General features: G+C 37.5%; 3 protein-coding genes across 4 annotated transcripts; 1 reads left to right on the forward strand and 2 right to left on the reverse strand.

Moving 5' to 3' along the window:
* Nucleotides 1-7,571: 7,571 nt before the first annotated feature.
* Nucleotides 7,572-21,615, reverse strand: LOC144710993 (putative methyltransferase PMT17). The gene is made up of 7 exons (XM_078584880.1): nucleotides 20,683-21,615; nucleotides 11,329-11,539; nucleotides 10,540-10,837; nucleotides 9,370-9,759; nucleotides 8,383-8,460; nucleotides 8,065-8,298; nucleotides 7,572-7,887 (listed from the first exon to the last, which is right to left on the reverse strand). The coding sequence occupies exons 1-6, from the start codon at nucleotides 21,370-21,372 to the stop codon at nucleotides 8,085-8,087; spliced, it is 1,881 nt and encodes a 626-aa protein (XP_078441006.1). The 5' UTR covers nucleotides 21,373-21,615; the 3' UTR covers nucleotides 7,572-7,887; nucleotides 8,065-8,084.
* An 8,344-nt stretch (nucleotides 21,616-29,959) lies between these two features.
* Nucleotides 29,960-34,537, reverse strand: DPMS3 (dolichol-phosphate mannosyltransferase-like protein). The gene is made up of 5 exons (XM_078585473.1): nucleotides 34,435-34,537; nucleotides 33,425-33,553; nucleotides 32,713-32,820; nucleotides 31,198-32,536; nucleotides 29,960-30,325 (listed from the first exon to the last, which is right to left on the reverse strand). The coding sequence occupies exons 2-4, from the start codon at nucleotides 33,524-33,526 to the stop codon at nucleotides 32,477-32,479; spliced, it is 270 nt and encodes an 89-aa protein (XP_078441599.1). The 5' UTR covers nucleotides 33,527-33,553; nucleotides 34,435-34,537; the 3' UTR covers nucleotides 29,960-30,325; nucleotides 31,198-32,476.
* A 26,377-nt stretch (nucleotides 34,538-60,914) lies between these two features.
* On the forward strand, nucleotides 60,915-65,237 carry LOC144711268 (Tetratricopeptide repeat (TPR)-like superfamily protein). 2 transcript variants are annotated; one of them, XM_078585219.1, is made up of 5 exons: nucleotides 60,915-63,964; nucleotides 64,046-64,516; nucleotides 64,633-64,800; nucleotides 64,874-64,933; nucleotides 65,045-65,237. In XM_078585219.1, the coding sequence occupies exons 1-2, from the start codon at nucleotides 61,055-61,057 to the stop codon at nucleotides 64,106-64,108; spliced, it is 2,973 nt and encodes a 990-aa protein (XP_078441345.1). In that variant the 5' UTR covers nucleotides 60,915-61,054; the 3' UTR covers nucleotides 64,109-64,516; nucleotides 64,633-64,800; nucleotides 64,874-64,933; nucleotides 65,045-65,237. The 2 variants fall into 2 exon arrangements, with proteins under 2 accessions (XP_078441345.1, XP_078441344.1); XM_078585218.1 differs by having other exon boundaries at nucleotides 64,633-64,736.
* The last annotated feature ends 6,852 nt before the right edge of the window (nucleotides 65,238-72,089 follow it).

The raw sequence follows: 72,089 nt of genomic DNA on the forward strand, positions 1-72,089 counted from the left end.
AATTTGTGCTTTAGTTATGTATTTTTTAATAATTTTAGAAGTAGTTTACTACATATGAAGATAAATAACTAATTAAATAAAAATAGATAACAAAGAAAAATAAAATATTATTATAATATTATAATAATATTAATAGGCAGGAAAAAAAAATTTAGGATTTTTTAGGAGTATTTGAAGGCTAAAATAAAATAGGAAATTAAACAGTTTGGCTCTTTGGACTTAGTCAAAGTTTGGCTAAGTCCGGATGCCAAATGGGGAAGGTGGCTTGGTGGAGGAGAGAGAAAAAATGGACTGCACTAAAATCACTCTAGAATGCACTCTAGAATGAATTTTAGAGCATGGTTGGATGCATTGGAACTGTTCTGGATATTGGCTAGCTGATCCAAGACTAACCAAAAGACAAAAGACGAACAGAAAAGAGTGAAAAAGGAGAAATAAGAAGGTAACCTCTTTGTCACACCCGCTAAGGTCCAAGGGACTTCTTCTTCTCCTTTCCACCAGCTTCTTCAGCCCTGGATGCTTCCTGCTCAGCCTGGCACTCATTGAGGTGAATGGATCTATGACTCAATTGCACTTAGGCCACCAAACATTACTTTGGATTGAATCACAAGATGAATATTACAATAGGGTGAAGGGGTTTATATAGGGAGAGAGCAAATGAGAGCCATTGGTTTTTTAATACAATGGATGGCCAGATCTTCTTTTCAGGGCCATGATCCACTTCCATTATGGTCCTCCAATCAGCATTGAGACCTTTGAAATACCCCCTAGACGTTCAAGGCTTATTTCCTTAATTAGCATTAAAGATGTTATCTTTAAGTCTCCACCCTTTGATGTTTTGTGGATTGAATGGCTGGATCTTCTTCTCTGGCTTGGATCCACGTCCAAGGTTGTCCTCCAATCAGACATTAAGCCCCTGAAATATTTATAAATAACCATGACTGGACCTTCCCCTTGCCCTCCTTTCTTTGGCCCAACATGCCTCTCATAGTGGGCTTAGTGGAGCTTCCTTAGTGGGCCTTTAGACTAGAGCCAACTGTCTTGCTTTGGGCCTTCTTTCTTGGCCCAGGTTTGTGGCTGAGCCTGCTCCTCTGGTCCAAATAGCTTCCTCTTCATTTAATTATCCCCTTTATTCATGAAAGTTTCATCTAATTCCTGCATCTTTCACATAAACTAGGAAGAGAGTGAGATTCATTCCACTTAACTCATTGAGTTAAGTGGGGTTAGTCCCACAAATGATAATAATTAACTCCAAATTAGAAAAAAGTGATTTTCTTTCATGATGTTTCACAACTTAACATAAATGTTGATAATATATCTAGATAAAGATAAAGAATTATATAAATTAGGTGAAATTGCACATATATATTACTATCATTTTGGATTTATCACTCCCTATACCTTATCAATCTTCTATCTGACTGAATCTCTCTCTCCCTGTTTCCTCCACTCTCTATCTATCTCTCTTATTCTCTCCTCAGACCTCTATCTGTTTGACTCTCTCTCACTCTCTCTAGATTTGTCACTTTCCCCCTTGCACTCTCTCTCTATATAGGTCCATAACACTCGCTATAGGTTCTTTTATCACTTCTCTCTATTTATTTATATTGCTATGTATCTCCCTCTCTCTATTCTGTTGTCACTTGATAAGTTTGGTTAATGTTGTGAACAATGTGCTTGATGAGTGCTTGCATCGATTGTTAGAGATGAACAGAATATAGAAACAAAAAACATATATATATATATATATATGCGTGTATATATATCTATATATTCAATGGATTCTCCGAAAGACAATTCAAAAGCTTGAGAGGAGAGGCCTTACTGATCAAGACGAGATGACTGCCTTAATTTTCTATGAGTAATAGGATGCTCGCAAAAATAGTCAATCAACCTTATAACTCAAGGGCCATGGCTCTTATTTATGAGAAGATGTAGACAATCCTCTTAAGTATAATCTCAATTAGTGTCATCATTAATATTAGTACATTTATCAGTTAAATATTAAATTTTAGATCTACTTTTTTGTTTCACCAGTGAAAATCATAAAAATAAAAAAATTGTGCTTTTTCCTTTTTATTAGTTAGAAAAGAAATGTGAGAAGAGTTTCTAATTTTACTATGTTCTTATCAACTAAACATAAGACTTGGAAAAGGTTAACATTATTTGAATATGGGACTCTGGAAGAAATCATAAACACAAGCCTATTTGACGTGAATATTTTTTTTTCAATAATCTTTAGCTTGGTTCATCATATTTATCGCCCTAGAATGCAAAAAAAATGCATTAAAAAATAAATCAGAAGACAGAATCCCATTGAGTTAACCTATATTATGTTCTGTGAAATATATTGGGAATAGACATATTCACATATTATCAGCTGTAATGTTGAAAATACGCTCATTTGAAATCTGAGCGGCATCAGTATTTCCTATCATATGATGCAACATACAATCTACTATTTTTTCCACTAAAGAATAACGATGCAACATATAATGTGTATGGTGGCGTGGACACCAACGCATCGACACCGGACGCGTCGCCACCATCAACCGAAGTCAACGTCTCTGCCATGGACATACCGCCACAGTCAACTGACGTCAACGCTTCCGCCACGGACACGGTACAACCGCCTCCACGCACATCTCCACGCACGCACGCACGCTCCTTCACGCATCATGACATGTCGCCAATGGCAGATCAACAACTGCCCCTTGGCGTGACACGAAGCACGTCTCGCGTCTTTAATTTCTCATCTTTAAGTTATATTTTCTCTTTCCTCCAGGGCCTATATGTATAGGCCATTGTTTCAAGAAACAGTTAGGCAGTCATTATTCAGGAATTGAGTTTGTTTAACTCTTCTTGGAGGACTGCCCTGCCTCCGGTATCTCATCTCCGCTCCGACCGCTGCCGCCGCCGTTGCCGCCATCGTCGTCGTCGCCGGCCATCCTCCCGTTCGTCTCTCCCCTCCCTTCATTCTCTCCCTCCCTCCCTCTCTCTCTCTCTCCCTCCCTCCCTAGGTTACCCTAGGGCAGCCCAAGGCCGCCGCCCTAGGCTACCGCCCAAGGCAGCCCAAGGCCGCCGCCCCAGGCCGCCCCAGCCTGCCGCCCAAGGCAGCCCAAGGCCGCCGCCCCAGCCTGCCACCCAAGGCTGCCCAAGGCCGTCGCCCCAGGCCGCCCCAGCCTGCCGCCCAAGGCCGCCACCCTAGGCCGCCCCAGGCTGCCGCCCAAGATCCCAAGGATGCCGACCTAGGCCACCCCAGGCTGCCGCCCAAGATAGCCCAAGGCCGCCGCCCCAGGCCACCCAAGGCAGCCCTAGGCCGCCACCCAGACCGGCCCAGGCTGCCAGCCAGCGCCGCGCACACTTGTGCAGCCGACGCCGGTCGTCGTTGACGCCGTCCGAAGCTTCAAGCCGCGCGCGCTTCGGGTGCGCTGCATGCCCTCTGGGCTCTCCGCGCGCGCGTCGGCGCTCCACACGCTCAGCGCCCACGCGCACTGCTCTGCGCGCTCCATGCGCTCTGCGCACCCTACGCACGCTTCGCGCGCGCGGGTATTCGCCTACGCCTGACTCTGCGGCAACAACATCAACTCACTACCAGGGTCGTTCAACGCCCGGAACGCCCAGACTCTTCCTCGTCCAGTGGGCCACTCAACGCCCGGATTCGCCCAGTTTTGCCACGCTCAGAATTCCCCGCAGCCTCTTCACGCACTACGGTGCCGAGGTACACCTGAAATCTTTGGTATCGTCATGTTCTTCATCTAGTATTCCGAGAGAAGTCTCCACCGCCGCCAGATTTGATTTGATTTGGATTTTCCTACATTTCTTTTTCGAGAGTTTCTTCCGTGACGCGAATTCGGATATTGAATTTGGTGCTTCGGCATCGTCGCGGTGGGTGAAGACAGTACTCCCGCCCTCGACGAGGATCGGAGCTGCGCCACCAGTATTTCTTCAGTTTTAAACTCCGAATTCAACCGCGTGGATTTCTGTGATCTGTTTATCCCTCCCTACCCAATCCATCCATTGCCTTCCATCTGTCTTGTCATTTCTCCATTTCCCTAGTCATCCATTTCCTAGACGTCCTACATCAGTATATTAGCACTCTTATCAATGTTTGATGAGCTCAAATTTAAGGTTAATGTTTGCCATTATTTTGCAACAATATAATGTTTTTTTACCTCAATTACTACATATCAAGGAAATAAGGGTTCAATCCTTAGGGAGAAAGGGAATTTACTTCTTAACATTTTGGATTATGAATAATAAAGAAGTCTTAGAGATGGGAAGTTAGACCACTGGTAAATGGGTAGGGGGAATTGCAAAGTGCACAACAACACCAATAGAGTGGAAAATGGCACATATCCATAATGCATTACTTATTTTCAAATGCTATCAAAGTAGGAGACACTTTAATGGGAAGAAAAGTGGGCCTGCCCATCAATATGGTGAATGGATGTGGGCACAATAGAATGCATGAAAGTCATACCTTGGCACAGATGAGACAGATGATGGTGATGATGAAAGTGGGGTATAGGTTTTTTGATAAATGGGGAAAAGGGAACAAAGAGAGTGCATTTTTTTATTATTTCAACAAATTTTGAGAGAACTATGATCTCCTCATGATGGAGAGACCTTTCTATATCCAAGGAAGGTCCCTTAAAATTGTGATTAGATAATGATGAGTAAGCATCATCTCCATGTGGAATAACGATTGGGAAATTACTCTCTAAAAATGGTGATAGGGGATGTTAAGGAATATTTGATAAAATAATTGATATAAAATATTTTAAATGGTTATAAAATAAGGTTATAGTTAATAGCAGTAGACATTATGAATACACGAATGTAATAAGGAGATATTAGGATGTTTTATTTGATGTTCACAGGATCAAAGGTAACCAAGAATGCACAAAAAATGAATGATAGAAGTTCTTTCATCTGCCCAAAAAGAGGAATAGGTAATGTGCACCGTGAACAGAAAAAACTAGATTCTTATCCTTATTAATTACTTACAATCTACCAATAAAATGTTCCTATAATAAAAAAAATCTTAATCAGCTACTTAACATCATTAATCTACTGCATCAAAAACTTTGATAGAAAATGTGAACCTCCCCTAATATTCAATCAAATTTACTTACTATTTATTTAACAGGGAGGTTTACAGCTTAAATTTTCAAGAACTAAATATGACACTCTGGAGAAAACATGATTTCACAATGTTGAGAAATATCAAGGCATGTACGAAAAAGTTTTCACATTATATGTTGGTTCTAATTATAAATGAGAATGGATGAATTTTAACAAGATAAAGCTATTCCATCTCTAAAAATTTTGGCTCAGAGCTCCGCATGGACTATCTGATATCAAACTGAGAAGCTCAATAAATCTGGGTTGTTTATTTTTTTATCTCCTCTGAATCTACATCCGCATCACTGAGTGATACATAAATCCAACCATCACATATTCCCATGTATGATGGCACAAGTCTTTGAACCTCCACCTGTTGTTTGTGTATAAAAAATAAAGAAATTTCTGACACCGCCTTTATGGCATTTTTGATGAAATGTGGCTTAATAGTGTTTCACTTTTTAAAAAGTTGGTTCCGTTGGTTATTTCTTATTTTTACTGTTTTATTTCATCCTTTTATCACTTCTCATGAATGCATTTATGTTAGCAAGAATATTCCATATTTAAGGTGGCTTAGTGCTTCCAGTTTTTGTGTCTGCTCCACATGTCGTTGCACAAATCAGAACAAGGTAATTTCAGACAGTCAAATTACTTCTATGAACTTTGAATATCGAAGATCATGACATATGAAACCATGAATTCAATTGTTTTATGAAACTCATTTTAAATAACTAAAAATTATAAAACTCATAATTAATAACTCAAATTTCAAAATATTATTTTACATAAGTTCGATATTTACAAAATATTAAAAAATTACAAAATATTATTTTAATGTCATTTATTAGTTCGATATTTGAATATCATAAAATAATACAAAGAAATAAAACTGTATTTTATGCATGAATGGTGTACATATGTATAAATATTTATATCCATTACAATAATGGATTGATGATAATAAATAAATGATCATAACTTATGCCTTGGAATTACTATCAACATTTTAGGGTTTTCAGCCCTTATAATTTTCAAATAGGGATATATTAAAGACAATGAAAAAAGGGATTTTATTACAGAATTCTATTCCCAACCTGAGCCACCGAGGTTTACACACATTGGATCGAAATCTGATATCTGTCATTCTACATTGACTTATATTTTCAAGGAAATGTCTCTGTTAAAGAAATATTATAATCTTGTCCGCGCTATAATGTTAAAAATATATGATTAAAAGTAAATAATCATAAACATGAACAACTTAAGTACGAAAAAGTGTTTTGTTTTTTTTCAGACCTATCGAATTCTTTGAGTTACAACTTGCTTCACACTTCCTATGTCAAGTTAATATTATCTTGTCCATTTTAACATAATCTCAACTATTTAAATTGAGCCATATCCCTCAAATTTTATCTCTTATTTAATCCCAGTCACTTCAAAAAACTCTATCCCTTTCTATTTTAAGATTAAATTTATTCTGTCTTATCTCTTTCACCTGTTTTAAAATCCACTGTCTTTTTCTTTTGATATATCAGAAGCCTCAATCTTCCTTATAGATTATCTATATCTATCTTCCTAAATTTAATCCAGGATTCAATAAAATGATATGCATTGATGTACACTGCCCAGATAAATAACTTAAATATGAATTTTTTAATTTAAGAATTTTTAAAGGACATGCAAAGTTCACAGTTCATACCTTGATAGATGTAACAACTTCAAATTCATCATAAATAACTTAAATAGTAGAACAAAAATCCCTCCAATAACATTCAAATTTGCATTCCAGTTTTTCTCATCCTTCCCCAGGAGAGTAGTCTAATTCATTACCTCTAAATTTTGATATCATGAACAAAAAAAACTACACATCCAATTAATATGAGTCCTATTTTTTAGATCCATTTTTTAAATTGTATTGGGTATTCTATCTATCAAGTAAAATAATATACAGTAACCAAACAATAATAATCGTTTAATTTTGATCCGGCTCACCTTATTTAAGAACATCAAGTCAGGGATATCAAAATGTAAAATCAGCCTTAATCTAAGTAGCCGGAGACATGAATTACGGAAGCATCAGAAATCCCACCGCGTTAAGTATGTTTCTCCTGGACTAGTCACTTCGATTCGTATGCAGCGACGGGTTCAAAGAGATAAAGTTTTGTGTGGTTGATAAGGTATGTTGGAATCTAAGTGAATAAGAGAGATCTGAATGCCCCAAGAGCACTGCATCCATACTGCATACTAAGTTCTAATATTCCATGGTTTGAATTATTTCGATTCGTGTACACTAAAGGGTTCAAAGAGATAAATTATTGTGTGGAAGATAAGATATTATGGAATCAGGCTGACTAGGAGACACCTTAATGCATCTGTACTTCACAGATTATGATACAAAAAATCTGAGAAAATGGTTATTAGATTAGCAAATGGTTTCGCTCACAAGAACCCAAATACCTACTGAAATTTAAACACATTTTCCTCATGAACAAAAGTCTGCTCATCTGGCGAAAATTAAGAACTAACAGTATTAACTAGCTCAAGGAAAGAATATTATTTTAAAGTTTTGGCTAGAGATAATCCACTTGAACTTGGAAACAGAGAAATGAATTGGACTCGGTACTCTACCCCTTACCTATAAATTAATCCAAGTTATACATAATAAAACACCAACCTCTAGTGGAGAGAACACTGGAACATCTTGACTTTATTTCCACATGAGCCAAACATACCCCCAAATTATTCACCAGAATTCTCTGTCTGCAGAAAAGAACACTCACATGAAAAGAATAACAGAATAGAAAACTTTATATGACACGTCCATCCTGTAATAAAATCATCAAAATTCAAACTTAGCCTCTCGAACGTCTTATGCTACCCGACCAGCCTAATCAAGAAAAAAATCCACCCATCAATTGAAGAAACAGGTGGATTGACCTTTTTTTTTCCCTCTGAGCTCAGTTTGAACCAGACTGTAGAGAAGTGTGAACAAGCAGGATCTTCTCTGTATGGAAGACTCCGAGCTCGGTGTGGATGATTCGGTTGCTCCATCCCAGGCGATCAGCGATGATTTCGGCCTTGGCAATCATATCAACATGGTCCCTGATTATCACCATTCCCCCCGGCCGTAGGATTCTATCCATCTCCAACATGATATCCAGAATCTTGCATCTGCACCGTCCATCATGATATGGTTTACAACAAAAAATCATATATACTGTTGATGTGATTGGAGATGTGTGGGCGACGGTTCACCTGTCTTTGTACAAGCTTAGCAACCCAGCGGCGTGGATGAGATCGTATGTGCGAGGGTATGTTGAGAAAGCTTCGCACCTGCAAAGGATCGCAGATTCTTAAAGTGCCCTGATCCGATTATTGAAGGATTATTTTAGTTTTCCATGTGGGAAAATTCCTTCGGACGGGCAATGCTGTTAGACTTGAAGTATAACGTTCAGCATTGTATGGCCATTTAAAAAAAATGAAAAGACACTCAAAAATTGGATGAGAATTACTTTTTTTGTTAAAGATGTATTTATCCGTAAGAATTTGGAGATAAAGTAATACAATTCTCAATCCCTGCTAAGAGTATTTCGTCATTTGGCACTCTCGTTATTCCCTTTCAATACGTGTAGCTCTTCTTTGACGAGAGCAGCCGAGAACTTGCTGAACTGGGCAAGGAGGCACTGGCACTGATACAGGTATGTTGTTCTTCCATCTTTCCCCTCTATCTTTTTGCTACCTTTCCTTTCGAGAACCCTCCTCGATAGAGGTCTGTACCAAGATCTCTATCACAAAAGTTTATATTTCCGAAAAATCCCACTTCGAGAATCGTAACAGAATTGTGACTATTCAATAACCTTCCAATTTTTAAAGTGGAAAACTCTTCAAATTTGAAGTGCTTTATGTTTGAGTATCAATTTCAGCACTGTACAGCCCTCTTTTACCAAGCAAAAATATTTATAATTCATAGACTTAATCAAGTGTCGTCAAAGAAAAAACAACCGTACCGGAGAAATTGGGGAGGAAAAATATTTTTCAAAGATGATTTTTTTTTTTAAGAACGTGACAATCAGATTTCTTAAGCAAAATCCCTATAATTGAAACAGAATTGTGCCAGTTCGATGAGTTTTTTCAGTATTAAATTTCAGCATTGTATGGCAATGTTTTTTTTAAAATTGAAAACACTTTATATGGATGGAATTTATTAAAATTCAAACAGAAAAAACAATGGAAACATATTACCAGTCCATGTAAGTTCCGATGAGACCGCGTTCAAAGATGACGCCCAATGTGTCATTCTCGGAATGAGAGGGAACAACATTCATTACCCAAACTGGAAACTTCGACAGTGCAGCAGCAAAGCTACCTAACCCAGCATTCATGTCCATGATATTCCTGAACCTTCCAGAGAAGCTCAAGTCAGTATGGCTGATGTAGTGAGTTAATCTTTGCTCCCAAAGTTTTGTGTCACGATTGAAATCATCTTCTGAAATTCCCTTTAATATTCCATGTGTTATTCTTGGTGGTGTGTGGAGGAGTCTCTTGGGCCAGCGCTCAAGGGCGCCTCCGGCAACCTCATCAGCTGCTTCAGCTTTCGGAAGAGGAGATATGCAGTTTCCCAATTTCTCGTACCTTTAAAAAGCAAAGTGAATTTTGAAATTTTCTCAAGAGGATCAAATAATAGGGCAGGAAAACACCTTTTCTTGAAACATATGTAGATTATTTTTAAAAACAAACCAAGTATGAATTCAAAGCCCACACGGTACTAAGGAGTAGTCAATTTTGTGAAATCGATATTCCTAAACCTGAATTGGTTAAGCAGAGATTGGAAAAAGGGGTTGAGAGAGGCTGAGAGAGACAAAACAAAGGAATAGAGCTATCGACAGTAGGACAGTGAAGGTAAAACAGGGAAAAGGGATACACAAAACCAACAAAATGTTAAACATTGGAAGCTAGTAAGATAAAGACCAATGTAAAAGACTCAAGGCTTAGAGAAAGACAAATGATATTAAAGAAGACTGATGTAAAAGAGGGAGAGAATATCAAGACCGATAGAGAGAGTTTGAGGGAGGAGGTACGTGCAAGAAGGTCAAAAAAACTCAAACCTTTGGAAAAAGATAGATAGGGAGAGAGTGAGAGAGACAGAGAGAAATGTGGGACGAAAAAGAGGGAGAGAGATAGAGAGATAGAGAGATTGAGAGAGAGGAGGGAGCAAAAAGGCCAAAAAACACTCAGAGCTTTGGAGAGAGATAGAGAGAATAAAAGAGAGAGAGAGAGAGAGAGAGGTAAAAAGAAAACAATAAAGATTGGGATAAAGAGGACCTAAGAGAAAGGAGGCAAGAAAACACTAAAAGCTTTGGCGATCGGTAAATGGGGAAGGAGAGAGGGAATAAGCAAGAGAAAGAGAATAACCATGCAGCATCGGGATTGCCTCCATCACAAAATGATATAGACCCTGTAGCTTGCGAATTTTTTTGGCAAAGAATATGATTCAGTGGCTTCCTCCAAACTGCAATGCCAGTCTTCTCTGCAATCTTCTCCCAACATAACCGTTTTGCAAGGTCCTCTATAGCAGTCTGCTCGGCATGAAGGTCCTCTTTGGTTCTTTGCCAACCCTTGTACATAACTTTCCAATTAATGGGCGGGCCAGATAAGATCCAATAGCCCCCAGGCCGAAGAACCCGATCAATCTCTAACAAGTTCAGCCCCCCTGAAAAATGGGAATAATGGTAATTTCATCAATCACTTTTTATATAATTCTCAGAGGCTGACAACAATACCATAAAAGGATGCCTTCCTCTCAAAGAGACGGTATTTAAGAAGATAACTCGGGAATTTGCCCAAGTTCCTTGCATGAATCTACAGATTTCTATTATATTGGTTGACTGTACTCAATATTAATGTCACTTTTTTTGTTAAGTATTCAAAGTGAGCATTTATGAACTTAATATACTAATAGGACCATGGATAATGAAAATACAACTCAAATACACCCTTTCATAACATGAAGGAATAAGAAGTAGCATGAAATTCCCTAATTAGAATTGAATTTATTCAACATATCGTGAAGGGTAAGGAATAAGAAACAATAAAAAAAGGTCATGAGATTGAGGCAAGAAAAATGTGGAAATGAATATTACAGGATATTTTTGACATAACTCAGATGGATAAAGAAAATGATGAAAAATATGAAGTAAATACCATTTGCAGTCCAAGGGACCAGGCATCTGGCACAGTGAGCCATATCGAAGGATCTTGAAGGGTATGACAACCTGAACGTGCTTAGAACACCAAGCATTGCAGGCAGGCCCCGTTCTAATGCAAATTGTACCTGGGCTTCGTGAACATCTCGAGGCGCAACTGATAATGTAACAATGTTCAAGTCCAGCAAACGACCCCCAAAGCTCGCAACCTGTTGATGTTCATGGTGATCCATATGAAGGATGAGTACTGATAAGAGCACATCGTAATAAATACTTCAAGAGATAGCTTAATTGAATGACAAAGCATAACCAGAAAATATGAATGTTCAATCAAAAGTATGGAAAGAACCAAGCGTCAAGGTGTTCAGGTGACAGCACATGTGTGAGCACAGTTCAAGGCTAATTTAGCCTTTGGGCAAGTATCCATTTTAACTGTACACTCATCTATAACATATAAGTCCCTGCAGTTTGTTCGCCCAATATAATCATTACTGAAGACAAGAAGAAAGAACAATTCTTGATTCTCAAACAAAGAGATTACAAGGGGTTTTATAGGGAGCCCTAATGGGCTAATAATAGAAAGGGCCCTTAATGGGCTAATAATAGAAAGGAGCTAATAATAGAAAGAAGAAAAGAAAAAGGAAAGGAGACAATAATGTCAACACTCCCCCTCAAGCTGGAGCGTGGATGTTTTCCACACCCAGCTTGGAACAGAGCTCCTCAAACCGAGGGGCATGAAGCCCTTTGGTGAAGATGTCTGCAAGCTGTTCAGCTGACGGAACATATGGCGTGCAGAAATTTCCCGACTCAAGCTTCTCTTTAATGAAATGTCGATTGATCTCAATGTGGTTTGTGCGATCATGCTGGACGGGATCATGAGCAATGCTGATAGCCGATTTGTTGTCACAGAACAGCTGAACAGGGGAAGAAACCAGACACCTTAGTTCACGAAGCAGTTGGGTAATCCAAAGTGCTTCACAAAGACCATGCGCAAGGGCACGGAACTCCGCTTCAGCACTTGATCGAGAGACCACTTTCTGTTTCTTACTCCTCCAAGTAATAAGATTGCCTCCCAAGAAGGTGCAGTACCCAGAGGTCGACCGACGATCAACCACAGATCCTGCATAATCGGCATCGGTGTAGACTTCTAGACGCAGACCACTGTGACGACGAAACATTAATCCACGGCCAATGGTGCCCTTCAAGAAACGGAGGAGGCGATGGGCAGCATGAAGATGACTCATTCGAGGGTTCTGCATAAACTGACTTAGAACACCCACTGTATATGCAATGTCGGGACGGGTGTGGGTGAGATAGAGCAGTTTGCCCACAAGTCCTCGATATTGTCCGGGCTCAGCCGGATCTTCATTCTCATCCGCACCAAGTCGATGACTCACATCAATCGGTGTCGAAATAGGCTTGGAGTCTTCCTTTCCCAGCTCGCAAAGAAGATCCACTGTATATTTCCGCTGACAGATGAAAATCCCACTCGAAGAATAAGCCACCTCAATACCAAGAAAATATCGTAATGGGCCAAGATGACGTATGGCAAAGTCCGACGACAGATACATAGCCAGCTGAGTAATGGACTCCGTATCATCACCCGTGATGATAATGTCATCCACGTACACGAGAAGAATAGCCACTCCCCTTGACGTGGAATGATGGTAGAAAAGCGTGTGATCTCCATTACACTGACAGTATCCACGGTTCTTCATGGCCATGGTGAAACGGCCAAACCAAGCACGAGGAGATTGCTTCAAACCGTACAGCGCTTTCTTCAGGCGACAAACAACTGAACTCGGAGTAGACGGCACTAAGGAGGCATATCCAGGAGGTAAGGCCATATAGATCTCCTCAGTCAAATCACCATGAAGAAAAGCATTCTTGACATCATATTGCTGCAATATCCAGCCCCGATCGGCGGCAAGAGCCAAGAGAATCCGGACAGTGTTCATCTTGGCCACAGGGGCAAACGTTTCCTGATAATCAATGCCATACTGTTGGGTGAACCCTTGCACCACAACACGTGCCTTGTGCCTTTCAATAGAGCCGTCGGAATTGTGCTTTACAGCATAAACCCAACGACTGCCAACTAAGTGCTTGCCCGGCGGTAGTGGAACCAGATCCCATGTGTCATTTAGGGCAAGTGCTTGTAGCTCCTCCTCCATTGCCCGACGCCAATGAGGAAGAGAGAGGGCTACGTCCACCGTCTTTGGAAGGGAGATAGTGTCAAGGGAGGTGAGAAGAGCGTGGTAGGATGGGGAAAGACGATGAGATGAGATGGATGCGGCTAATGGATACAATGGAGAAGTATGAGGGCAAGACACAAGTGCTAATGAAGGATTTTCAAGAGGAGTGGATGAGGAGGATGAGGGAACTTCAGGGGTAGGAGGAACACGAGGCTTGCGACGAGCAAGAGTGATACCATAGCGTTTTTCTGGCGGGCAACGGCGTATAGGTAAAGGGGCACAACATAGTGGGATAGAGGGATCCGATGGGGACTCTGCAGGAGGGTTCGACGAAGCAGAGGATGGATCTTTAGTAAGGACAGGTGGATTTGGGATTGGTGCAGGCAGAGGATCAGAGGACAAGGTGTTCATGGGAATATCAGATGGAGGCTCTTCGAGAGGAACAGGCAAGGAAGGACTTGGGACTGGTGACGAGGGAGATGAGTTAGGAAGAATAAGAAATTCAAGGGGATCTGATTGAGGTGGTAAAGAAGAAGGTGGAGAAGAAGAGGGGTAATACGGAGTGAATTCGTCAAAGGTAGCATCCTTGGTGACAATAAATCGACGAGAGGGTGGATGATAACATCGATAACCCTTTTGAGTAGAAGCATAGCGACAGACACATTGGATGGCCGAGGATCAAGCTTGTCACGACCAAGATGGTGGTCAGGAGCAAAGCAAACGCACCCAAAGACACGAGGGTAAGATTAGTTCGGAGAGAAATGTTGGGAAGGAATGCTGGAGACAATCAATGGGAGTAGAGTAGTTAAGTCGCGAGACGGAAGACGGTTGAGAAGATGAATGGCAGTTAGGACAGCTTCAGCCCAAAAGACTTTGGCACATGCATGTGAAATAAGAGGCTCGAGCCATTTCAAAAAATGTGAAATTTTAGTTCTGCAACTCCATTTTGCTGGGGTGTAAGGACATGTGGTTTCATGGATGATGCCTTTTTCTTGGAAGAAAGTACTTAACGTGGAATTGACATAGTCTCGGGCATTGTCGGAGCGGAAGCGACGAATACAAGTGCAGAATTGAGTTTGAATGAGAGAGTAGAACTGAGGAATAACAAGGGAGATCTCTGATTTATTTTTCAAGAGATAGGCCCACGTGAAACGAGTAGCGTCATCAATGAATATACATAACCACCGAGCACCGGACGTGCTATGAACAGGGGAGGGTCCCCATACGTCGATGTGAACGAGAGCAAAAGGAGTCGTCAAATGGGAAGAAGAAATAGGATACGTAGTACGATGATGTTTAGCAATTCGACAAGCATGACAAACAAAGCGGTCCACAGAGTGGCCTTGGAAAAGTTTTGGAAATAAACGATAAAGAGTAGCAAAGGATGGATGGCCGAGGCGTCGATGGAGAAGCCACAAACGCTCATGAGACGCCGAAAGGGGAACTGCAGCGGCAGCAACAGCGAGGGGAGACAAGGGAGATTGAACAAGATAGAGACCCTCATGCTCCTCAGCAATGGAAATCGTCCTCCCCGACACCTTATCACGATAAAAACAGGTATTAGGAGTGAATGTAAGATCTTGGTTCAGATCACGAACAAGGCGGGATAAAGAAAGAAGATGATGAGCAAGCCGTGGAACATGAAGGACTTTAGTGAGGTTCATCGAAGGAGAGAGAGACACACGACTAATCCCAGCCACAGTGAGAAGATCACCAGAAGCTGTTTTAACTTTGGAGGAGCCGGAAACGGGTTCATAGGTCACAAAAGCTCTAGGATTGGGTGTCATGTGGGCAGTGGCACCAGAGTCAAGAAGCCAAGTGGATGATGATGGCAGCGGAGATGGTGAAGGAGGAGGAGAAGGAATGGTGGACATACCCGCGTTAGCTGAGAGCACGAGCCCACGACTGGAGGGTCAAGCAATCGCGAAGGCGTTCCACTTCTTCAGGTGTAAAGCCGGAAGAGAAGCACTCGCGAAGACGCTCCACTTGGAAGAAGACCATAGGACAGAGGCACTTGACCAGGCATCGGTACTTGGTTGACAGAAGGTGCAACCGTGGCGAGATTGCTCTGTTGTGTTCGCTTCGTTGAAGCTTAAAGCACGTCTCCTTGGAGTGACCCGTTTTTGCAGTAATTGCAGAAAAGGAAGGATCACCTATGGAGGATTCCTCAGTCCGAGTAGATGGACCACGAGGCGAACCTCCTGCTCCGGTCGATGTGGTCGTCACCGAGGGCGCGTGGAGGAAGACGAATGTGCTACAAGTGCAGAAGCCGGGTCTGGGACTGCTGGCGAGATTCTTCAATTCTCGCGCTGCGGCGCATCCTTGAAGGAAAGCTCTTTCTCCCGGTGTATAAGCTGAGCCCGCACGCTTCATATTCCGGGTTAAGTCCTATAAGGAACTGAAAAACCCAAAGTTGAAGAGTGTACTTGCGATCCACCGAGTGAGGTCGGAGGCATGTAGTGATCAATCTCATTCCACAGAGAAATGAGTTCTGTGCTGTACTCCATGATCGTCCTGTCTCCTTGACGCAGATTGGCGGCCCGATGCACTAGCTCATACAGTGTGGCAATATTATTTTTCTTGGAGTGGCTGTCAAGGGCCGCTCTCCCACACGGCCCGGGCAGACTCAAGAGACAGAAATTCACCCTTGATACTCGGTGAAATACTATCCAAAAGCCATCGATGGACCACCCCTTCAACGTCTAGCCAGTCATAGTACTTGGAGTCTGTCTTGGAAGGCCCTTCTTCAAGTAAATGACGCATCAGTCGTCCCTTGAGAGTAATCTGGACATATTGCTGCCACTGAAGAAGGTTAAAGCCGGTGAACATCCCATCTGGAGGCATCCGAGGCAGAGAAAACGGTCCAGGTGAAGCCGACCAATTCCCCGACTCAAGAGGTGCCTCCGAAGCATTTGACGTTTGACCCACACTGGGTGGCGTCGATGCTGGCGTCGATTCTGGCGTCACACCGGAAACCGATACAGGCTCCATCATCTTGATCACAGAATGAAGAGTCGCACGAGGAGCACACGGCTGCACGAACGCCCGCGGCTATTTGCTGCGTCTTGCGGCTGAAGAGTCGAGGAGGAGCGCGGCGCGACCGAGGAGCGCGCGGTCGAGAGGGAAGCGTACGCTGCCGAGAGAGAAGCACAGCCGAGGAGGGAGCGCGGTGCGGGAAGCCACAAATGTGGCCGGAAAGAAGCTTCGCCGCCAGGAGCAGGTAGCCAACCGGAAGGAGAAGGAGCTCAAGATCGTGGCGAATGTAGAAACGCCAGAGATCGGAGCTACGGTCGAGCCCAGGAACCCGGATTAGGGTTAGAGTTAGGGCTCTGATACCATGAAGACAAGAAGAAAGAACAATTCTTGATTCTCAAACAAAGAGATTACAAGGGGTTTTATAGGGAGCCCTAATGGGCTAATAATAGAAAGGGCCCTTAATGGGCTAATAATAGAAAGGAGCTAATAATAGAAAGAAGAAAAGAAAAAGGAAAGGAGACAATAATGTCAACAATTACCAGCGGAGAAAATATAATCAACTTACACTCCAACCCTGTGGTCAACTGTACTATTTCATCGACAATCCTCCCAAGCCTTATGAGCACAATTATACCAAGTTGGGCTGAAGAGGATATCCTCTCCACCGGAATATGGGACCTGGTTCAGGAGTGATACTGGAAGTGAGGATGAGTCAATGATCACTGATCTAATGGATCAGTCCATGCGTCTTCTGCAAGAAAACTGGACTGCACTGGAATATGGGAGTGAGCTCCAGATAATTGAAAGAAATTGATTTCTACCATCCTCCTAAAGTGAATTCTATTTGTTAGACACTAAAGGGGCAGTGCTCTACTTGATGCAATAGTGGTAGGCTAGGTTTTGAAATAAGATCCTCAAATTCGTAACTAAGTGACCACTGGCCTAAATACTGGCCTAAATACCAGTAACAGGTGAAGGGCAATTAGGCGTAAGGCAATATCCGTTATAAGGAAATAAAAAAAACAACACAGGGAAGGTGTCAGGATACCAAGCTGATCCAACAATCTAGAGACTCTTGGGATTATTCCTGGTCGAGATCAGAATTATAGACCATAGATCGACTACGACATTCCAAGGAAACCATACAGAGTTTAAAATCCACTAGTAAGATCTTGATGACAATGTCTGGAAGTAATAGAACTACGAACAGAGGGAGAGTGAGAAGAAACACTCTCCTGAAGAGCAGCTTGGAGTCTGGCGGCCGGATCGGTCTTCGTCAGCTCTGCAGGGAGGATCTTCCACCTGGATCAGGTGCTCCACTGGTTTCTTGATGTCCTTGAAAGTATAACAAGTCTCTATTTATAGGCTTTCGTCATCTGTGTTTTCCTGCACTTATTCAAACCCTCTCACGTGTGGGATTATTTACTCGCCTCTTCTTCGATTGGTAAGTTCTGCTGAGACACTTATCAGAAGGATGCCTGTGTTCAAAACTATTGACACAGACTACGTAATTGGAGACTGGGTCTATTAATATCTGACGATTCTTCAAGTGGCTCAGTGCGAGAGAGAGAGAATAGAGAAGGCAAGAAAGAACAGAAAAATATATTTAAGTAATAACAGTACAATTTCGTAATCTCTTTATAGGGTGATAACTAGCCGTTAGTAACGGCTAGTAAAACTAGCCGTTATTACTTACCCGATTTGTTATTACAAATCGGGTATGGGCCATATGGAACTGATAGTGATAAACAGGCCATTATTTTAGGCCCGATAAATGATACATTGTTATTGGGCTTATTATGCCCCTACATTCAACAATATCTAAAGAGCCTTAGTCCAGAATTTGAAACTGCCAGAGCACAGCTATTTAACCATAAAAATAAGCTCAATTTTGAAGACACAGTTCATCAGCTCGAAAAAGAAGAAAGCGACTTTGATAGTGCAGATCCTCCGATTATCCAGAATTCTGCATGTCTTGTTGAATGGCCTTAGGGTCCAATTGGAGTGTCTCACCCAACTACACCTGCTGCTATACAGGAGGAATCTTCTGGTCAGCAAGGTCAGAAGAAACCTCATCCATTCAAGGGACATCGTGGCAATGACAAGGATCAGCTGTGGTGTAACCACTATCATTATCTTGCTAAAGATAAATGCAGGAAGATCCATGGCCACTATACTAAAGATACAGTATACTCGTGTCAGCAAAAGAAACAGGGTTGTTTAAGTTGAAGAACATGAGTCTGAACAACACTTAGAGATCAAACCCCACTCAGCCGAGATGGATAAAATGGAGCAGTATATTACTCAAGCTGAGGAATCAATTCAAGTCCACTGAAATTATTGATTCAACCTCTTTAGCTCATTCAGGTAACTCATCATGTTTGCCAATTGCAAGTCAATTACCTCACAAGTCAGTATGAATTTAAGACTTCTGTGCTAATGACTACATGACATACTTTAGATCCAAATCTACACAATTTGAAATCTTTCATAGCACTACGAAAGTTCAGAGTGTTGATAGCACCTTAAAGTTCAGGCTGTCTTAGAACTGTACAACCTTTGTTCTATTCATTCCATACATGGCAAGCTGCAAGCACAATCAACTGAAGGGAGGCACCAATGACTACATTAGCAAGGAGGGCCATTTTTGGCTACAACACCACCAGCCAGGGCACCCACCAATTCACTTATTAAAGGACTTCATTCCTGATGTATGCAAAGGTATATGTTTTGACAACTTTGCCAAGTATGTCATTATGGCCAAACATAAATGCACGACTTATGCTTCTCCACATTCCACTGCTCAGTTTTTTTGAAATATTTTAAGGGCACTATTTGACTTAGTCTCCACATCCAATGGGGTAAGATTTCACTCTAGATATCTATTCTGACTTGTAGTTTGTTGGTCCACCGGTGGACCGCAAATGTACAACTAGATATTTTTCCTTCCTGTGAGGAAATCTTGTCATCTGGTTAAGGGGAGGTCTCCCCATCTGGCACATAAGCTGAATTCCAAGCCCTTGTTAAGGGGATCCTTGAAGTAATTTGGATCCAAGGCACTCTCTGTGAGTTGAGACACCAAGTCTGCCATCCACATGGCACATGATCGTGTTCAGAAGGATTAACTAAAAACATAGGGCTCAAATGTCAGTGGATCAAAGACAAACAGGATAAACAGCTGGTGGAGATTGTCTACATCAACACCAAGCAGGAGCTAGCTGATCTCCTCGATAAATCTCTCTCCAGGGACCATCACGCTGCACTAGTGTCCGAGCTTTGAATGATGGATATTCACTCTAGTGCTTGACGCGAGGTTTTAAAACGTGTCATGAAATAGCACGCCCAGTTCAAGGGTAATTTAGCCTTCATACCTGTATTGGCCCCCTTCTTATTTGGCACACCACAAACCTGTATTTATCTTTTCTCATAAAAATGAAACCCTAGCTGACTGTTTACTGGTTTCCATATCAGATCTTTTATCTTTCTTTTATCACAATCCTATGTCCAAGATGGACAATAAGATAGGGGGACAACGAGAAATCTGCTCATTATTTTCATCCATGCATAGTTTGGAGTAATGATGATGATGATGTCAAATTCAACAAGTGAATGCTGATGACCATGATGGCCCTCAAAAGATGGATGGCGATGAGGATGATTAAGTGTTCTATGTTAGCTTGGAAATTCATGGATGAAGATGACGGTGATGAAGATGTCTCCTGGAAACCGGAAAATTATGATGGCTCTTGGAAACCAAATAGTTGTAAAGATGATGACTACTCGTCATTATCCTAGTCATGGACCACAATTGGAAGATAAATTTTAGCATCAAAATAATAGCTTAAGGTGGAAATTTCTGTATGAGATCGCACAGTTCAACACAAGATAAGACCAGGGAGACAAAATCGAGGGCCAGAAATTGAGTTTATCAAAACCCCAATGCTCAATCATAAGTGAGGCAAGAAATTGCTACATTATCCTTGTTCTGTTCTGACCCACAATCAGAAGAGACATTCCAGCATCAAAACGATAAATTAGAATGGAGATTCCTGATGAAAAACAGTCCAGAGAGAAAAGACGGAGGTCAAGAAAACGAGTTTATCAAAAACAGTAGCTTAAGACAGAAATTTCACAAACTGAAATCAAGAGAGACAAACTCCAAACCAAAGTATTAAAAAACTCACCCCACAACCAATATCCAGGGCAGTCCGGATCTCCCCAGTCTTCAAGGGCACAAGCCTGGCCATATCATCAACATAACCCTTCACACCATAAGGAAACGAAGTCCCACCCCCAGGAAAAACCAACCGATCACCCTCAACTCTCACCCAATTTTGATCTTTCTTCGCAATTGTCAGCCTGGTAGAAGGAACATTTGCAAACCAGACTCGATCTCTGCTCTCCGGCCATGGAATTGGCGTTCGATATCCATCCGGCCTCGGAATTCTACACAGTTTCTTCTCCTCTGGCAACGGGCAGTGGCGCTCCCGATGAAGAAGATTATCCGTGTGGAATCGCCGTTCTCTCTTGGGATCCTGGCAGGGGCAGTAATCGGTGAAATTCTGTGGGCAGAATTCGATCTGCGGGAGTTCATCTTCCTTGAGATCTTCAGTCAAGGCAGCGGCGGCTGAATGATGAGTCTCGAAGTCTAGAGTTTGATCGACTGGTGTGGCTGATAAGGGAGATTTGGCGGTTAGATTGGCCTTTTGGATGCAGTTCTTGGCTAGATTGGGCGAAGGATGAATCAGAAAGGATCGGGAATTCTGGTACATTCCGAATAAGAAGGATAAAACGCAGAGGGCGGCGACAAGAATGATCGTCGCTAGGGTTTTCCTGTTCGGATTCAGCATCAGGGACGGAATCGACGGGATCATCGCTGCTTCGCTGCTGATCACGAACTGATTTCGCGGTCTAATCTGATCCCTTTCAATTCGACTTGAAAACTTCAGATCTTCACCTCAATAGTTCCTGGATCAAATCGAAGAAGAGCATCTGGATCTTGAAATCGGTGGCGAAACCACCAAGCGTGTTGGGACAGTGAGAGCTGGATGAGTGAAGACTGATCTTCCAGATCTTTCACCTGTGTTCATCCCCGGTAATCGCATTCCGATTTATACTGTTCTTGCAGCGTCCCGATCTCGAGCTAAACAAATCAAAATCAAAACTAAACTCAAAATCAAAGTCAAAACTAAACTCAAATTCGAAGTCAAAACTAAACTCAAACTCGACGTCATAACTAAACTCAAAATCATAATCAAAACGATAATCAAAATTAAGACTAAACTCAAAATCATAATCAGAACGAGACTCAAAATTAAAACTAAACTCAAAATCATATGCAGACCGAGAATCAATATTAAACACCATTGAACCTTACGTCAGATTTTCAACGCCAGCTTTCAAGTACGGGTACACTAGGCTAACAGCCGTAATTAACTGTAACCGTCATCCTCTAACTTGATTTAAATAGTGTAGTTCCAATATAACAGATCGACTGAATAGGGTGCTACTAACGGTATCCGTACCCGATATCCATTACCGGAAATCACGATATCCGTCCTCCCGAACAATCGGAAACACGGACGACAACGATAACAGATATCGATAACAGAATAAGGTTTTGGGTTGGACCATGGATAATGATAACATATATCATTAAGCAGATAATGATATTGGATACCGATACCGTTTAGTGGATAACAATAACATATCCGTCGTCGGATACTGTAAAGAAAACTTTAAATTATGAATATTAATTTATGGATTAGAGATGGCATTAAACGGCTTATCTGATTTCATCTAGGGTTAGGGGTCAAAGCCAGTTGATATTGGATCAACTTATAAAATTTGATAAACTTTAAATTTTGGGTGTTACCTGTGTTGGTGATTCAGTGCACTATCGTCCAAGGTGAGGGCAAAGGACAGGATGAGACGAACAATCGTCCCATCCCACGTCCCATTTTTTTAGGGGTCCGTCTGCATCATCCATTCCGGAGTCCATCCCGTCCTATTTTTTCCGTCCACGTCCCGTTCCGTCGGGAAGATTATCGTCCCGTCCGACGTCCGGGACGAAAAAATTCATTATTTGATATCTTAGAAATAGCTCCTGCTCATAGAAGTGACAGAACATTGACAGGATTTGGGCCCCACGTGCTCTCCTTGCCGGCTCTCGGCTCTTGCTTAATTTATTTATTAGAAAATTATAATAATATTTTTATTATAATTTTAACTTTTATATTTTATTATTATTCTATTATTTAGATTAATTTTATAATTTTCTCATTTTTGTTATTTTTCATTATCTTTTTGTTATTTTTCATATTTTATAAATTTACCTCTTTTACTGAATAAGTTTTGCTATTATGTCAAAACCCTTGTTCTATGGCCTATTGTGTTCTTATAAAGCTGTATATTCTAACTAACGACACGAGGGGGTACATCTCTATATAACACACTTTTCTCTTCTCATATCTTTTTTCCCTATCTTAGAATTCTAACAAGTGTATTTTCGAGGATCCTCGTCTCTCCGCTCTTGGGGACAAAGGATGCTTGGGGATTCTCTGCCATCGGCTCATGATTTGCTCTACTCGGGATCCTCTTCTCTCGTCTCTCAGCTTTCGCTTCGCTCTGGTTGAGGATCATCGTCTCTCAGCTCTAGGCTCAAGGAGTATCTGTTATATCTTATTCCCTGCCACCAAGTCTATCGGTGAGTATCGGTTATCTCTTATTAAAATTGGGTTTTTACTGCTATGTATATGGATATTCATTGGTCTCATTGGTGATCTCTCTCTTTTTCTCCCCTGCTGGATTCCATGGTTCATTCTCTCTCTCTCTCTCTCTCTCTCTCTCTCTCTCTCTCTCTCTCTCTCTCTCTCTCTCTCTCTCTCTCTCTCTCTCTCTCTCTCTCTCTCTCTCTCTCTCTCTCTCTCTCTCTCTCTCTCTCTCTCTCTCTCTCTCTCTCTCTCTCTGTATCTATCTGTACATTTGTTGGTCTTGTTGGTGACCCTCAGAGCGTTTGGTCAACAACCAGAGTTAAGATGCATTTAAGAGCTGTCTTTCATCGAGGGGCAATGATAAAAGTGATTATGACATTCGATTTCCTTCAACGGTCACCCATTCAGTTTTTTGTCATTATGACCTGATAATATAATCTCATAGTGAGTTAATAATATAATTTTCAATATTTGAGTTGTTATATGCATTCTTGTTTACAATAATGCTATTAATAGTATTCAGTCCTGTCATTTTCTGTCTGCTGTCCAGCGCCCCATACAGGACGGTGATTTCGTCCATGGATGAAAAAATCATCATGTTGGGAGACCGGGGGATGATTCAACATCCCCTCATTCGTTGGAAACGCCGAACGATATAACTTTTTCATCTATGGACAAAATAACTGTCTTGTCAGCGTACGTACAGTATGGTTGGTGATATATCAGGTTTTTTACAAATATTTATAAAACCTTTAGTCACTAGAATATGACAAGTGAAAGAAAAGGATTGTTTCCAAGAACAGAGATCAGGAATATAAAATGTGTATATCAGTTGTATAGAATAATAATATAAAATGTGAATGTTGTTTCTATAGATATTAATAGCAATATAAATTGTGAAAGATTTCTGATTGTGAATATAGAAAGAGAATAAGGAAGAAAGATGTGGGATGGAGCATATGAATCATTGAGGAATGAAAATGGGGGTAGAGAGATATCGATAGGGTAATGTTTATTGAAATTTTACAGATAATTAAAACGTGATAAAATTTTTATATTCAGTTGATTAAATGTTGTGGTTATATAGTGCATATAAAGAGTAAAGGAAGAATTGAAATAAGAAGAGATGAAGATAACGCAGTAGAGGTACTAGAATACGAAGGATACTTTTTTAACCCAAGTGTGTTTTATGGGACTTTAAGTAAAAGTATAATCCTCAAAAGGTGTGCACAAAAGTAATATAAAGATGGTAGGTAAGATTGAGTGCGATCGAGCCCACAAATGGTTCATTTGACTAGCCATCTGTTAACAGTTCCTTATCTGTTGGGGTTTGTCAGGCCCCCCATTACGAGAATGTGGAGAGGGGGGGGCTTGACTAGTCAAGCCTCAATAATGGAGGGGAAGTTGAAAAAGGCTTAACCCTCCCCTCAATATGAAGAGGCTTGCTTGGGGAATATGAAAAGGCTCATGGCTTTTCATATTCCAGACCTTTCACATTCCCTGAACCTGTACTTGGCCCTCTATATATAGAGGGCAAACCTGTTCTCAAAGGAAATGCATATCAGTTTTCTGTTCATTCTTCTTGTCTCTTCCTCTCTTCTCCTCTCTCTCTCCCTTGGTTTGTCTTCATCACTCCTTGGTGGTCACTCCCTTGGCTTGGGAGTTGAAGGAGTTGCTCTGCAGCACCACACGAGAAGCTAGTGCCCTTGCAACGAGAGCCTTAGATGTTGATGTCACGCCGGTGACGTAAAGAGGTTCTTGTTTTGTGTCTCTATACGCCGACACATTTATCTTGTCCGAGTTGATTCCGCATTTCCACCGTAGTGTCTTGGGTCGTTGTTCTCTTCAACGAGTTTCAACATTATCCCTAGTGGAATTGAGCTTCCTTCAGGAGAGGAGGAAATTGACTTGAACCATCCCCGGGGAGCAGTTTTAACAGCTCTGATATATGTGTTCAATCCACCTGATGGAGTATGCTTCTGTTTCATGGCTAGCCTTGACATAAGGATCAATCATGGGGTCAGGCAGAGGCAAGTTAAGGCTTGCAAGGATGTGTTTGATAATTTTGTAAATCATCTTGACTTTCTCTGAGTGTAGACGATCATTGCCCTTTGTGGCATCATTCATTGCTTCAACATTGTAATCATCGTTATTGTCAAATTCAGAATCTGAGCTGATCATGATAACATTGTAGGTAGAGTTGCACACTTTGATATGGTACGACCTAAGGTTGGGCTCCTACTTCCTCAGGTAGCAGCATGATCCCATCACTGACACGAGGTGATCAGTCATTTGAAGGAACAATATTTGCTATATTCACTGCTTCGAAGAACAGTATTTGCACTAAAAATCAACCTTAATCAATTGAAATTTTATTTCTTAAAAAAAATAAACATCCCAACTTCGAGCATAACAAATGTTCAATAAACTTTGCAATACACATGAGATAATATATTAGGCACCATTGGAGCCTTCTCATCCTAATGAATTTATGTTCTTTCTTTCCTAGAAGCCATGTCAAACGCTAAGCCATCGTGAGATCTGGTACTACAATGAAATGAAAAAATATTAATGTGGGAAATATAATAGTACCCATTTGATTGACACAAATAATATTAATGAATGACTAATACATGAATATTCTGGTTTGTCATCAATGTCACCCCCAAGACAGCGGCCAAACAATTTTGTATTATCTTGACACTAAAATTTCACACACACGAGTGCCTCGACACTAGGCTCCTCTTGTTGACGTTGCTCGTCGGTGACAATTAATCGATTCATTAAGAACAACCATTCTGGCAGAAGACTTATTGCAGACACTGATAGATATTGCAGGCACCGATAGACAATAACACAGTTACTAACTTATCATCTGCATGGTTTCCCCCTCCTTGGTGCATTGTACTAGGAAGATATCAAATTTCTCCAATTGAGATGGTAATGTCATGTGAGTATGGGATTTAGTTGTAAGAGCCTGATCGGTCGAGGCCCGTGATATTGGTGCTTCATAGCTAATTATATTTAGATCACTTTTGTCTCATTCGGCTGATGGTGTGCGAGGAGAATAGCTTAAAAGTAGGAGATAGCCTTTGATTGAGTAAACTCATCAAACAGTGTGCCCATGTAAAATGGGTCAAGTGGCACAACAAGGATGGAGTTGTTGCTTTACAGCACCTTCTTGTAGGTTGTACGATTTGAGTGGATGGTAATACATTTGTAAGACGTGGATGATGCTCACTAATCAAGAGGCAACCTCCTACCCATGAAAATTAAGGATTTAAAGACCCGATTCATGACTTCTTCCTTGTGCTGCAAGACTATCCGCACGAGGATGAAATCTCGAGCAATTGACCATGTTGACCAACTCACATGTTCTATTGTATATACAAATGTGACCCAGGAGTAAGACAAACTCCTTGAGCATTTAATTATGGAAGAAAATGGTCTTCATTCTAACACATGGTTCGTTGATCAAAAATAAAATTCCTAACTTACTCAAATATCATCATATGCAATCTTCCAGGATGATAAGAAGGCCTTTTTTATGAACTCAATAACATTGACTTTTCAAAATTTGGACTCAGCCAAACTAGGTTGAATTGGACTAAAATAGAGGTAAGAATTAAAAGACTGTTTATAGAATTGAATTTAATAAATATTATAATCTAATTCAGCCAAAACATATGATGAAGTCAACTCAGGCAAGTATGTTGAGAAAGTCAACTTGTTAATTTTTAGAGGAGAATTTTTACGATTCTTGTATTTTTTGAAAGATCATAATGTAAGGATTATTACAAATATCACCTAAATTTTCTAATTTTAATTATGAACGATATTGATTTAAATGGTACTATAATTTTTTAAAAAATAGTTTTTTCCACACATGAGAGTGATAAATGGTAATTATCATGTAAAGATATGATTTTTTACAGCCAATATGAAACTGATATCAATTTTGAAAGTCAATAATCTAAAAATGACTCACTTTATGCAAATTGGTCAAAGTAAACAAATTGGCCAAGAAATTGATATCAGGTTTGGATGAATGATGTATTTATGTAAATCTGGGGAGCATAGGTTTATAAAGCCTGATGCAGTTTAGAGATTTGAGTACCCAGATGTGGCTCTCTAAAGTCAACACCCAAATGTGACTTGTGTGAGGATGCATGGGTCAAACAATGATTTGGGAGTCAAATATCAAAAGAATTGGTATTATTGTTTTCAAATATAAACAGGAATGAAAAATACATGTATTTCCAGGAATTTCTTGAGATTTGTTTGAGTGACGAGAAAGAAATAAATTCCCAAAGTTACTGCAAAAAATAAGATGGATTTGAGGAAAAATGATGATGATTAGATCAAAATCTGTAAGAAATGAACCTACTACACCAAACTTTCCTTCACTAAAAAAACTGATTTTCAGATGTGGTACTCATCACCTGGAAGATATTGATACCTTCAAAATTAAGTTGATTGTAACAAGAACTTACTACTGGCCGAAGCAACATATCCATATTGATCAAATTTCATAAAACACGCTTTATTTGACAACTCTTAGTCTCCCTAATTGATCTCATGGTAGAAGAAGGATATGGATAATCATTTAAGGTATTAAAAAACTAATCATCATTCTAATCCTTCATCAATGCCATTATATAAATACCCAATGTGGAACAGATAGTCAAAAAGCATATAATCTGTAAGTAACTTATATTATCTAACATAGAAGGGCAATATCTCATTCTTAGAAGAGTCATTGATAGGATAGTCATGAAAATCTTCTCTTACTTCAGTCATGGTCTTAATTCTATTCAGGAAGAACTTACATATGTGAACTCATCTTCTTCTTTGCTTCTTTTGTGGCAGTCCAACTTCTTCTTGGAACCTCATTTCACCCATAGATCAGAAATTTCTGCGAAAGATATGTGTTGGTTCGTGAGTCCCCCAAGGACAGAGGGATTAGTTTCTCCCTATTGCACATGCTTTTGATCTTCTTTCTTTCTCTTTTCTTGCCCAAAAATTTAATGATTCATTCCTATGCTCTATGCCTCCCGCTCAATGTACTCTCTCTCTACACGACTCCATTAATTTATGATTTAAACATCATAGGGAGAAGGTTTGATAACCAGGGGACTTCATTTTGGAGACCAATAACACTCCTTTGTTTCTAAATAACCAGAATTTCAATTGCTAGCATATTTGGATAATCACAAAATTATAGCTTTGACACTTCAGTTTTACTGATTCATGGTATCTTCAAGAGTTTCACAACAAAGCTATATGTTGTTGGGTTTTGTGGCATTGTCTTGGATGAAATGAAAGCAATTCTTGTAGTAGAAGACTTTGACAAGAATCAAAACCACATTCAAAAAACTAATGATCAAATCACTTTGGCATGCACTAAATATGTGACTTATTGGATCCTAGAGAGAGATATGTCGAGCTGCTCGAGTGTGTAGCCTCTAGACGTATCCATGCAATCCCAAGCATATCATATATCCTCCTTCCTCTTCATGCACCCCGTTCATACTCTATCATCGTTACTTTGCAGTATTCAAATCGGAAATGGAGAGGAGCCACAGGGAGAAGTGAGAAAAAGGGGACAGGCCCTGAAAAATTCACGCAATGGTGAATTTCATTCAGTCCTTCCATTATTCATACTAAGTGGGTATTTTTAATAACACCACCAAATTTTAAGCATTATCTTTTGACTTCCAAAAGACCATTTGCGTGTGACCTTTTAGGCCCTTATACAGTCTCATTTATTACTTCAATGACCCAATAACCTTTATTGGCTTTCCAAATTAATTAGCTATATCACTATTAACATTAAATAAATGGATCTATTTAACCCAATCGATAGGTCGAGTCTAGAAGATACAAAGTAATGTATATTAACTTATTCCCGGAACTTCTATGTCATCAATAACAGTGTAAATGCAGTCCCTCGTCCACTTGATGCTCATAAGATGAGACGTGGTATGGTCAACTATTAAATCCTTATTTGGATCTGTCATCCGAGTAAGTACTGATATGTTTGAAAATTATCTGTTAACTCTTTTCTGATATTCCACTACCAAGGCATCTTGATCATATTGCTTAAGTTGTCTCCTCTAATACCGAGGACGTACTATCCCATCTTGACCACTCGCCTGTCTCTATGAACTTCTTAATGTACTCAAACTAGGATTATATTAGAGTACTGTGATTAGAAACTCATAGGTCATAATCAAAGTACACTTGTCCATCCATAGGACATCTTTGGTGTCTTAGGTCTATGTTATCACTTACATAATAGTGATGTGAATCAGCTTGATTTACAGTTTTATATAATACCATTAAGGGATTCATATAGATCAATTCAGTGAAATATTTTTACTAAAGAGAACCCACAATATATCCCAAATGTCTCTACATTAATGTGTACAGGTTTCGTCGTACTCACCATATGAGTGAAACTAGATAGTGATATTATAGTTGGATACTTTAGTCTCTTTCTTGAGTATCCTTCGATATAGGAATATTTAGAACACACAATTGAGGACTTGTGATTGCGTAGTATGATCTCATTATGATTCTCTAAGTTGGATCATATATTCATGGACTTCCTTATAAACATCACACATCCACTATAATGAATATATTGTGTTAGTGAACATGGAATGAGATTTACCTTACATCTACGTCCCCAAAACTCTCGAAAAAGGAAATATAGTTTTGTGAATTCTTTTTAAGACGATTTAGAGAAATCAAACACTTATGCATACTAATTAACATTTGGATTTAAAAAAATCCAAAAATAATGAGAAAAATATAAATAGGGACATGCATTCCAGTATAAACTCACTTTGCTCCCTCGCCATGCCCACTGTGCTTCCTCACACTTTCCACTTCATCAACCCTCCCTAGTGTTGTCACTCATCTACCTCACCATTTAATGCACCATTTCAACCGCTTGAGGGGGAGCACCAGTTTCCAATCTCAGGTTTCCGACACTAGACACCATTCATAAGATCTTGCAATTTACCTCCTTTTAAAATCCCTAGTTGTCAGTCTTGTTGCTCGCAAGTCATCCTCAAGCCTTCCCCTCACAAAGTGACAAGTCAAAAACCTAAAATAAGAAGACTTTAGGTTAACAACCTGACTTTATAACATTCATATGAATATATAATATCTAATATTTTTTGAAATATTATAAAAAAAATTTAAAAAAATGTTGAATATTGGAAATTCGATGTACACGTTGATGTCCAGGATCAACATCCAAACCATAATACACATGCAAATAGATGTCAATGTCGGCTAGGATATTGATATCATGTATTGGTATAGATCAATTTATCATCCATCATGGATGTGTGTCACCATAATTTAAACTACCATCCATCCATCCATCCACCCACCATCTATCCATTAATTTATCATCCATCCACTCCCATCATAATACTTATCTTTTCTGTCTACTATCTCATTTTCTCTCCACAGGCCAACTCATCCAACCCCTCTCCTCTGTCCCTCATTTTTATCTCTTTTCTCTACTGATGGAATCATATTGCCTTCAAGCCAGTCACACATCCATATCTCGTTCAAATTCAGTAATACAAATCATCTTCATTAAAATTAGAGTCTGATATCTACATTGAAGTCCACTTCCATATGACACGACAAGTAAATTATTATGTCATCATACTACAGTGCTATAATTTTTCAAAAAAAAAATATCCTAAAAAATGTATCTTAAATATATGATATTCATAAGATATTTGATAAGGAGATGAACTATCCTTGATAATTTTATACGATGTCAAGTATAATAAAATAATTCAGTTGCCCAATAAAAAGTAAGTAGGCTTTTGGAATTGTTAACTAGACTAGTATATGGGTCTATAAGGCCGTGCACAGAAGTTTTAGCTTAGCACAAGGGTTTTATGAAAACTCCATTAGGCATAAAAGGAAGAAATTTCTTAAGTGAGAAATACTCACACAATTTTTCTTTGTCCCTGCTCCCTCTTGCTGCTTCTTTTGCACCCTTCCCTCCCAATATGACAAGACTTTCAAAGTTTTGTTGATACACAATATTCATGCACCATGTGTCACAATTCACACATTTAGACTGTGGATAATGATTAGATGGGACAATCATTGTGAACATGCCATTAATATGCCTCAGCTTGTAGCACAAAAATTCATCAATCAAATGAACTATCTTTCTTCTATGTACACAAGGTCACAATGCAGCATCACAAAATCTATCATTTAAAGTTACAATAAATGCGACAGAATTCGCAATACATGATGGTAACATTGGATTTAATATTTATTGTATGATCTTGGAGCAAAAAAGGGCGTCATCATAGTGCGGCATAGTACATAGTGATGAAAATGTTGTCAATGAGTCATGGAGATCCATACGTAAACATGCATACATATTCAACACTTCAGAGGATGCAGAAATCCAAGATTTTGTGCCAGCCATGATGGGGACAAGGGACAGAAAGAGATAAAAGAGTCTTCACAACAATAAAAGAGGGGAAAATTTTATTTTAGAAAATATAATATATCTGGTTCAACAGAAATTTTCATTTATAACACAAAATATGCACTCCTCCAAACTCAGAAAGGAGGGGGGGTTTACATGACTTTCCTTTGGGACAAATACTTTTAACATACTTCCCCCACTTGATTAACCCCATAGTATTGTCTCGAAACACAATACACACTAGCTAAAAATTCACCTTGTGCAACAATATAATATTATGAGAGTGAAAGCAAGAAGGCTCCAAATATAAAGGGGAAAATTTTCAGTCTGCCCAAAAGGTAGATCAGCGTCACGGGCTGTTATAAGTTTAAGGAATAATTTCATTTAAAACCCAAAGAAAAATGAAGTTACCATTTCTTTCTATTATATTCTGATCTGCATAGAATCACAATATAGAGGTTAAAAAGTGGATGAACTGATGGCGCCAGTGGTACATGGTCAACACCATATAGACTAGACCTTCAAAAATTATTTGACGTTTCAGATAAATAGATTTGCAGGCGACGATATCATTTCAGCAGATAGTGGAGGTCGATGATTGTTACATGATGAAGAGAATGTAAAGAACAAAATTATTTGATCACGAAGGTGATAAATAGAAAAATATCCTAAAACTATTGAACTTTCAATGCTGTACAAGTAATTGATAAGTGATAAAGACAGATTTTGGAGGGTCTGTCTAAACTAGTACCACAGAGATGAAGCTTCAGGATTTTGGTCAAGCTATGCGCCTCTCACGTCAATACCATTTTTGTGAAGGAATTCCTTCGCCTCCAGTATATCCTGTGCAGATAAAGCATTTCATGGTTATATTTTAACTTATTCAAACAACTGTGCAGGGGAGGCTGCATCTTTAACAGAGAGTGCATAAATTAGAAATCATATAAGGTTAAACTTAAATGGAAAGACATTCAAATAAACAAAAGAAAAAGGAAATTGGCACGGAAAGTAAAAAATACCTTCTGGAGCAGAGTAGATTCTTGAGGACACGTGGGGAATGCCATCAAACCCACTCCCACCATTAGCAGACCGTAGCAACCAAGAGATACAATCAAGTAGATGGGAAGCTGAGGAAGAAATGAAAATGTTAAAAAATGTTGATGTTTGTTACTGTTGTTAACCATTTATGTCCACTCTCCAGAACACCTCGCCAGCATCATCGTGTACCACCATTGCCACATCGATGATGATGTTGACAATATCTCTTGGTAGGCAATGATGACGATGACCAGCACCACTCGATGGTTGACATTATTAACTGGGAACAATTTGTCGATGGTGCCATCAGCATCCATTAAATATCAACATTAACAGTCAAGGGGTGCCCTCATCGTCATCATAGTCTACCAAGAGAAATGCTGACAACAAAATCATGTCAATATCATGATGGTGGTTGATGATGATGATAACGTTGACTGGGTGTCCTAGATGGTTGATGTAGACAGTTGACGTCAGCTTGAAGGTCAAAATTAATGGGGTGGCCCAAATAAAAAGGGGTTGATGTCTGCCTGTTTATTTCAGTCAACCCATTTACGTTGACCTTCAGAAAACCACATCATCATCATCATCATCATCAACAACAACATCAACCATCCTGTAAACCGTCACATCAACATCAATGATAGCGCAAATGTGAGATGATATCTAGGTGACAACGGAAAAAATTCTCACCAACCAGACGTAGCTGTAGGGAACTACAGATGTTCGCAGAAGGCCAATCCAGAGAGCAGATATAAGCGCAATCAACCCAAGAATCCTTAAAATGTGTTTCATCCTGTTATGAAACCAGTTGCCGTTCCGCTTCATAAGAAAAATAATGTCAATACTTTTTTGCCAATTATAAATTTGATGTCAAAATGAAAACTGCGTAACTCATCATTCTTAGTGATAAGATTCAAAAAATTATTTAATTAATTTAATACATGAAGGATCGTAGGTCCTTTTAAACGGATCTACAAAGGTTTACAATGATCCATATACGATGATCTTGATTTTCTTTTTGCTATTCATGGATCGCCCGCCTGTTAGAAAATAAGCCTTTGGATGGAGGTCAACCTCTGATATTCTGCGAATACTTGGGACTTATCATGCCAGTTCTCCCTCCACTAGGTACTAAATTAAGAAAAAAAAACTCTGATGCAATCGGCTTCCTTACAAGATCTTCCATTCGGTATTCGGAAGAAGAAATTGCTTTTAAATCACATTATCCTCATAACATCATTTATCTAGAAATTACGCAGTTCAAAGTGAGCGCGTTTAGGAAGATTCCCAACAAATCGCGAGATAGTAATGCCATCTTCTACATCAACCGTGAAAGCCCAGGTTCCCAATCCTGACAAACTGTGTTTCAGATTACTATTATAACAAATTCGACACATTTTGAAGATTTTACTGAATTCAATTACACCACCAAACAGCACAATCAATCAAATAGCGAAACCCCAAAGATATAATGAGCGCATTTAAGGTCCCCGACAAACCCCAAGCAGGAAACGTGAAACCCAGAGCTCCCAATCCCGGCAAACTACGTTTGACATGTCCATTGTAACAAATTCACCACATTTTGAAGGTTCCGGTAAGTGATGCATACAATTACATCACAAAACCGCACAATCGAGTTCCGCGTCGGCAGGGTGAGAGATCGAGAGAAAAGAAAGAAAGAAAACAGAAGATCAAGCTACCTGTTTCAGTGGTTCTTCTGGTCTTCACCGAATTTCTCCCGTTCTGAAATCGCCCAATTTACGGCCGAACTGCAGAAGTCGTCCAAAGGGAGCAGAAAAAGAGTTTCAAGTTAAACTCGGAGATAAATAAAGCCCAACATTAGATTAGCCCTAAAATGGAGCCCAAATAAGGCCCAATTTGTCCAGATTAGGGTTGTCTCGTTTCTCTATAGAGATAGAGATACAGATAGAGACAGAGATAGATATAGAGATACAGATACAGATACAGATAGAGACAGAGATAGATATAGAGATGGAGATGGAGATGGAGATGGAGATGGAGATGGAGATCGAGATAGCGATAGAGATAGAGATAGAGATGGAGATGGAGATCGAGATGGAGATGGAGATCGAGATGGTGATGGAGATGGAGATGGAGATGGAGATGGTGATGGTGATGGTGATGGAGATGGAGATGGAGATGGAGATGGAGATGGAGATGGAGATGGAGATGGAGATGGAGATGGAGATGGAGATGGAGATGGAGATGGAGATGGAGATCGAGATAGAGATAGAGATGGAGATGGAGATGGAGATGATGGATATGGAGATAGAGATAGAGATGGAGATGGAGATAGGGATAGAGATAGAGATGGAGATGGAGATAGAGATGGAGATGGAGTTAGAGATAGTTCTCTAGAGATAGAGATAGAGATAGAGATAGAGATAGAGAAGGAGATGGAGATGGAGGTAGAGATAAAAATGAAGATAGTGATACAGACACAGATAGAGATAGAGATAGAAATATAGATATAGATAGAGATAGAATTAGAGGCCGAGATAGGGACTGGAGAAATAGAGAGGAGATTGAGAAGATATAAAAAGAGGGGTTGAGAGGGAGAGAGAGATTTAGAGAGAAAGATGAAGAGAGATATAAAGAGGCAGAAAGAGAGATGAAAAGAAAAAAGAAGACAAAGAGAAAGTAAGAGAAAGAAAACAATAGAGAATGAGAAAGAGAGAAGAACAAAGATTGAAGAGAATGCAGTGTAATGTGCAGTTTTTGGGCTGAAATCCACGCAGCACATCATGAAAAACCACAGAGTTATGTCATGGAAGTGTGTAACCCAAAGCCCTAGTGGCACCATTGGCCTTACCAATGGTGCTACCAACAGCCCGTCCTTCCTCAAGGTTGAAGGACACCTTGCCAAAACTGCAGGTCATCATGTCTTTTATAAAAATTCTCACCAAACCGCACAACCAAATCACACAAAGGCCTGTGTGGTAATGTTGCTTCCTTGGGATGCACAATATGTGGTTAAAATATCATGTACACTATCCATCACCAGTGAAATTGCAGTTTGAAAAAAAATGCCATACCTAGAAGAGAGAGAGAGAGACCCTAGAGATGGAGCGTGTGAGAGTGCCAGAGATAGAGCACAAGAGAGAGACAAAGAGTGAGAGAGAGTGTGTGAGATAAAAAGACAGAGGTCGAGAGAGGGAGAGGCTGGAGAGTACAAGAGAGACATATATCAAGAGAGAGGGAGACCTGGAATGTGTCATCTGATTCTATCACCCTCCAAGGGCAAATTATTGCAGTAGATGTACCTTGCTTGAGAAAGAGAGGCATTTTATTCAAGTAGAATCTTGATTATAATTGGGACCCCATGATATAATAGACTCATACAGGTAAATTCATGGTCTAGTCTCAGTCTCGATTCTAATAAAAGCTTGAACTTATACTTCAGAAAACACATTATTTGATACCAAGTACAAAATCATAGAAATATATGTGGCTAGCAAGCCAAAAAATATTCCATAGCTAGTTCCATGTTCATTAATACATTGCATTCGTTATAGTGCAGACACTCAGAATGAAGTCCATCGATACATGATTATACTCAGTGAATTATGATGGTATCAAAATATGGAGCTCACTAGTATTTAAGCATGTGTTCCAACTATTCAATTTCAAAGGATACTCAAGAAGAACATCAAAGTATATGAATAAAATAACCATATTATTCTTACTCGTATGATGAGTATGGCCGATCTTGTAACCATTAGTCTTACTAAGGATATATATCGGGTACTCTTTAGAGGAAAGAGTTCATTGAATTGATCCATAGAAATATCTGAATGGCATTATATATAATTGTCAATCAGCTTCATTCATCCCATGGTTGTGTAAATGGTCTATAGACCTGAGACACCAAAGACGTCTTGTTCACGAATGATTGTACCCAACTATGGTCTATGAGTTCCTAATCATATAATTCTAAACACACATAGTTTGGGTTCAGCAAGAAGTGCACAGACATTATTTAGTTGTCAATATGGGATTGTTCACCCTCAATAAATGAGAAGACAACTCAAGGAAGATGATGCAATGAAGTCCTTGGGAAGGTAGTAGAATATTGGAGGAGCTCTTTGATGGCTTCCAAACGCATCAATACTAACTCAAATAACTAATTATAATTTTATAGTTGACCATACCCTGAGTCATCCTAAGAGCATTGAGCAGATGAGGCACTATACATACATGGTAATAGATGATAGATAACTTCCATGAGTGAGTCGATACACATGCCCATGAATCTTATAGATCACAAGGTGTAGTTTGGCATCCCACGGGTTGGAAACTCAACCTATCTATTAGATTAGATAGATTCATTATTAAATAATTTATATGATGATGTACTCAATTAATTTGGAAGGCCAATAAAGGTTCTTGGACAATTTGATTCACTAACTAGACTAATACATTGGCCTAGAGGGTCACACACAATGGTCTTTTGAACAACATAATATACACTTAAAGTTAAGGGGGTTTATGAAAACATCTCGCTCAGTATAAATAGGCGAAGGTCAAGAATGAAACACACCATACCTGAATTTTTTAGGGCTATTTTCTTTCTTATCACTTCTTCCCATTGCTCCTTTCCATTCTTAATGTGATGATGGAGCATGAATCGAGTTTGTCAAAATGAAGGACCATATTCAACATAACAGGTATTGCATGGATACATCTAGAGGTTACATGCTAGAGAAACTCGACACATCTCAATTGAGGATCCAAGAAAACTCTAATCTGATCCACACCCAAGTGATTTGATTATTCTTCTCATGGATGTTGTTTCGATTACATTCCAAGTTTTCATTGTAGGAATCAAGTTTGTTCATCCACATCAAATCCATAGAACCCAACACAAACCTAGTTGATCTACAACAAGGAGCAGATAATGCCCCTAGGGGCAAAAGATAAACAACGAATCTAGTAAATAACAACCTAATTATAAAAAGTGTGTAGGTTGTTGACATCCTTTTCAGTTCAACATCTTGATAAATATCAACACACTTTTATGCTACTCTCAAATTTGTGAATTTCATTAAATTCTATGTAAGGCTGGCAGGATTTGAGGAAGCAAGACCTCAAAAGGCAATTTCGTTTAACCTGATCTAGTTAACCATATAAATAAAATTAAATAGAAATCATTATATTTGGTCTTGGGCAATTGGCAAGCTTGTCGGCATTTGGATGACTCTACAAAGTGCGTTTGGTGGAATTGAGGAAGCAAAAGCTCGAAAGGGCAATTTATTTTAACCTGATCTAATTTACCATATAAAATAAGTTAAATATCAATCATTATATTTGGTCTTTAGTACAATCTGACAGTCTCAGTTTGGTTTGATCTGACTACAGGTTCAGTCCACCATAAAAATTTGAACTAACAATCTCGATTTTATTTTATTTGGTACAACCAACCTTTGCGAAGACCATGGTGAATGATAGACACAGTATTGGGATTTTTGGACTTTAAAAAAAATGATATGAAGTCAATTACACAAAGGAATACCAAATCAAATATGGATCTGAAAACCAATAACATAAAAAATAAAAGAATCAACTTTGCACGCATCAAATCAGAGATTTCTTAATTCCCCAAGTGAGCATTCTCAAGCCACTCTAACATCTGATCTTTAGATGTATCCATGTGATCTTCATAGCATTGGATCTCCTTTTCCTTTTGCAAACTCTGCTTTTGGAAATCTGATTTCTTACCCCATCTAGTATCCAATGGAACCAACTCTTGAGGAAGAGGAAGAGAAGAAAGAGGGGGCCACTTGAACTAACTTGCATGGGTATCAAATGAGGGTGCCCCCTTCCATTTTTATTTTTTAGGGAAATTTTCATGAAATTCATTTGGAAAATTATAAAAAAGTTCCCATCCTTGAGAACAATTAATAAAAGTCCCCAGACTTGGAATATATCTACCAACATCCAAAAACCTTGTGTGTGACCCTCTAGGCCCATGTATCAGGCTAGTCAATAATTTAAATTTCCCAATAACCATTATTAGGCTGACTTTAATTAATAAATTATATCACATATAGATTAAGTAATCTTGGATTTTTCTAACTAATCAGTTGGCTAAGTTGTCGTCTTGTATTGTGCCAAGCTAGACCTCTTGCCCTAGAAGGTACGAAGGAGTATGTTAACTCTCCCATGGAACATGTGCCATCTTGGTTGGCATGTAAATCTGACCCTCATACACACAAGAGTCCGAAATAACTTAGGACACGATTAATCATCAAAAGCTAATGGGTCATCCTAGTTAGTATAAATGCATGATAAAATCGTCAGAGAACAACTTCTATGATATTTCCAATACCCTAGCAAGGAATTTAACTACATAATTTTCCTTACGTCAATCTCCTCTAATATCAAGGGCAGATGATCTCGTGGTGGCGCACCATTGCCTTAGTAGATTTTTTTCTATATCTGAGCTACGATGATTTATAAGTACTGATTAAAGACTCATGAGTTATAGTCAAATCACAACCATCCATCCATCCATCCAGAAGGCCTCTTTGGTGTCTCAAGTCTTAGGACCACTTACACAACTGTGACATGAATCAACTTTATAGAAAATAGGTATAATAACATTCCACGATTCATACATACCAATTTAATGAACTCTTTTCCTTTAGAGGATGTGTTCTGTGTCCTTAATGTCCCCACACTAATTTGTGTGGGGACATTAACTATAAGCATCATATGAGTGAAACTAGAATTGATGTTAGCAAGGTTTGAAGACTAGTGATCATCGTATTATGATGTCATGATAATTCACTTAGCCATTGCATCTACCATTGACTTCAACTATAAGCATCACATATGCTTTATATGAATATATATTGTATCCATGAATATGGAATGAGACCTGGAATGTGCGAGTGGATCACATTCCTCATATATTTCCATTACATAGATGTGACAAAAATAGATGAACTTAGTAGACAGATATTAAAATATGTAAAATTGTTCCATATCATAATTTCGATGGTTAGATCATAAGTTTTGAAACACAGTGTGGTTGGTTATGGGATCAATGCCCTACATGGATGGGATTGTGATGTTAATCAACAAATGGAGAAGTGTGCATTGTGCTCTTTCCTCTTCCTTTTTACCCATGCTTCATTGATAGTGTAATTAATAAATATAAATTGAATACATTTTGGGCAAGTCAAAAAACACATTGTCCAAAAATTTTGCACATACATTGCATAATGTGTGCTAACTGCTAAGACCCTATGAAAAATCTTAATTCAGAGAGATTAACAGTTAATATCTGCTGCGGCTCATCTAAAAATGGCAAGCTTCTATATCTTTTTATCACTTATTTGTATTCTAAAAATAGCAACAAATTGTCTATAGCTGAAAAGTGATTCTTGATGATGCACACACACAATTGACTCTGCTTAGAGCTCAGTTATATTTATAGGCATCATGGGTGAAGTTCGATTTTAGTGTTTCTTCAAATTATTTTCTATTAAGGATTCAGATGTTCATTATGCACTCATTTATGTGGTATCTTTTATTTATCATGTGATGGTCTTTAATGATGTGACATTGTAAAATTGGGTGATTTCAACTTGATCATGTTAAAAACATTCATAAATATACTTCAAATGCCTTTTCCAGAGTATTTTATGTGATAGTTTTTTAATGAAGGAAGAACTTGTCAAAGTTGATGAAACTTTATGTAGAAGCATGATGCTCGCTCATTTTTGTCTTAGATGAATTATTGGTTTTTAGATATTAGTGCCAAGTATTCATCCCACCTAGTATTTTTGTGGGATTCAGTATTCATCAAGATTAAAAAGAGATACACGTGCATCATTGGAGGTCCAGTATCTGCGTTGCATTCCATGTGCCAAGTAGATCATCATATTATATTGATGTTCCCCCCCAAATCTGTTCCAGACATCTAAACTTGAAGAGTGTAAGCTTCACATCCTCAAGGAAAAGAGAATATTGATGAGGTTTAAAATGTTTTTTTTATTCAAGAGCATTGTTGAAGTCACTTTCTTTTGGTGATTAAGGACTTTAAAAATATTCAAAAATATCTTTTGGTGTATATTTTTTACTTCATTGGGTTTTGAGCTTTGTTAGGTCCACTATCTGCGTTGTCACTTGTTTTGTTGGACTTTATTTGCTTGTGTTTTCTGCGTGATGTACTTTGTTTGCTGATAGCCCAGCTCTATTTGTTGAGTTGATCCCCTTTTTCCCCAATTTGGTTTTTTTTTGTTTCCCTTGTTTCTGCCAGCATGAAATGATAAGAAATTACATAGGCACAAGTCTTATACTTTGGCATCTGTGCGACACCAACTATCTCATCATCATGATACAGGTTGCCATAGTACATAGATGGCCACAAATAACCATAAAAAAAGTTGTTTTGAAAATTGTGTGTTTACAGAATTGAAAAGTGAATACATTACGATGGATATAGTCTTTCTTTTGATGTATATGTAGAAATGAAATGCATAGTGTATTGCTAATTTTTTAAAAATAGTTATGGTAAATTATAATCACTTATAAGGTGTTCAGGAACTCGAGCATCTAGAAGAAATGGCCATGTTGAGAGTGGTGCTTCATGGCCAACCGTTTATTTATCTCCTTGGAGAATTGGGGGTAGATGTTCAACCAATTCATTATTTAGCAACCATGAGATTGACACTTTTAATTTAAGAATGTCCAATTTATATATGTGGCATCTTCCTCTGCCAAGAAGCGGTCTTTAAGAGTTTGTAGAAAAAAGGTTTTTCCTTCATGTCTAATTTCATGATTAGACAATGTGTTAGCCACATTGTTGCCTTCTCTCTATATGTCTTTAATGCATGTGATTTTATATCTATCTCATTTTTGAACCCACCTATAACAGTGTCTTGCTAAGGGTCTCCTATTAGGTGGCCTAGGTTTACATCGTAACTTATGAGGATCCCTGGTTTTGATCTGAATTGATCTTGGTGTAGCTTACTCTCCTTCCTCATTGCCATTGATCTCGGTGTGATGTTGAGTATAAGCACTTGACCTTCTTGTAACCCATTTTAACTCTCCTATTTTGTTGGCATTATTTCATGTGGTCCCTTTTTTAAATCTAGCAGTGGGAGTTTCTCCATCATGGACCATCTGTTTTTTCAAGTCATACCATGTCCATCTTGGACTGTTTCACTTTAAAGTACGAGAATCTTGAACTCCCGTTCTCTAGCCACTCCATCCTTGAACAAACTAGCAATTCATCTTTCCCATAATGGTCATTCCATCTATTCCACACATTTTCATCCTCCATGGGCAAAATTTTAATGGTTTTTAGGTTTGGGATCCCTCCATGGACTAACTAGGATGCACTGTACATGACCTGTGAGGAATTATCTAAAGGTTGCCCATCTAAGGCTGCTCCCATCACAACATGTGTAAAGTCAATAATATTATCTATCAATGTACCAAATCATTTTCACTATTTTCCCTACCTTGGTTAAGGACTTGATTGTCTTTGTCTAACATTAAGTCTATCTCCTCATACCAACGGCAGTAAATCCTAAATTCACAACATAATCACTTTTGTAGACTTTTCTGAATCCAATGTAAGAATATTTGGGATTCCATTGTTAATGACTTGTAGGTCATAGTCAAAATATAACATTCTATTCAGAAGACATCATTTGCATCTCAAGTCTAAGGATCACATACATAATTGTGAAATGAATTAACCTGCTGCCAATTAGGGGTAAAACCATGAAGGGAATCATGTGAATCAGTTCACTAAACTATTTCCCTAAGAGCACTCGATATCTCTCATTAGTGCCTCCATGCAAAAGAATACATGATCATAAATCCCTATCATATAAGCAGGGGTAGACAATGATATCATATTATATCCAGATATTTTAATGTCATGACTCCAATATCTTACGAGTAAGAATTTACAGGATACACCATTAAAGAAAAGTAATCACCATACTATGATTTTATCATACTTCATTACCAATTCACATATAATTATACTTAATTATAAACTTAACATGTTAAATATAATTGATATTATTTTTACAACTAATTTCAAGATAGGTTGTACCCTTTAATATATAATTATCAACTTTATGAAAAAGTGAGACAAAAGAAAAAGAAACATGGTTATGTAAAAATAGTTTAAATTTATAGCACTATAAATATATTCATTATAATTCTCTTATATATTCAAAAACTTATTACTTATTTGAAGTTATAAAAATAAGTATAAGAATAAAAGTTGAAGAAAAATATGAGAACCTAATATTGTGAAAATGGGTAATGATTATCTTATTTCTTTATATTTTTATCAATCTAAACATATATTCAATGAATAAATTTTTTATTGTTTTGTGAATATGAATCCACATTTAAACATGGTCAATTGAGATGACGAATGAGTTTATAACTTCATTTTATGCGCATTTGTACTTGGAGATTTTGTAATTTTTATAAATACTGAAATGGATCCTCGACAACACATAGTGGACCTTGAATAAGTATTATAGAAATATAAATGTCTCTAATTTTTTAACTCATTCAATTATATACATCTCTGCCTTTTATCTCTTCTAGTGATGAACTCTTATTGAAAATAAATCAAAGAATCAAAAGATAGAATGAAGACCACTATGATATAATAAATGATTTAAGCTTGAGATGTTTATAAGATGATAAATGTATTTCTATTTTTATAGAATTAATATATTTATGAGAATTAAGTATGCATTCATGGATACCTATATTTATTTATCTAAAACCCTAATTGACATGATTCAATGTAATTTATATATTATACAAATTTATGGTTACATGGTGCTTCTTTAAGTAAAATAACTTAGGTTAATATTTTGAATAATATTGTAAAAATATAAGTGGCCTGAAAGCTAATTTCATATTTCACATCTCATTCAATATTGATTAATATAATATATTCATTAAAGTATACATATGATGCCTATAAATTCACTTATGGATATGACCTATGACTCTCTATGTTACATTTTGTGTAAGTGGTCCTTCAAAATACACTAAGTCATAGTGGATGTACAAAATTGTTTTGACTATGACCTTTGACTATCTAGCAATGATATTCCAAACGACCAGATGCAGCAATAAATCCATAAGGTGATTGTGTGTTGATTATGGGATTATATGCCATAGGTATAATAGGATATTGAGTCAATGAAGAAGATGCAGTCAAATCCTTGGCCAAGGTGGTGGAGATATTAGAGAAGGTGGCCTCCAATGAAATTTCCACATATTAGTACTAACTACAATGATTGATTAGATTTTGGCCATTAACCCTACCCTAAGTCATTCAATAGTCTCAAGAATGTGAAGAATTATACATACTCAGTAAATGCCGGTAAAGTTTCCATGAGAGAGTTGACATACTCATCTGTATCTTCTAGAGTACAAGTGTATATTTGTAGCCCACAGTCTAGAAAGTTAAGCTATGAATTGGGTTAAATTTTACATATTTGATATTTAATTAATATGGACGGCTAATAAAAGATATCAGGCCATTAAAGTTATTAACTCAATTGATACATAGACCAAGAGGATCATACACACAATTTTTTTTATGTTGGTGGAGTATTCTAAGTTTGGGTATTACTATTGAATTTTCATGATGATGAGGACTATCAAGAATTTTCTTAGGGACTTTTAGGGGAATTTCCTAGGTAGAGAGGGCACCCTCATTTGATATACACGTGAGTCATTTTGGAGCATCCTACCCTTTTTTCTTCTTACCCTTCCAAAGTGATGCATCTTGTAAGATTTGATGGTGTGAAAAAAAAATTCTAGAATCACATTTCAAGAGAAAGAAGATGAGAATATATGTACAATTCAATCCAAAATTTAGCACTCTGAAGATCATGTGGATACATCCAAAGGCCAAATATCTGAACGACTCAAATATGCTCATTTAAGGGACCAGGAAATTGTAGGCTCGATCTGCGCAATGGAGATGTTTTATGTTCTATCTATTTCGAGATATATTATCCACAATGATCACTTGCTGCTAAAAATACTTAGTTACAATGAATATTTCAAACCCCAAGGTAATATAATTATCTTGATTTTACATGTTATCTCTCCTTTCGCTATCATGGGTTGACTCTTGCAACCATTTAAATCATTCATCTTTCTTTCCATTTTGTAATAACTGTTTATTTATTATCTTAAAATTTTAAATTTATTGAAATTATTGGTTATTCACTCAGACACATCTATGATACCCTCACATTCCTTATAATATCTTCATTCTACATATCTTGCAATCAGACCAATGAATAAAAAAATAATTTCCAACATAGACAAGACTTACATTCTCTTTATTCAAGTTACATAAATTTTTATAATTTTATATATATATTTGTAATTAAATTCATTGTATCGAAACACAATTAGAAGCTCTGAAGCTGAGTTAGTACTTTACGCCTTAACAAATCCTTGTGAAATTAGTGATTTAGCAGTAGAAGATTTATGTATGTATTGATACTTTTTATATTTAAAAAATCCAATGGTGGAGTTTTTGAATTTTTATAAATCCACATTTTTTTATTTGATATGAAATTCCTAATTTATGATATAAATATTGACAACAATAATTGAGAAAGTTGTGTAAATTTGACAATAACTAGAACACATAAGGTTCAAGAAGGTTCGTGGATTGACTAAGAACCTCTTTATCCAAACTGAAAGGACTTTAATATTTTTCATGGTGTTTAAGAAAATTTATCTATAAATATCTAAAATATATTTACATAATTGGAAATATAAAAATAAAATTCAAAAGAAAGGGGAATAATTTAAAATGCCAAGGGATGTTATCTCTTTAAGGAAAGTCAAAATTTATATAAGACTATTTAAAACATTTTTTTCATATCCTGAGATTTGGTATCATATTTATCAACTATATTAATATCTATGTATTTTATATTTATTATATATTGATCAATAGAACAAATATCAAAGGACAAAGGCAACCTATAAGCACAAGGCAGGTAGTGAAGTCTTCACCAAATAATTTATTTAATCAACCTACGTCAACCATAGGAAATGGTTTCAATATCTACTGTTAAGGATGTGAAAGACTGCTACCTGACTGGTGGGAGATAAAATAAATGAGCAGCAATGGAGCTGAAGGTGCAAATTATTTTTAAGGTTATTCTTAGGAAAAAGGAAATTAAGAGTGAATGAATGAATTATTGGAGGGGTTGAGGCTTTTGGGCATGAATTGTTGAATAGGATGAAGTGACATGAGGCTCTAGTGAAGAGAAAGTACTTGAGGACATGATAGGGTCTAATCAAGTACATACATTCCCCATATAAGATATTTGTTTTCCTAGCTCCCAATTTGAGTAGCCTAAGAGCTACTCAATGAAACAAGTAATAAGGTGCACATGGTAATCTAGAAGGATTTGGAGAAGACATGAGAATCAGGTGGAAAATTAATTTTATAGAAATATAATTATGAAAATGATACGATAATCTTAAGATTTGAGAGTTGTGATTCCACCTTGTCTAAGCAATTTCATCCTGCTCCAAATTGGATTCATCTAAAGTGGGGGCTCTCTGCAACTTGGATGTGAAAAATAAAATTAGTAACGCTAAGATATTAAGTTAAAACTATAAAAAAGGCAATGGTCCCGTAGAACAGCTTTATTTATACCCATTCACCAAATCATATTTGGACTAGTATTAAGGATATGTGCACATCAATTGGGGTGCAGACTGGGCAACGCCCTGCTCCAAACTGAATACTAGATGCATTAGTAAACTACAATTCAGCACCAAAAAATTATATGGTGGTTGACCATAACAGCCATTTTAGCCACAATGTTGACGGTTAACTAGATAAAAACACATTCTCATAAAATGTCAGCAAGCCTAATAAAAAATGAAGCTAACACTGTTGGAAAATTTCTTGAAATATAGATTGTTGATGACTTGAGGGTGGTGATGACATCAGTGCATGCTGACATTGAGGTTGTCATCATCAACCATCAACCAGCATCAATATTTTCATCATCACACAAATTTAAAAATTCCATACTAAGAAAATAAAAAAATCAATCCAATCAGTGTCAACTAGCCAAATAGAGTATGAAGTTGTTGAAATTTTTCTTGACATATGGATGGTAGATGAATATATGATGGTGATGACATTAGTGCATGCTGACATTGACACAGACGTTGTCATTGTCAACCAACATCAACATCATCGTCACAAAAATTTCAAAATCTCAGACTAGGCAGGAAAAAATCAATCCCATCAATGTCAACCATCCTAATAGACAACGATGCAAAAATTGTTCAAAATTTTCTATAAATATGGATGGTTAATAACTTGATGATGATGGTGATATCAGTGAATGCAAACACTGTCATCATCATTGTATTCTGTCAACCAGCATCAACATCAATGTCAAAAATAATTTCAAAATCTCAGACCAGGCAAGAAAAAAATCAATCCCCACCAATGCCAATTAGCCTTATAGAGAATGTAAGTAACATTGATGGAAATTTTCTTGAAATATGTATAGTTAATAACTTGATGATGATGATATGATGATCATGATGAAATCAGCACATGCTGACATAGACGTCGTCATCGTCAACCGGCGCCAACATCAATATCAAAAACAATTTCAAAATCTCAGACAGGGTTAGAAAAAATTCGATCCCCACTAGTGTCAACCAGCCTAATAGATAAGGTAACAGACATTCACGGAAAGTTTCTTGAAATATGGATGGTTAATAGCTTGATGATGATGACAATAGTGCATACTGACATGGACATCATCGTCGTCAACCGTCAACCGGCATCAACCTCAATGTCACATAAATTTTAAAAATCTCAGACTAGGTAAGAAAAAAATCAATCCCACCAATGTCAACTGGCCGAATAGAGAATGACGATAACAATGTTGAAATTCTTTTTGAAATATGGATGATTGATAATGATGACGATGATGATGATTATGATGATATCTCAGTGCATGCTGACATAGACGTCGTCATTGTCAACCGGCACCACATCAATGTCAAAAACAATTTCAAAATCTCAGACCAGGTAAGAAAAAAATAATCCCCTCCATTATCAAGCAGCCTAATAGAGAATGTAACTAACGTTCATGGAAATTTTCCTGAAATATTGATAGTTAATAACTTGATGATGATGATGATGATGACATCTCTGTGCATGCTGACTGATTAGCCAAAAATAGGGGTGAAAATTACGCAAAATTTTTAGCCCTTGTCGTTGTGAATTTTTGGCTTATGCAATAAAATTTATAAAACTCTACTTAATATGTATAGTGATAAGTATGAGTGTCGTCCAAGGGAGGCAAGTAGGAATTTCAATTTGATTTTATTTTTGGTGTTTTAGATCCTAATTAGAGTGAATTTGATCTTCAATGAGGATCAAGTCACCCTAATTAGGTGAGAATTTAGAGAGGGGGGTAGAAGAGATGAGATGAAAAGAAGAAATGTGGGCTCTAGATTGAATTAATTGATCCAATTGGATGGATCAAAGAATTCAATTAGAGAGGTTGGAAGAAATTTTTGATTTAAGTTTTGGTTGGTTTTGAGAATTTGCTAAATCAGAAATAAAAAGGGAAATCTTAATCTCCTAAGAATTAAAACTAAATTTTTTAGAGTTTTCTTTTGGAATGCAATTGAATGCCAAGGTAAATCCCTCAATTTCTCCTCTAAATCCTAATCAGGGCTTGTACATGCCGCTCAAGCCAAGCGATTTAGAAGTTCAGATCAGAATAGAGATGAAGAAACAAACAACTTAACCTAATTCATTCAAAATGCATAAAAGTTCAAATACAATAAAGGAAAAAAAGTACCAGATAACTTGATCCAAGCTAGAGCTCCTCTCTGTCTTGCAGCTGTGATAGAGCACCATCTAGAATGAGCTCCCCCTCTCGAAATTTAGCTTTTATACTTAGGTTATAGGGTAAAAATCACCATTTTACCCCCATTTAGTACTTAATATTTATGTATCAATGTAGGCTAGATCTGAATGATCTAACCATACAGATAGAAAGAGGGGATCAAGACGAACAAATCCATAAAAAAATCATCTCAATCGGACTTCAGGATCAAAAGTTATTAATAAATCAATTTTAAACCAATTTAATCCATTGGATTTAAAATTGATTTATTTATTAGTTTCGTTTTAAACACGCAATGACGTGTCGCTCTCTCATTGGCTGGCGCATTTTGAATCCTCCTTTTGCAGAAAAGTCCTTAAAAGCCTGGAATTGCTTTTGGACGCGCCCAAAAGTAATTGCGTATATGCCCCTGGCGCACGTTCTCCCCTCTGATTTCTCCTAAAACATTAAAAATATATATTAAAAATTGCAATAAAACCCTGAATGATTTTAAATAGGATCTTTACGCCTGCCGTGGCGACCGAGAGCTGTTTTCAGGGTCTTTTTGCAACGAAACGTTGCAAAAAGGCCCCAAAAAGTCTAGAAATTGCATAAATATATTTTTTTCTCTTATAAATATGCCCTTTTTCATAGAATAAATGCATTTCTTCTTGAAATAAATCCCAGAAAATTCCTAAAAATTCGTAAAAAATTCTAGAAAATTCTAGAAAATTCCCTGATTAATTCCCATGTTGATAAATGTCGAAATCAACTTTTGAATGTGCCATTTTCATCCAAAAATAATTATTTCGAGCTTCAATAAATCCTTAAAAATTCATATAATTAACAGAAAATTAGGGAAAAATCAGAAATTACTAGGAAGCATTATTTTTGTGTAAATATATGATAACAACCCAAATTTAAGCCTTTTAAATGCATAAATCATGCTAATAACATGAAATAAAGACCGAAATTAGGGTGTTATCATATACCCCCCTACTTAGACATTGCTAGTCCCTTAGCAACATCTATGTACTTTGCTGAATTATCATCTCTTTCATCCTGTAAGTTAGACAACAAGTGTGGGAAGTGTTAAGTGTATCAATCACAAGCCGAACTAAAACACTAAATGACATTTTGAGCTCCGACCTTTTCAGGAATGTGGGGTTTCTCTCTCCTTGGCTTGGATGCCTAAGTGGATGAGAAGGGAGTGTACTTGTTTCTAGGTATAACGCTATACCCCTCAGGTAAACTCTCTCCACTCATGTGCAGCTGGCCTCACATCTCTAGCGAGCAAGATCACTCTCTCCCGGGGTGACGGCCACCTAGTACTTGCCTCTCCATTAGCCTTTTCTCTTTCCTAAGAATAGAAGAAGCCATTTCCTCCTCCTGTTGAGCACAGAATATTGAACACAACGAGAATAATATATGATAGAGTTGTGATGGGGGAGAATGAGACTTTGTGAAAGAATTAGGGTGAGCATGAACAATGAGAGATTTATGGTCCAACGGGTGCTGTGCTACCTTGGATAACCTACTCCCAAGATTTTTAGAGGAAGTGAGGGAGATAGAAGAGATGAGACCAATGTGATGATATAGAGAATAAAGACCATCTTGCCCTAAATTGAAAGTCAAAACCAGAAATGGTGCAAGTCAAACCCCTCCTTTCTCTTTGTCTTCTTCTCATTCCTCTTGTCTTTTTTTTTTCTTTTTTTTTTTCAAACTCCTTTTTTTTTCGCTTCTTTTTTTTTTTTTTTTTTTTTTTATAGCAAACAAAGAGGATAACAACAAATGAAACACTTTCCATGACTTGAATGGTTTTTTAAATATTTTATCACAACTAGCATGAGTGTCATAACAATCACATTGGTTTATGGAGAAGCGATAGAAGAACGAGATTTAGATGATGCAGAGCGAATTATTGACAGAAAAGATACAAAGAGGCAGTATCGTAGTGATACCGTGGAAAGGGAGATAGACGTACTTGGGAGATAAGCATATCCTCGGTAGCGGAAGCAAGGTGGTGAAGTCAAGTTGTGATGGATATGGCGTGAAGCGTGTGGAACAATAAGGTGAATGAAGTGGTGGATTCCGTGCATAGGACTCGGAGAATGGCTGCTCACTATTTTGGAATGAAAGTAGGCTAATGGGGAGACGAAATGCATAAGTGGGATCGGCTATTAGAGTTGATGGAATGGGGGCTCTCAGTTCACTCGTCACTCCCCTTTGAAGCATAGAGCTTCTACCCTTGACTTTCCATCATCTAATCACCTACTAGACACTCTCCCCAATTTGAAATTGAACCCACATTGCTCAAAATCACGTGTTCCACCTCTAACATGCTCATGATCCGCTCTAGGAGCTTAACTTCTCTACACATGTTCCCAAACCATTGGATGAAAATTTCTGATTCATCTAGAGGCATGTTAATTATTTTTATAGGCAGGTTCAATTCATATAATATTCCTCAAAACTAAATGTATAAGTCATAGTTGACCAGTTTAAATGAACTAGCTCCCCCCCCTTCTAAAACATGCATGGTCCTCAATGCATAACTAAGAAAATAATGAAAATAAAAATTGAGGGAGAGAATGGCAAACAGTGGGGATGGACGTGTGGCTCGCCGTTGAGATGATAGATATAAAATCCTGAAATAAGTTGTGTTTAAATCGTACATCATGATTGCTCCAACTTGGTCAACATCCTGATAAAAAACACAACAACACAACTGATAGAGGTTGCACATGAAAAAAATATTTGAAGTCTTTAAACATAGAAATTGAAGAGAGAATTCAAGTTGAGGACTTGGGTCCTAAAAGATCAGGTTGTGGACAAATCTTCAAAACCGCTCCCCCTTATGGTAAGGTTGCATCCCTTGATTCCTCCTTCATGTGGGTTCCACCTACTTGGTACAGCTAAAGAAATAGGAAAAAAAACATAAAGGAGAACTGGAAAAGGATCCCAGTTCCCATTAGAAAAAGCAGAATAAATCGAACTAAAGATCGTCTCAATCATAAAGCTAAACTCAAAGGACTTTGTATGAGAAACTCAATTCCCATGTGTACATACCTATATTTAAGAATAGGTTTCCTTGTAATTTTGGTCCACAAATGTAAAACATTTAAGAGATCAAATGCAAAGAAAACGTTACTAGAAGATTGCCATTTCAATTCAAATAAATGATCACGCCAATCTGTAAAAAGAATTTTGCATAAGAAAGGTTCAACCTCAACTTCATCACAAATTTTTTTCATCCTTGTCCTAGGTTGAAATTTAAATAATTCATTTGGCGTATTGCAAAGTTCTTTTCCATTTCTATATCCATCAATACCATCCTCATGGAAGCCTTCAAATTGCTATTTTCCTTCACATGATTTCTGTCATCAAGAAACAACATGTAGATGTTAGAGATTATTTCATCCACTTCTTCCATTGAGATCCTTGATTCCCCAAAATTATCCTTGCACAATTTTCCAAAAGAATCATGTCTTGAAAATTCTTTCATTTCTTCTCCATTCCTATTATATATGGGTTTACATACAATTCCAGTACATAGTGCTTCTGGAAATGGAATAGGAGGTTGATACTCTTCCAAATGAGGATGGGTGTTTGCAAACTGAACTTCCTCATCTCTTTCCATCGTTTCTCGCATGTCATCCTGAAAATTTAACTTAGAAGCATCTGATTGTGATTCCTCATACCCATATATTTCCTCTTCATAAAAATGTAAATTCAAGATTTCAGAAATCTCCATCTTAATAATTTTCATTTTTCTGAGAAAATAATCTTCCTCGAGGACCACTTTCTGCTAATAAATCCTTCAAAAATTTACAAATATCTTTCTCCATATGTAAGATCCTTAAGAAGTATTCTCCCCTTTCATGAAAATCATTTGTTTTAGTAGGAAACCCTCTAATCATATCATGAAGTAGAATCATTTTGGAAAGACATTCATGTTTGAAAACATCCTCATATTCAAGAAAATAATTCATCATAAACTGGTCACTCTCTTCGGAGTCATCAAGTTGAGAAATTTTCTGTTGAATCCTTTCAAACTCATTAACAAACACATGATGCTCGTTGGAAAATGAAGATGATGCATTTTGCAATGAAATTGTAGAGGAAAGTACTAAAGATGGTGATTGCCCCCACTCATAGTGTGGATATTCCAAAGGGGATATGGCATGAGTGTGGAAGCCATGATTGTGGTTATTATGACGAGAAAATTTAGGGTCGTCACCTCACTAGATTTAGGGTAATATGAATGCTCATAAAGATTGGGGAAGGCCTCATTTGAATGGTCACAATCATATATAAGGATTGATGCCACAATAATTTTTTCATCATGATGCCAGGAATCTCAAGATCAAGAAAATATTCACATTGTGAATTTTCATAAAGACAATGATCATGGTGATAATTTTGATCCAACTCATAATAATAAGAACTTTTCCATCATAGTGAGACATGGTTGCTTCATATGCTTAAAAAAATTATCTATTGTAAGCAATACAATGTAGTGCAATAATAAAAATTAGATGAATACTAAGCACTTTAGAAAATTAAACCAAAATCGATTTTGAAAATTTTAAAGCACTCAATTGATAGAAATGATTACCAATTGAATTTCCTTAGCGTTGCTTCCCGGCTTGGCGCCAATTGATTAGCCAAAAATAGGGGTGAAAATTACGCAAAATTTTTAGCCCTTGTCGTTGTGAATTTTTGGCTTATGCAATAAAATTTATAAAACTCTACTTAATATGTATAGTGATAAGTATGAGTGTCGTCCAAGGGAGGCAAGTAGGAATTTCAATTTGATTTTATTTTTGGTGTTTTAGATCCTAATTAGAGTGAATTTGATCTTCAATGAGGATCAAGTCACCCTAATTAGGTGAGAATTTAGAGAGGGGGGTAGAAGAGATGAGATGAAAAGAAGAAATGTGGGCTCTAGATTGAATTAATTGATCCAATTGGATGGATCAAAGAATTCAATTAGAGAGGTTGGAAGAAATTTTTGATTTAAGTTTTGGTTGGTTTTGAGAATTTGCTAAATCAGAAATAAAAAGGGAAATCTTAATCTCCTAAGAATTAAAACTAAATTTTTTAGAGTTTTCTTTTGGAATGCAATTGAATGCCAAGGTAAATCCCTCAATTTCTCCTCTAAATCCTAATCAGGGCTTGTACATGCCGCTCAAGCCAAGCGATTTAGAAGTTCAGATCAGAATAGAGATGAAGAAACAAACAACTTAACCTAATTCATTCAAAATGCATAAAAGTTCAAATACAATAAAGGAAAAAAAGTACCAGATAACTTGATCCAAGCTAGAGCTCCTCTCTGTCTTGCAGCTGTGATAGAGCACCATCTAGAATGAGCTCCCCCTCTCGAAATTTAGCTTTTATACTTAGGTTATAGGGTAAAAATCACCATTTTACCCCCATTTAGTACTTAATATTTATGTATCAATGTAGGCTAGATCTGAATGATCTAACCATACAGATAGAAAGAGGGGATCAAGACGAACAAATCCATAAAAAAATCATCTCAATCGGACTTCAGGATCAAAAGTTATTAATAAATCAATTTTAAACCAATTTAATCCATTGGATTTAAAATTGATTTATTTATTAGTTTCGTTTTTAAACACGCAATGACGTGTCGCTCTCTCATTGGCTGGCGCATTTTGAATCCTCCTTTTTGCAGAAAAGTCCTTAAAAAGCCTGGAATTGCTTTTGGACGCCGCCCAAAAGTAATTGCGTATATACCCTGGCGCACTCTCTCTCCTCCGATTTCTCCTAAAACATTAAAAATATATATTAAAAATTGCAATAAAACCCTGAATGATTTTAAATAGGATCTTTACGCCTGCCGTGGCGACCGAGAGTTGTTTCAGGGTCTTTTGCAACGAAACGTTGCAAAAAGGCCCCAAAAGTCTAGAAATTGCATAAATATATTTTTCTCTTATAAATATGCCCTTTTTCATAGAATAAATGCATTTCTTCTTGAAATAAATCCCAGAAAATTCCTAAAATTCGTAAAAAATTCTAGAAAATTCTAGAAAATTCCCTGATTAATTCCCATGTTGATAAATGTCGAAATCAACTTTTGAATGTGCCATTTTCATCCAAAATAATTATTTGAGCTTCAATAAATCCTTAAAAATTCATATAATTAACAGAAAATTAGGGAAAAATCAGAAATTACTAGGAAGCATTATTTTTGTGTAAATATATGATAACAACCCAAATTTAAGCCTTTTAAATGCATAAATCATGCTAATAACATGAAATAAAGACCAAATTAGGGTGTTATCATATACCCCTACTTAGACATTGCTAGTCCCTTAGCAACATCTATGTACTTTGCTGAATTATCATCTCTTTCATCCTGTAAGTTAGACAACAAGTGTGGGAAGTGTTATGTATCAATCAAGCGAACTAAAACACTAAATGACATTTTGAGCTCCGACCTTTTCAGGAATGTGGGGTTTCTCTCCTTGGCTTGGATGCCTAAGTGGATGAGAAGGGAGTGTACTTGTTTCTAGGTATAACGCTATACCCTCAGGTAAACTCTCTCCACTCATGTGCAGCTGGCCTCACATCTCTAGCGAGCAAGATCACTCTCTCCCGGGTGACGGCCACCTAGTACTTGCCTCTCCATTAGCCTTTTCTCTTTCCTAAGAATAGAAGAAGCCATTTCCTCCTCCTGTTGAGCACAGAATATTGAACACACGAGAATAATATATGATAGAGTTGTGATGGGGAGAATGAGACTTTGTGAAAGAATTAGGGTGAGCATGAACAATGAGAGATTTATGGTCCAACGGTGCTGTGCTACCTTGGATAACCTACTCCCAAGGTTTTTAGAGGAAGTGAGGGAGATAGAAGAGATGAGACCAATGTGATGATATAGAGAATAAAGACCATCTTGCCCTAAATTGAAAGTCAAAACCAGAAATGGTGCAAGTCAAACCCCTCCTTTCTCTTTGTCTTCTTCTCATTCCTCTTGTCTTTTTTTTTCTTTTTTTCAAACTCCTTTTTTTTCGCTTCTTTTTTTTTTTTTTTGTATAGCAAACAAAGAGGATAACAACAAATGAAACACTTTCCATGACTTGAATGGTTTTTTAAATATTTTATCACAACTAGCATGAGTGTCATAACAATCACATTGGTTTATGGAGAAGCGATAGAAGAACGAGATTTAGATGATGCAGAGCGAATTATTGACAGAAAAGATACAAAGAGGCAGTATCGTAGTGATACCGTGGAAAGGAGATAGACGCATTTGGAGATAAGCATATCCTCGGTAGCGGAAGCAAGGTGGTGAAGTCAAGTTGTGATGGATATGGCGTGAAGCGTGTGGAACAATAAGGTGAATGAAGTGGTGGATTCCGTGCATAGGACTCGGAGAATGGCTGCTCACTATTTTGGAATGAAAGTAGGCTAATGGGGAGACGAAATGCATAAGTGGGATCGGCTATTAGAGTTGATGGAATGGGGGCTCTCAGTTCACTCGTCACTCCTTTGAAGCATAGAGCTTCTACCCTTGACTTTCCATCATCTAATCACCTACTAGACACTCTCCCCAATTTGAAATTGAACCCACATTGCTCAAAATCACGTGTTCCACCTCTAACATGCTCATGATCCGCTCTAGGAGCTTAACTTCTACACATGTTCCCAAACCATTGGATGAAAATTTCTGATTCATCTAGAGGCATGTTAATTATTTTTATAGGCAGGTTCAATTCATATAATATTCCTCAAAACTAAATGTATAAGTCATAGTTGACCAGTTTAAATGAACTAGCTCCCCTTCTAAAACATGCATGGTCCTCAATGCATAACTAAGAAAATAATGAAAATAAAAATTGAGGGAGAGAATGGCAAACAGTGGGGATGGACGTGTGGCTCGCCGTTGAGATGATAGATATAAAATCCTGAAATAAGTTGTGTTAAGGCGTCGTACATCATGATTGCTCCAACTTGGTCAACATCCTGATAAAAACACAACAACACAACTGATAGAGGTTGCACATGAAAAAATATTTGAAGTCTTTAAACATAGAAATTGAAGAGAGAATTCAAGTTGAGGACTTGGGTCCTAAAAGATCAGGTTGTGGACAAATCTTCAAAACCGCTCCCCTTATGGTAAGGTTGCATCCCTTGATTCCTCCTTCATGTGGGTTCCACCTACTTGGTACAGCTAAAGAAATAGGAAAAAAAAACATAAAGGAGAACTGGAAAAGGATCCCAGTTCCCATTAGAAAAAGCAGAATAAATCGAACTAAAGATCGTCTCAATCATAAAGCTAAACTCAAAGGACTTTGTATGAGAAACTCAATTCCCATGTGTACATACCTATATTTAAGAATAGGTTTCCTTGTAATTTTGGTCCACAAATGTAAAACATTTAAGAGATCAAATGCAAAGAAAACGTTACTAGAAGATTGCCATTTCAATTCAAATAAATGATCACGCCAATCTGTAAAAAGAATTTTGCATAAGAAAGGTTCAACCTCAACTTCATCACAAATTTTTTTCATCCTTGTCCTAGGTTGAAATTTAAATAATTCATTTGGCGTATTGCAAAGTTCTTTTTCCATTTCTATATCCATCAATACCATCCTCATGGAAGCCTTCAAATTGCTATTTTCCTTCACATGATTTCTGTCATCAAGAAACAACATGTAGATGTTAGAGATTATTTCATCCACTTCTTCCATTGAGATCCTTGATTCCCCAAAATTATCCTTGCACAATTTTCCAAAAGAATCATGTCTTGAAAATTCTTTCATTTCTTCTCCATTCCTATTATATATGGGTTTACATACAATTCCAGTACATAGTGCTTCTGGAAATGGAATAGGAGGTTGATACTCTTCCAAATGAGGATGGGTGTTTGCAAACTGAACTTCCTCATCTCTTTCCATCGTTTCTGCATGTCATCCTGAAAATTTAACTTAGAAGCATCTGATTGTGATTCCTCATACCCATATATTTCCTCTTCATAAAAATGTAAATTCAAGATTTCAGAAATCTCCATCTTAATAATTTTCATTTTTCTGAGAAAATAATCTTCCTCGAGGGGACCACTTTCTGCTAATAAATCCTTCAAAAATTTACAAATATCTTTCTCCATATGTAAGATCCTTAAGAAGTATTCTCCCCTTTCATGAAAATCATTTGTTTTAGTAGGAAACCCTCTAATCATATCATGAAGTAGAATCATTTTGGAAAGACATTCATGTTTGAAAACATCCTCATATTCAAGAAAATAATTCATCATAAACTGGTCACTCTCTTCGGAGTCATCAAGTTGAGAAATTTTCTGTTGAATCCTTTCAAACTCATTAACAAACACATGATGCTCGTTGGAAAATGAAGATGATGCATTTTGCAATGAAATTGTAGAGGAAAGTACTAAAGATGGTGATTGCCCCCACTCATAGTGTGGATATTCCAAAGGGGATATGGCATGAGTGTGGAAGCCATGATTGTGGTTATTATGACGAGAAAATTTAGGGGTCGTCACCTCACTAGATTTAGGGTAATATGAATGCTCATAAAGATTGGGGAAGGCCTCATTTGAATGGTCACAATCATACGTATAAGGATTGATGCCACAATAATTTTTTTCATCATGATGCCAGGAATCTCCAAGATCAAGAAAATATTCACATTGTGAATTTTCATAAAGACAATGATCATGGTGATAATTTTGATCCAACTCATAATAATAAGAACTTTTTCCATCATAGTGAGACATGGTTGCTTCATATGCTTAAAAAAAAAAATTATCTATTGTAAGCAATACAATGTAGTGCAATAATAAAAATTAGATGAATACTAAGCACTTTAGAGAAAATTAAACCAAAATCGATTTTGAAAATTTTAAAGCACTCAATTGATAGAAATGATTACCAATTGAATTTCCTTAGCGTTGCTTCCCCGGCAGCGGCGCCAATTGATTAGCCAAAAATAGGGGTGAAAATTACGCAAAATTTTTAGCCCTTGTCGTTGTGAATTTTTGGCTTATGCAATAAAATTTATAAAACTCTACTTAATATGTATAGTGATAAGTATGAGTGTCGTCCAAGGGAGGCAAGTAGGAATTTCAATTTGATTTTATTTTTGGTGTTTTAGATCCTAATTAGAGTGAATTTGATCTTCAATGAGGATCAAGTCACCCTAATTAGGTGAGAATTTAGAGAGGGGGGTAGAAGAGATGAGATGAAAAGAAGAAATGTGGGCTCTAGATTGAATTAATTGATCCAATTGGATGGATCAAAGAATTCAATTAGAGAGGTTGGAAGAAATTTTTGATTTAAGTTTTGGTTGGTTTTGAGAATTTGCTAAATCAGAAATAAAAAGGGAAATCTTAATCTCCTAAGAATTAAAACTAAATTTTTTAGAGTTTTCTTTTGGAATGCAATTGAATGCCAAGGTAAATCCCTCAATTTCTCCTCTAAATCCTAATCAGGGCTTGTACATGCCGCTCAAGCCAAGCGATTTAGAAGTTCAGATCAGAATAGAGATGAAGAAACAAACAACTTAACCTAATTCATTCAAAATGCATAAAAGTTCAAATACAATAAAGGAAAAAAAGTACCAGATAACTTGATCCAAGCTAGAGCTCCTCTCTGTCTTGCAGCTGTGATAGAGCACCATCTAGAATGAGCTCCCCCTCTCGAAATTTAGCTTTTATACTTAGGTTATAGGGTAAAAATCACCATTTTACCCCATTTAGTACTTAATATTTATGTATCAATGTAGGCTAGATCTGAATGATCTAACCATACAGATAGAAAGAGGGGATCAAGACGAACAAATCCATAAAAATCATCTCAATCGGACTTCAGGATCAAAAGTTATTAATAAATCAATTTTAAACCAATTTAATCCATTGGATTTAAAATTGATTTATTTATTAGTTTCGTTTTTAAACACGCAATGACGTGTCGCTTCTCTCATTGGCTGGCGCATTTTGAATCCTCCTTTTTGCAGAAAAGTCCTTAAAAGCCTGGAATTGCTTTTGGACGCCGCCCAAAAGTAATTGCGTATATGCACTGGCGCACTCTCTCTCCTCCGATTTCTCCTAAAACATTAAAATATATATTAAAAATTGCAATAAAACCCTGAATGATTTTAAATAGGATCTTTACGCCTGCCGTGGCGACCGAGAGTTGTTCAGGGTCTTTTGCAACGCAACGTTGCAAAAGGCCCCAAAAGTCTAGAAATTGCATAAATATATTTTTTTCTCTTATAAATATGCCCTTTTTCATAGAATAAATGCATTTCTTCTTGAAATAAATCCCAGAAAATTCCTAAAAATTCGTAAAAAATTCTAGAAAATTCTAGAAAATTCCCTGATTAATTCCCATGTTGATAAATGTCGAAATCAACTTTTGAATGTGCCATTTTCATCCAAAAATAATTATTTCGAGCTTCAATAAATCCTTAAAAATTCATATAATTAACAGAAAATTAGGGAAAAATCAGAAATTACTAGGAAGCATTATTTTTGTGTAAATATATGATAACAACCCAAATTTAAGCCTTTTAAATGCATAAATCATGCTAATAACATGAAATAAAGACCGAAATTAGGGTGTTATCACTGACATAGACATCATCATCGTCAATCGTCAAGGGTTCATGGAAATTTTCCTGAAATATGGATAGATAATAACGTGATGATGATGATGACGACATCTCAATGCATGCTGACATAGATATCGTCATCGTCAATCGTCAAGGGTTCATGGAAATTTTCCTGAAATAGGGATAGTTAATAACGTGATGATGATGATGACGACATCTCAATGCATGCTGACATAGATATCGTCATCGTCAATCGTCAAGGGTTCGTGGAAATTTTCCTGAAATATGGATAGATAATAACGTGATGATGATGATGACGACATCTCAATGCATGCTGACATAGATATCGTCATCGTCAATTGTCAAGGGTTCATGGAAATTTTCCTGAAATATGGATAGTTAATAACTTGATGATGATGATGATGACATCTCAGTGCATGCTGACATAGGCATCATCATCGTCAATCATCAACGGTTCATGAATATTTTCTTGAAATATGGATGGTTGATAATAATGATGATGATGATGATGATGATGACATCTCAGTGCATGCTGACATAGACGTCATCATCGTCAACCGTCAACCGTCATCAACCTCAACGTCACATAAATTTAAAAATCTCAGACTAGGGTTTAAGCTGTGGTTTTAAGCCAGAAGAGAAGCTCCAGAGAGAAGCTCTTTTCCATGGCGATCCGAGCTCTTCTCAAGGGGCGAGGCTTCGGCCAGCTCTCCTTCACTTCCCATCTCAGCTTGCTGGTGTACCATCCTCGCCTCAGACTGCCGGCGGCAGCATGATCAGACGAAGATCGACAGTAGTGGTTTCCCACTCGCTTCGGTTCTTCTTCTTCTTCAATCGACGATACAACAGTGATGATCGCGCTGTTAGTTTCAACGATGGCTTCTTTTCTGGGCATTTAGATAATACAAGAGTTCCGAAACCGCTACATGGTAAGGTATCGTCTGAAGTTTGTTTGTCTGTCAAGGATTTCAATTTTTTGTATGATTCTGTCAAGGATGATGGGAAGAAGGCCATTGGAGGGGTTTCTTTTGATTCGGGTTGTTCTGTAGAGGACGCCGTTGCTATTTCTGAGGTTATCAGGTCATCCCAGAATGTTTTCGACGATGAAACTCTGAGATTTCTCCGGCATTATAGGGGGAAGCTCAATGCCGCGTTGGTGTGCGAGGTTTTGAGGCTTGTTGGAAACCCTCAGCCGGCTGTGAGATTCTTCATTTGGGCTGGTCGGCAGATTGGTTATCACCACACAAATTCTACCTGTGAATTGCTCTTGGAGGTGTTAAAATCATGGAAAATGAACAGAGTTCCTGATAGTTTTTTGAAAGAAGTTGGAGAAGAAGACAGGGAAGTCCTCGGCCGGCTGCTGAATGTTATAGTGCTCAAGTGCTGTCGATTGGGGCTCTGGAATGAAGCTCTCGAGGAGCTGGGCAGGCTCAAAGACTTTGGATTTAGGCCATCCAGGATGACATACAACTCACTAATTCAAATTCTCTTGCTGGCAGAAAGGTTAGATTCTGCTTTCCTTGTTCATCTTGAAATGTCAAGATCTGGGCTGTTCATGGATAGTGAGACGATGGAGTCCTTTGCTTATGCTCTTTGCAAGAGGGGAAGATGGGTAGAAGCTCTGAATATTATAGATAAAGAAGATTTCACTCCTGACACCAGTCTATACACCAAGATGATAGAAGGTCTGGTTGAAGCTTCTCTCTTTGAGGAGGCCATGGGCTTCTTGGAGAGAATGAGGTCGGCCTCGTGTCATCCTAATGTGAGGACTTATAGGGTTTTGGTTTCAGGGTTCCTGAGAAAGGGACAGCTCGGTTGGTGTAAGCGGTTGGTGAAGATGATGATGACTGAAGGATGTCATCCAAGCCCATCTTTGTTCAACTCTCTAGTTCATGAGTATTGTAGTGCGGGGGATTACTCGTATGCTTATAAACTGTTTAAGAAGATGTCTTCCTGTGGTTCTGGGCCGGGCTACATAACTTACAACATCTTCATCGGATCAATCTGTAAGAGAGACGAGTCCGTAACGGCAGAAATGATGGAATTGGCAGAGAAGGTTTACATGAAGATGCTAGATGCAGGCTTTGTGCTTAACAAGGTGAATGCCAGGAATTATGCCCAGAGTCTCTGTGCTGTTGGTAAGTTTGGAAGGGCATTTTCAGTAATAAAAGAGATGATGAGTAAAGGGTTTGTTCCAGATGCCAGCACCTATGGAGGGGTGATTGAATTTCTCTGCCAGGCTCATAAGATTGAGGAGGCCTTACTGCTGTTTGAAGAAATGAAGGGCAACGGCATTTTGCCTGACGTCTACGTCTACACAATGTTGATCGACAGCTTCTGTAAGGTGGGGTTGATTCAGCAAGCCAAACACTGGTTCAAAGAGATGCAGAGTAATGGCTGTGCCCCAAATGTAGTTACTTACACGGCACTTGTCCATGGTTTTCTGAAATCAATGCGTGTTGCAGAGGCAAATGAGGTCTTTCTGGACATGGTTGCTGCAGGTTGTGAGCCAAATGTGGTCACTTATTCTGCCCTGATTGATGGGTTCTGTAAAGCAGGAGAGATTGAGAAGGCCTGCGAAGTTTTTGCTAAGATGAAGGGAAGAGTTAGTGAAAAGTATGATGCCCTTCAAACAGGTCCCAATGTCTTTACTTATGGGGCGCTAATTGATGGGCTGTGCAAGGCCCAGAAGGTAGAAGAAGCCCATGATCTTCTAGATGAGATGTCTCTCTCTGGCTGTGATCCGAATCACGAAGTGTATGATGCCCTGATCGATGGCTTCTGCAAGGCTGGAAAGCTTGAGAAAGCCCAAGAGGTATTTACCAGAATGGCGTCCCGAGGTTACTCACCCAATGTTTATACTTACAGCTCCTTGATTAATCAGCTTTTCAAAGACTCTAGGCTTGACCTTGTACTGAAGGTTTTATCCAGCATGTTGGAGGAGTCTTGCCCTCCAAATGTGGTCACTTACACTGAGATGATAGATGGGCTATGTAAGATGGACAAGATCGATGAGGCTCAAAAGCTATTGATTATGATGGAAGAAAAAGGGTGTAGCCCCAATGTCGTGACCTACACTGCCATGATTGATGGGTTGGGTAAGGGTAAAATGGTTGAAAAAGCGCTTGAGCTCTTTGCACAGATGACTGCCAAAGGATGTGCTCCTAATTTTATCACTTACAGGGTTTTGATTAGCCACTGCTGTGCAGCTGGCCTTCTCGAGAAAGCTCTTGAGCTTCTGGAAGAGATGAAGCAGACACATTGGCCGGTGCATTTTTCAGGGTTTAAGAAGGTGATTTTAGGGTTCAGTAGGGATTTTCTCTGCGCCCATGGGCTTGTGGAAGATATGGCAGCTGACGTGTCACTGCCTGTTTGGCCAGTTTACTGTCTGCTCATTGACAAGCTAGTTAAGGCTGGGAGGCTGGATAAGGCAGTGGAGCTACACAGGGATTTGATGAGTGGCTCACTTTTTTCTGAAAATAAAATTAAAGATCTGCATTTTGTCTTGCTTGAAGCCCTCTGTACGGCACTGAAGATGGAAGAAGCTCTTCAATTGTTCTCTGACTTCACTAGGTGTGGTATAGTTCCTGAATTAGAGCTAGTCTTTTGGGTCGTTAAAGGACTCTTAAGGAGCAGGAAATGGAGCGAGGCCCTTGAGATTTCTCATAGCTTGTGCCAGATAGTAAGTTGCCATTCTCTTTTTCCCCACTCTGTACTTAAGACTTATTTGCTGATCAATTTTTTTTCTCCCCTGTACGAACAGGAAATCAATTGGGTCGAACCCAAAGAAGAAGAAATAAAAGGAAAAGGAAATTGTCCCCCCTGATTACTTGTAAAGTTTCAATTAAATGTGTTGATGGCCAAGGAAGGAGCCACTCAAGTAGAGGCTTCTGCTGATTTTCAAAGACGGGTTGACCGTTAGATTCCCTATAAATCAGCAGAAGGCAAAGCTTTGTCCTTTGGAATTCATTTGGTGTTGACATTCAAAGTGTGTCGACCACCTGATTACGCGTAAAGTTCCAATTACATGTGCCAATTGCCAAGAAGGAGCCACTCAAGAATAGCTTTCTGCTGATTTTCGGAGATGGGTTGACCATTGGATTCCCTATCAACTCAGCATTCTTAAGAATTTTTAAGGAGAAGGCTGCAAAGCTTTGTTTCTTGGAATTCAATATGGTGTAGACATTCAAAGCGTGTATATCAAATTCGCCTCCAGCAAAGTTGCCAGCAGATGGTATGATAATGTCTTCTTTAAAAAATTTTCAGTATTTAAGAACAGCAAATTCCTGCCAGCTTGTTTTCTTCTCTGATTTTCTTTGGATCCCATCACTGTTCTTGTTTCAATATCAGGCAACCTTAGCCTCGACTTACAAAGTTCTTGAAGGAGATCCAATTTCCAGATTTGACAAGGGAAGCTTCGTGTTGTGGGTACCATCTGGAATTATGAGTACAAGGTGAGAAAATTCAAAGAACCTGTGGGTTTTTCAGCACACATGGCTTATTCGCCAAATAGTAAAGGTTATTAAATTCTTCAATACTTACGGTCTTTACTCTTGATTTGGAGTTCTCATTATTGGTCATGGCAAACCAGGCCAGTGCCTCTTTTCAGGCCTTTTGGTACTCCCAGGTCTTCCTCTTCCTTCTGGGCCAGGTAGATCTCTCTCCCTGTCTCTCTCGCCGTATCTCTCTCTCTCTCTCTCTTTCTCTCTCTCACACACACACACTCGCTCACTGTATGTACTTGCCCTGCCTGCCCCTGCAGTTGCCGCTGCTGCAGCTGCAGTGTGGCTGCCACTGCTTCAGTATGTGTTGCCATCATAAGGATAGAGAGGCGCATGAGAGCAAATGAGAGATTAGGAAGAGAGAAATTTTTAGAATTTTTTGACAAATGTAATACTAAAAGATCGAACATTTTTGCGCAATCATAATATATAGCTGTCACATTGTCATTGTTATCCATTTCTCAGCAGTTGTCATCGTCGTTTCCACCATTTAAATATTCGTCCACTTTGTAATCTTCATCATCACTCATGCCATCCTAGATGAGCAATGTCAATGTTGAAAACAAAAGTTGGACCCGGTTGCTGTTTTCTGCAGGCAGTGAACTACCTTAAATGCTTTAATGGCTGAAACAAAGTATGTGTGATTAGTGTTATCAGTTATGCATTACTGCACTCAGTTCTAGGCAAATATTGCTGTTATAATTGACAATTATACTTCTGTTCGTATCTATTCTCTCCTTAAGGGAGGTAATAAAATGATTTTTTTTTGTTTAATGTGTCCTACACTATCTGTTAATCTTTATTCATCTCTCCCAGCATTTGACATGGTAACAGAGCATTTCAAGCACATGTGAGGACACATACTGGCCTTCTGTGGTCAAAGATGGGGCAGCTGCTGCTGTTCTGCAGTCATTGTTGATAACTTGCAAATTAACAAGATTAATTAATGAATTTTATATTATATTTATGTGTTTTAATGACTATATTTCCATGTTATCATATTAAAATAAAGATAGATCATTTAACCTTTCATTTTATTATTAATTCTGATTTTTTATCATTTTTTTATGGAATTTAACTTCATTTCAGTGAAGAAATATTTTTTACAGGGTTTTAAATACTTGGCTAAAGGTTGGTAAGTGTTTCCATGATTTTTCTGGAATTTTTCATATTTTTATATAATTTTTTGACCATTATATAGCCAAGAAATGATTTTTACATATTTAAATAACACATATATTATTTATTTGGCATTTATAATATATTTAAATATTTACTAAGGAGTATCCACGTCATTCGCCCGGGCGAATAAATGGATATATTTATTTAAATAAGAATAAAGAGAGAGAGAGAATGAGTGGTTATTATTATATAATAAATAGAGAGAAGAGAGAGAGAAGAATAGTCAACATAAGCGGCTATGATTTAAAATATATAAAAGAGAGAAGAGAGAGAGAAGAATAGTCAACATAAGTGGCTATGATTTAAAATATTTAAAGAGAGAAGAGAGAGAAGAATAGCGGCTTATGATTTAAAATAAAAGAGAGAAGAATGGTCAAAGATTACGGCTAAGAGAATAAAAATATATATATATATTTTTAAAAAAGACCTTTTGTCCTTTTCTTTTGTTTTTATTATTTCAGGGTGACGTGGAGAATTCCTACCCGTTCAAATGACGAAATCACTTGCCAATGATTGCGGGCTGACGACGCGCACAACAACGTGTCAGGGCGTGATCCGAGAAAGCGGAAAACGAGAAATAATCATGCTAGCCAATCAAAACGCGCCATTTCCAAGCTTATTGGAGGAGAGATAAATAAATCCAACGGCTCAGATTTTTTCTCACTAAAACTTTGATATCTTGAGATCTACATGTCCGATTGGGCTGAAATTTTGAGGGTAGGTTCGTCTTTTCCCCCTCTACAATCCAGACGGTTGGATCTTTAAATGGAGGTCTGGAAAAGGGCGAAAATCACTTTTGGAGGCTCTCCCCAAGCAATTGGCCAGGAAGGACACAGGAGGCATTCTGGAAGTCGTCAGATCTGGATCTCTTTATCAAATTTGTAAGTTTCTGAATTGTATTTGATCATCTTCTAGAACGATTCGAAAACGCCTTGGCATGGGCGAAATGTACATGCCCTAGATTCATGTTTTGAATGCATCAACACTTCTTTTTGATTTGGATTCGAGATCTGACTTTTGATAATTAATTCTTAATCATTTTAGGACATTTCTGCTTCATTACATTTTAATTTAGGGTCTAAATTGGGGCTTTCCCCAATTTCTTCACTTTCTCTCTCTAGGTTAATTTGATTTGTTTCTCTCTCTAGATTTGGTTTTTATTGTTTAGGAATTTAATTTAATATATAAAAAACCCAAAAATAAAATTTGAACCGAAAATTCATCCATTTTGAACTCCAATTCAAAAATCACTTTCTTGATTATTAAATTCCCAATTTTAATTCTGAAAATTATTATAAATTTTATTAAATTGGGAAATTAATAATTTATATTTTTATGAGCTTAAAATAATAATAATATTCTTATCTGGAATTATCTGACCGAAATCAAAATTAAGTGTTACTTAATTTTGATTATTTTAAGAATATTATTTAATATTAATTGAATTAAATATTGCAAAATTCAAAATTACTTGACTTGATTCATAAAAATTGTTTGAAAATTCTGAATTGTTGCCTCCTTGCGGATCGACCCCTTGCTTGCTCTATATTCTTATTTAGTAATTAAGGGAATTATAAATTTATTGCATAAGTCTAAAAAGCGCAACGACCACGTAATTTTACGTGATTTTTCGGCTTATCAATTGTGCAGGGTCTTGACTTTGCCAGAATATCTGACCTGTCTAAAAGCTAAAGGTGGCATCCTCTGAGTCCTTAACAAAGCCATGCTCGCTGTCGCCGTCTTGTAACCATCTTCATTTCCCTGATGACACTGTTGACGCACAAATCATTCGAGACATAATCTCCAAATTAGAAGCATGACTGTTGGAACATCAGTACTTCACACCACAACAGAAATGGGACATATTTTGGAAAAAAATGGGAGCTCCTACCATTCAGAGTAAGGTGCCGAAAAAGTCGGGAGTGGAGGCTACATTGTAATCATTTCACCTAATTAAATGCTAATTAACAAATCCACTCAGTGGAAAAGCTCCTTTAAAATTTCTTCAAACCTCTGATCTACATGCTAAGCTTCATAATACTTAGGAGCTATGACTATTTTGGTGCAAGTATTATGTTCATTTAAATCCATATCTGACTTGTTAGCTACTCGTGGCCTCAATTTTTTCTTTGGTATTCTAACACCCAGCAAGGTTGTGCTGTCATTCTCCCATGATAATTTAACTTTCAGTGATGGACACTTCTTTTATGATGTCGAATCCCTCAAGGCAAAGGAGTCCACTACCACACAGTATACTCCTGACTATGTACCACACAATTTATTTGGATTGAAGTCCATCCTTCATCAATTGACAAGCTTTCTATAGTAGGCCTCCCATTAATGAAAATATCTGATCTGTTTACACCTACAGTGACCAAGGAACGAGCTCTCTCTCAAGCCCCCTGATGGTGCATTTTGAAGCCAAATTACTATGTATCCACATTTTGATATTCTAACTTACAGATGCCTGTACGGCTCATTAAGTATTCCTCATGAATCTTTAATAGGTGATCAACCCATGTACTGTTTCGGAGGTTCTTAGTTCGCCTCATTTTAAATAGGCAATGTATACCAAAATGGCAGCTCTTCATGCCAATCACAGGTGGGAGTTAATGCCTCTTTGTTTAGGGAAGAAGCCTATTAAATGTTGATGGGTCTAAAACATTAAGTATATAGAAAATGGAAAACTTGGAATGTACAAACCTAGATTGGTTTCCCAAGGATTAAACCAAATAGTATGTCATTAAATATATGAGTACCATTCAAATTCTCATCTCCTTAATGGCCAATCAACATTCAGAATTATTTTAGCTTGATGTAAAAAGCACATTTTTAAATGGTGACTTATACAAGGAGGTTATGTGAAGCCAACTCCTGGATGTGATATATCCAGTTGATAAGTTTGTGATCTTAGAGAGGCGCTCTATGGTCTGAAACAATCACCTCAAGCCTGTGTTGAGAAATTTACTCAAGCCATGAGAATATTCAGATATCACCAGTGCAATGATGATCATACTCTTCTTTTTCAATATACCTTGCCTTGGAATGTAATCATCCTTTGTATATGTAGAGCATATTATAATCATTGTAAATGATTACCTTGGAATCATTGAATTGGGTCAGCTACATCATTTCTAGTTCAAGATTAAGAGAATAGGCCCCCTCAAATATTTTTGTGTGAATTTGTTCCATTCATCTATGGGTATCATTCTTTACCTATATTTATATATGCTTTATTACTCAAGTCACTTCCAATATAATGGAACTGAACTAGATACTGATGCGTTGTCCTAACAATGTCTGTTTTATAAAATCATCTATCTTGCTCACATTCTTCAGGATATGTCCTACTCTGTCAATATTATTAGCATATTTATGCATTAACCTAAATTTATTATCTTTTGCTGTGCAGATATAGTGCTCTGGTACTTGACGTGGGTGATAGGGCTTGGTCAGAATTCCATAAATATGAACTCGTAACTCATAGTTTAAGTATAGCCATCCATCCACAAGATATCTTTGGTGTCTCACATCTATGGATCACTTACCCCAATGTAACATGAAGAAACCAGATCTAAAGTCTGGTATACTACCATTTTGAGACTCATACTGATTGATAACACCTGATATGGGAATATGGTTAACACATGCTTACATATTATTGATCTACATGTTACAATCTCATCATAATTTATTAAGTCCAAACATATATTCAGGCACTTTATCATAAGTGTCACATGTTTATTATGATGAATGAACTGTACTAATGAATATGGAACGAGAAACATAATGTATTATTGGCTTTCCGGCCACCTGTATTTCCATCAATATTCCACTTGGACTAAAGCCGATGACTCTTAACAAAGATATCCTTTATTTCTTCATGATGCTCAAAATATGTTGAGCTAATAAGGCTTCAACTATGTAACTTTTCTCTCAAGTCAGGTAAACTGTCTTGTTCCTTCTTATCATTTATATCATTTACAGAGAATCATTTATAGATTATCACCTTAATAAGACCATGACTTTTTTTACTCGTTCAAGAGAAAAAATGATGGTCATGTAGTTACAAATTTTATTGAAGAATTTACTTTTATTAGACTTGGTTATCCTGGATCTATTTTTTTAGGGCTCTATTTTTTATAATTCTAAAATTCTTATTTTTTTGAAAATATTTGGATTGAAACATAGGGACCCTATGTTTCAATAAAGCATCAAATCAGGTATTACTAACATTATAAATATTTGTGGACTTCTTCACCTTCCTATACTCCAAGACTACAACATCAGATGCATCACACATTAGGTCAAAAGGTAGGGTACAACCTAAAGACTACATAGTGGTTTCATGAATTAGTGCATCGTCAATTTATTGAATATCAATCGTGGAGTTTTTGTTAATGTCAAATTCAACATACTTAGAAAAGATTAGTTACGGGTTTAAAGTTTTTGGAAAAATATTTAATGAAGCTCTTGTAGGAACCAACTTGGCCGACAAAGTCTCCAAGTTGTTTTAAAAGATTTGGGAATGGGTAGGTTCTTGATCACTTCAATTTTTTCCATGTCAACCTCTAGAGTATACTTTATGACATGATTTTCTAACACTATTCTTTCCTGAACTATGAGATGATGCTTCTTTCTAACCCATGAGGTATCGGAAACTACATAAATAACATCAACATTTAACCATTTGAGGAACTCTCTTTTACATACTTCTAAAAAAAGGGATTTCATCTTCTTTGGCTCTCCCTATATAGTTTTATTATAGCTTCCACAAATATTAATTTTCACATATATGAGATAGAGTTCCTCTAATATCAGAAAATGTCCACCAATTGTTACTCTATTAATGCATTTCAAACATATTAATCTTGCTTTGCAGTTAGAGCTGCAGAAATGATAATAGGTAGATATTGGTATGAATATAAAAATTCATACTTGAAAAAAAAGAAGGCAAGGCTTTGAGCTGCAAGGTGGGGTCAGGGATTTTGGTAAGGCTTATGAAGAATAAAGATGTCCTTCTTGATGGTTTAATCCTTGAATCTCGAGAATATATCTTCTTTTTTGTCTTCTCCCACTTTTATCTAAACTATTTATTTCAGGGGTCACAGTTTTTGCTGTAGCAATAAACGTACGACCCATAATAAGATTTGAATGGTAAACCCTCCATTCACCTTCATTTTTGTCACAATCAAATCAACAGGAAAAAATCCACTTTCTAATTTTGACCAGTATATTTTCTATGCTTACACTAGGTCATATAACTGATACACCAGATAACTAGTCCATGGATATAGGTTCTAGGTCCCCAAATCTAATTTATTATAAGGCGCTTGAGGCATGGTATTCACACTAGTTACTATATCCAAAATGGATGTAGTGAACATCATGAGACCTTTTTGACAAGTGATTTGGGGGCCACCAAGATATTTTTCCTTTTTAAGAATAGAGTTAATAAAAATAGATCTGATATATTAGGGTAACATGTATTTATATTATATTTAAAAATAGATGGAATATAAGGAATGACATCACTTAGATTGAAAGTAATAGCTGGTCCATTGCAAGCATCCAGAAATTCTTTATCATTATCACTAGAAAATTTAGAGATCTCAAGCACAGTTGGAGGTAGAATGAGAGGCTGATAATATGTGGGTTGTGATTCTTTAGGTTTAACAACAACCTCTTCATCTCTTCCTTTTGTCTTTTCTTCAATCCATTTAACTTCCACTTTCTCATAAGGATCATGGATCTTATTACCATTTTTAACGTTGAAATAGCTTGGATATCTCCATGGTTTTTCCTTGCATAGCTAAAATTCAATACTGAATAAATTTAAGGACTATTTTTGGTTGAATTTTAAGAAAATAATTTGGGACTTTATTTAAACTCCCTTACTCTCTCGGTCTTGAAATGTGTGCTCACTATTTCCACTCATCTTCTCAGACTCTTTAAAGAATTTTCATCATCTCCTGCATCATCTTCTTTTAATATTAAATCATCTGCAAAATCCAATAATTTCAATCATAAGCTTGTGCCTGGTGAAGATAACAAGAAAATAAAACTTTGTGGAGAGGGTATGATCAATTTTTTAAGTTGGAATGTTGAGGTTTCTGCTGGAAA

The sequence above is a fragment of the Wolffia australiana genome, chromosome 13, assembly GCF_029677425.1.
Source record: "Wolffia australiana isolate 7733 chromosome 13, ASM2967742v1".
NCBI classification, from domain to species: domain Eukaryota; kingdom Viridiplantae; phylum Streptophyta; class Magnoliopsida; order Alismatales; family Araceae; genus Wolffia; species Wolffia australiana.

What these genes read in the sequence shown, in the direction of transcription:
- LOC144710993 (XM_078584880.1), bottom strand. Translation starts at nt 21,372, where the DNA reads ATGATCCCGTCGATTCCGTCCCTGATGCTGAATCCGAACAGGAAAACC. An exon ending in CCCTGGATATTGGTTGTGGG is followed by an intron (nt 11,540 to 20,682) that starts GTGAGTTTTTTA and finishes GAACATCAACAG; the next exon opens with GTTGCGAGCTTTGGGGGTCG. An exon ending in ATCGGAACTTACATGGACTG is followed by an intron (nt 8,461 to 9,369) that starts GTAATATGTTTC and finishes GATCCTTTGCAG; the next exon opens with GTGCGAAGCTTTCTCAACAT.
- DPMS3 (XM_078585473.1), bottom strand. Translation starts at nt 33,526, where the DNA reads ATGAAACACATTTTAAGGATTCTTGGGTTGATTGCGCTTATATCTGCT. An exon ending in CCTACAGCTACGTCTGGTTG is followed by an intron (nt 32,821 to 33,424) that starts GTGAGAATTTTT and finishes TTTCTTCCTCAG; the next exon opens with CTTCCCATCTACTTGATTGT. An exon ending in AATCTACTCTGCTCCAGAAG is followed by an intron (nt 32,537 to 32,712) that starts GTATTTTTTACT and finishes TTATCTGCACAG; the next exon opens with GATATACTGGAGGCGAAGGA.
- LOC144711268 (XM_078585219.1), top strand. Translation starts at nt 61,055, where the DNA reads ATGATCAGACGAAGATCGACAGTAGTGGTTTCCCACTCGCTTCGGTTC. An exon ending in CTCATAGCTTGTGCCAGATA is followed by an intron (nt 63,965 to 64,045) that starts GTAAGTTGCCAT and finishes CTGTACGAACAG; the next exon opens with GAAATCAATTGGGTCGAACC.